At 47.4% G+C, this 71,505-nt stretch overlaps 1 protein-coding gene across 2 annotated transcripts; it reads left to right on the top strand.

Annotated features, from left to right (window-relative positions):
• The first annotated feature begins 24,416 nt into the window (after window positions 1-24,416).
• TPRG1 (tumor protein p63 regulated 1) lies at window positions 24,417-71,271 on the top strand. 2 transcript variants are annotated; one of them, XM_077929601.1, is made up of 6 exons: window positions 24,417-24,569; window positions 33,453-33,662; window positions 34,576-34,667; window positions 42,152-42,328; window positions 61,912-62,065; window positions 69,187-71,271. In XM_077929601.1, the coding sequence occupies exons 2-6, from the start codon at window positions 33,462-33,464 to the stop codon at window positions 69,379-69,381; spliced, it is 819 nt and encodes a 272-aa protein (XP_077785727.1). In that variant the 5' UTR covers window positions 24,417-24,569; window positions 33,453-33,461; the 3' UTR covers window positions 69,382-71,271. The 2 variants fall into 2 exon arrangements, with proteins under 2 accessions (XP_077785727.1, XP_077785728.1); XM_077929602.1 differs by lacking the exon at window positions 24,417-24,569 and adding an exon at window positions 32,016-32,093.
• The last annotated feature ends 234 nt before the right edge of the window (window positions 71,272-71,505 follow it).

The raw sequence follows: 71,505 nt of genomic DNA, 5'->3' as shown, positions 1-71,505 counted from the left end.
AAGGTGACCTGCATTGTTCTTCCCTTCCTCATTTAATCCACACAACAGCCATGCGAGGTAGGTTAGACCGAGAGTGACTGACCACTCCCCAAAGTTAGCCAGTGATCTTAATGCCTTGAGTGAGGATTCAAACCCTTGTCTCTCATATCATAGTCTGGCACTTTAAGCACTACACCACACTGATGAGGGTCAAGGTTTGAATCTGTCCATTTTGACTCCCCCCCCCCCCAAATCTTAAAGTCCACGTCATATTTCCGCATTGTATTTTCAATTTTTTAAGAAAGAAAAAAATTATCAGGATTTTAGTGTGCATTTATCCTAATTGATACATGGTTGCAAACATTTTCCCTGTGCATTTTAAATGTGATTTTGACTAATATATGCATTTGTAGGCAACATTCTCCCCTAATATATACACTTCTGGTATATGTTTTGGGGTTGGAGAAGTGCTTTGCAAAATTCAGCCAAGTGCGAATTTCAAAATAGGTATAGAGCTCATCTCAAAACACCAAGGCAGCAATCCTGTGCCTAATAAACAGGCGTAAAGGCAGCACAAAGCTGTACCATATCTAAAACCTGCATGAAGGCAACTGCTGAAGCTCTTCCTATGTCTGGCAGAGAATCACCCCCAAAGTGAATGAATTGCTCCCCAATCTCTTCTTGCAACCAGGAAATTCATATGATATTCTCCCCACCTGCATTTCACCTGCAATTAAGGATCCTATATTATTTTCCATGCCATGTGAATTTTATTTTTTTTAAAAAACCTCATTTGAGCCCCTTCCTTGCACAACACATCCCCAGTGCTGCAGAACGCCTAAAGGCGGAGATTAATTCTGGTGCAATCACCTCCGTGTCTGTGGCATCAAGAAGGGCAGTTTGGCATGACTAAAAGGATGATGACAGCAGTCAAAGACACCTGATTCTTGGGAGAAAAGCACTGACAAACCTAGACAGCATCTTAAAAAGCAGAGACGCCACCTTGCCAACAAAGGTCCGTGTAGTTAAAGCTATGGTTTTCCCAGTAGTGATGTATGGAAGTGAGAGCTGGACCATAAAGGAGGCCGATCGCCGAAGAATGGATGCTTTTGAATTCTGGTGCTGGAGGAGACTCTTGAGACTCCCACAGACTGCAAGAAGATCAAACCGATCCATTCTGAAGGAAATCAGCCCTGAGTGCTCACTGGAAGGACGGATCGTGAAGCTGAGGCTGCAACACTTTGGCCACCTCATGAGAAGAGAAGACTCCCTGGAAAAGACCCTGATGTTGGGGAAGATGGAGGGCACAAGGAGAAGGGAACACAGAGGACGAGATGGTTGGACAGTGTTCTCAAAGCTACGAACATGAGTTTGACCAAATTGGGGAGGCAGTGGAAGACAGGGGTGCCTGGCATGCTCTGGTCCAGGGGGTCACGAAGAGTCGGACATGACTAAACGACTAAACAACAACAACAAAAGGCTGCTGGGAGTTGAAAAAGCAGTCCCCTGTGATCAGCGGGGATCTTGCAGGTTTTTTCCTCCCACTGTCAGTCTTCATCCCAGGCCTATCCATCTTCCCATCAAAGAGACCGCCAGAGTGGATTCTCCAGAACGGCTGCGTTTCGCTGAGTGTCTCTTGGAATAACCACTGAAATCTCTTAGCAGGAGCTAAAATAACCTCTCATCCAATATAGATGAGGTGCCAGAGTTCAAATTGCTGGGAAGCGCAGATGGCGGCACAGCATTTCAGGGAAGTTGCTCTGTGGGTTCTGAGACTCTCGCAAAAGCCTTCCTCAACATGGCGCCCTCCAGACGTTTTGGATACAATTCCCATTAGCCCCGGCCAGTTCTGTAGCTGGGGATTGCGTGGCGAGTTCCCGTCCCTCCCAGTGGAAATAAAGACACATGACACAATTATTAAGGTTAATGGGCTAATTAAGGCCACAACTTTATTGGTTACAGGTGATGAGCGGTATTGGCTTAGGCATTGGTCCTAACCGACTATATCCGGCTTCAGCCCGTCCGCTTGAAGTCTGGGAAGGGTTAACCACCAGTAGGGGGAGTCCTGCTGATGCACATCAACTAGGAACTCCCCCGGGGTCACCGTTAGGGGGTGTGGCTTAGGCCCTCACCTCCCCAGGCTTCAGACAGGGCCACACCCCTGGAATCTTTTACCGGGAGATCCCCGGCCACGCCTGCGTTTAAATAGGGCAGGCCACGCCCTCAGAACCAGCCGATTGGCTGGCCAGGGGGTGACGCGGCCAGGGATTCCCCTGATCGCGCGGGAGCTGGGCTCCAGCCTCCACGCGCGTGGTGGGGTCGTGACGCCCGCAATCCCACCTCCTCAGAAGGGCAGAAGTGGCTTTGATAGATGGCCACTGATATCTCACGTGAAAAATTGGGGTTCCCCATTTTTTTCCAGGATGCCTGGAAGGAATCGTAACAGCACCTTTGATTCAGCTCAGCAGCTAAGTGGCAATTAATGAGCAGCAGTATAAGGTGCCAACAATAGTGCATCTTGCACGCCTTTAAAATAAAAATAAAACAAATAAAAAATATTTGTTACATTTGGGTTAAATTTACTTGTTCGACTTAACTGGTTTATCCTAGAGAAAATAGTAATGCAAGAAGAGGAGGATTTTTTTTTATTTATTTACCATTGCTGGCGACCTTGAAGAGAAATTAAATGGTACTGGCAAAAAAATATCTTCAGTAATCAATAATGCCCTGCCCGCTAACATACCCTTAAACTCAAACATCTGTTTATTAACACATTTTAAAAGACTGGTGCCAAATAATAGAGACATTACCATTCAACAGGGTTGTACTGTAGTGGCATGCCTTATATACATCAAATATTTGAAAACAAAAGGAAATCCCTTCATTCTGGGAATGTACATTAAGCTTTGGGTTCTAGGAGTATTAAGTCGGATTACATGGACTTTGTGGATCAAGCAAGGAAGATGCCAAGTAAATAAATTTGTGGAGGAGCAAAAGGCTTTCACAGAGTATTGGAACAGCAAATGAAATATGAATTTCTGTAATTCCTTTCCCCATATAGAAGTTGAAAGTATATAAGGAGAGGACTTTATTGCTGAGTTTATGCTGCATGACTGAGTATGTATTGTGGATGATGAAATTTGAAATGTACTGGATCAAAGCATTGTTCAACTCAGTAATAAATATTTGTAATTTAGGATGTTTTGCATCTGCTAGTCATTTCAAGCACTATGAAATGAAAGTTTTCCTCCTCTTAATGTTTTTAAATCCTAAGGTGGTTTTTTTAGAAAAAGAATATTACTGGTTAGGTATGATATGTGTGCATATAAAATGATACTTGTAAGGTCAGTGACTAATTTATGATTTATTTTCTGGGAAGTGGTGGCTTCCCTTCAACAAAGTCATCGGCTGGAAGAAAGAAAACATTTATTCTTGTTTGTTTCTTGAGCCGAAATACCCCTAGCGCACCTGCGCATGGCTTGAGGTTGCTCACAGCACATTAAACTTCACAATCATGGCGTCGTTGCATCAAAGGTCAAATAAAATAGATAAATTCAGTTTCTCGAAGCTGCAGCAAGGACCCAAAAATCCACTTATAAAGTAGACGTCTGCTAAATGATATGCCAAGCTCATCCATTTTGTTGAATTAATTAAGCTAAACAGTAGCGACTGGATTTTCAATAAATGTACAATTAATTGTTACCGTTTTGAATTATATTGCATTATTCTCTTCCTTAGTACAAGGCACTATTCTGCAAAAAATGTTTTTTTTTATAGGGAGCACTGGAGATGAGTTTACGGAACCAGGGGTAGACCATTGGTTAGAGCGCTGCCTGCACCAGGGTTATCTAACACGGTGTCCTCCAGGGCTGCTGAACTACAACTCCCATCATCTCTGACAATCAGCCTGGGCTCATGGGAAACAGAGTCCTGTCTGGTGGGCAACACCTTGTCTCCCCCTGATCAACGTTGACTAGCGGAGGCTCTCAGAGTCTCTCCTAGCCCTCATTGGAAGTCCCTTTGGGGATTGAAGGTGGAACCTTTAGCACTCAAAGCAAGTGACGGCGGTGAAGGTCCTGTGCGAGTGCCTGGAGGCGGTTGGAGGATGGATGGCGGCTAACGGATTGAGGTTGAATTCTAACAACACAGAAGTACTGTTTTTGGGGGACAGGGGGCGGGCAGGTGTGCAGGACTCCCTGGTCCTGAATGGGATAACTGTGTCCCTGAAGGACCAGGTGCGCAGCCTGGGAGTCATTTTTGACTCACAGCTGGCAGGTCAGTTCTATGTCCAGGGCAGCTGTCTACCAGCTCCATCTGGTACGCAGGATGAGGCCCTACCTGTCCGCAGACTGTCTGACCAGAGTGGTACATGCTCTGGTTATCTCCCGCTTGGACTACTGCAATGCGCTCTACGTGGGGCTACCTTTGAAGGTGACCCGGAAACTACAACTAATCCAGAATGCGGCAGCTAGACTGGTGAATGGGAGTGGCTGCCAAGACCACATAACACCGGTCTTGAAAGACCTACACTGGTTCCCAGTACGTTTCCAAGCACAATTCAAAGTGTTGGTGCTGACCTTGAAAGCCCTAAACGGCCTCAGCCCAGTATACTTGAAGGAGTGTCTCCACCCCCATTGTTCAGCCCAGACACTGAGGTCCAGCTCTGAGGGCCTTCTTTCCCTCCCTGCGAGAAGTGAGGTTACAGGGAATCAGGCAGAGGGCCTTCTCGGTGGTGGCACCCGCCCTGTGGAACACCCTCCCATCAGAAGTCAAGGAAATAAAGAACTATCTGACTTTTAGAAGACATCTGAAGGCAGCCCTGTGTAGGGAAGCTTTTAATATTTGAAGCTTTGTTCTGTTTTTAGTGTTCTGTTGGGAGTCGCCCAGCGTGGCTGGGGAAACCCAGCCAGATGGGTGGGGTATAAATAAATAAAAATATTATTATTATTAAAGCAAGTGCTCTAAACGAGGGCTCTGCCCCTTCTCCAAACCTCCTGCCCTTAGAGTGACTTTGAATCCCTTTGTGTTCCCGCCTTGTCCCTCTGTACCTTGGAAGATCATCATCCCTTTTCTCCAGCCACACGTAGTCAAGGTTTGCTGCTCCACCATGAGCAGACGGGGAAAGTGGTCCCCATTTGTCTTGATAATGTGATGTGTCCTCATGAATCACTTGGCAGGACTCCCACCGATGCTCCGTGCCAGGATCTCACCTCCCTGTCTTATTGATTGTGGCAGCTCAGACCAACTTTCCAACCGGAGTTTGGGTAGAGGAAGCTTCCCCCTTGCATTTAACTTTCTCCTTAAGCTCTTATGTACATCTTCCAGCTCAAAGCTTGTAGGACTGTGAGTGTGATGGCTTGAAAGTTAGGAATTGCCTGCTGGCAAATTTCAGGGCATGGGGGGGGGGATTTTGGAGGGGCAGTTCCAGCAGCAAGGGTTGGATTCTGCTTCCATCCCTGAATTGAAGTCCCATCTTGAGACATTGCTCAAAACAATCCCCTCTCCCCCCAAATTTGCCGCACAGAAACACGGCGGCGAAGCTGGTCTCATTTCCAATCAGCTCTTCAACACTCTACATGCAACACATAGTTAAACGGTGGAACTCACTCCCACTGGAGGCAGGGATGTTTTTAAAAGAGGATTGGACAAAATCATGGGAAATGTATAGAACTTTTTCAAATCTGTGTTGGGAATGTAAAGGGAAAGAGGGTACTTTTTACCATATGTGGCGGACGTGTCCAGTGGTAAAAGTTTTCTGGGGAATGATATATAATGAGTTAAAGAAAACATTTAAGAAAACCTTTGCTAAAAAACCAGAAGCTTTTCTGATAGCTATAATAGGTGAAGATACCAAAAGAAGGCAAAATACTTTTTAAAGTACGCAACGACCACAGCGAGATGGAAGGACGGAGAATTGCCGTCCAGAGAAAAATTGCTGGCTAAATTGGTGGAATATGCAGAGATGGCGAAACTGACGGGAAAGATCAGAAACCAGGAAGATCAAGTATTTTTAAAAGACTGGAATAAATTCTTAATATGCTGTACTTAAAAGACCACTGTAAACAGTTAAAATCATTGGCAGGGATATAATGACACCTGTAATGTGAAATGAATTGTGGTAACTATGGATATATAACAGATGGATAATGGTAAAAGATGCAGAAGATCTTATTTTAAAAATGGAACCCATGGAGGAAGAGAAGGAGGTCCGAAGGTTTGAAAGAACCTTTTATTTTAATTTTTTTGAAGTGGTTAAAGTTAAAATGTACAAAATTATGTAAAACCAATAAAATAATTATATATGAAAATTCATGGAGGAGAGGGCTATTGGTTGTTAATCACCACAATGGCTCTGCTCTGCCTCCACAGTTGGCAGAGCACTGAATATCGGTTGCTGAAAAGTGCAGCATGGCAGAGATGTCCTGTGCTTGAATCTTGCTTGTGGGCTTCTCATTTGCACCTGGTTTTGCCACTGTGAGAACAGGTTGCTGGACTAGATGGGCCGGTGGCCTGTTCCAACAAGCCAGTGGTCAGCAACCTTAGGCCCATGGGCTGGACGCAGCCCACGGAGGCTGTTTAACTGGCCCATGTCCGCCCCCAAACTGAGCCGCTCGCTCGGCGAGTCCCCGCGCTCTGCGCTAAACCAGCACAGGGACTCTCTTCCACGGCTCTGGATATTGCTTCTGCACATGCCCAGACGCTGGAAATTGTGTCTGTGCATGTCCGCAGCACCAGAAATCGCTTCTGGTGAGAGCCAGTGTGGTGTAGTGGTTAAGAGCAGTAGACTCGTAATCTGGTGAACCGGGTTCGCGTCTCCGCTCCTCCACATGCAGCTGCTGGGTTACCTTGGGCCAGTCACACTTCTCTGAAGTCTCTCAGCCCCACTCACCTCAAAGAGTGTTTGTTGTGGGGGAGGAAGGGAAAGGAGAATGTTAGCCACTTTGAGACTCCTTCGGGTAGTGTTAAAGCGGGATATCAAATCCAAACTCTTCTCCTTCTCCTTCTGCGCAGGAGCGGTTTTCTGTGTTTGGGTATGCACAGAAGCAATTTCTGGCGCCGCAGACATTCACAGATGCGATTTCCGGCATCTCACTGTGCTGGTCCAGCCCACAGAGGATCTCCGCAGGAGTGATCCGTCCCATGCCCGGTAAGCCTTGCCGACCCCTGCAATAAGGTCTCCTTATCTTAGGTCCTTATGCCGCAATACTTTAAAAGTTTGCCCCTCTCCTCTTCCTGCTGACGATGGTGGTGATGGATGAAATCATCACCGGAAAGGCCAGGTTGGAGATGCGTCTCTCGCTGGGCCAGAACATAATCACACTCAGCTCATCCAGCAAATTTAACTTGGGAAGAATGCAATGACGCAAGCTGGACTCCCGCCAAAGCCTTGAGGTTAACTACCTTAGTCTTGGATGGGGGAGAGACAAACAAGACACGTGCCGTATATTTAATGCCTGAAACAGGTCAGGGTCTTCATTTTATGTCTGTTCTGGAAACGGTATGTCTTGTTCCGCGGGGTCACCTCACGCCATCATCCCAGTACCAGCTTGGCACAGCACCCTCTCCTCCTGAGTAAGAGAGCCATTAAGGAGGGGAGGACTCAGGAGGGGACTGATTCTTGGCACATCCATCAAAGTAGATGGGGTACCACTGTCCTTAAAAGCATCCCTGGGTAGGGATGGGCAGATTGAGCACAAAGTCAGACCTGCTTCTCCTGTGGCTTCCTGGCTCTGTCGGCCGTTGTGCCGGATCCCTTTTCTGACCACAGAATGCCTTCCCTTTTCCCAGGGAGGCAAATGGGTTGTCAGCGGCATTGCTCCTATGCAAACATGGCCTGCAATGCTCTCTGTGTCTACTCTGAAGTTCAAGGGGACTTATCCTCCCGGATATATGAGCACAGGGTGGTTTTTATATTTATTGAAAGGGCACTGAAGGAAGCCACGAATCTCAAACAAACAAACAAACAAACAAACAAACAAACAAACAAACAAACAGAGGCCTAGTGGAAAAGAAGTGTTTTCGCCTCAAAATACATCGTGTTTTCACCAGGCATGCTTCCCTGGGGAGAGCATTCCGTAAGCGGGGAGACAGCACAGAGAAAACCCATTCTCATGTTGACATCCTCCATGTATCTCTTGCACAGGGCACATGGAGAAGGGCTCAGATGATGAATGCAAGGTTTGTTCATGTGAGGAGAGGTGGACCTTGAGGTACTGGGGTCCTGAGGCAGATAAGGCTTTATCCTGAACTCGGAGCAAGCAAGCAGCCAACTCGAACTAAACAGCCAGACCTTTCCAGGTCTCTAGCTATTTCCTTCCTAAATGTTAAAAATACCTGCTAATGTAACTTTAACAAGCAGGTAGGAAATGTCACCTCCTTGGTGGCAGCGATGACGCTGATTAAGGCAGACAAATCACATGTGAGTAGAAAATTGCCTTCCTGACTCACGGACCAGCGCTCATTTGCTTTCCCTCCATTATAGATAATATCCACCCGAATCTCTCCTGTGTGTGGTGACTGCTTCATGGATGCTGTACGCTTGTTTTGAAATTGTTCTAATTTTTCAGAGTAGAAGTGGGAGAAAGAGATGTTCCCGCTTCTCTTCTGGAAACGTCTCCACTTTCCAAAGTTTTTGCTGCTGTTTTTGCACCATTTCAGGCGTTATTTTCTGCTGGCATAAGCTGCCTTGGTTCTCACCTGCCTTTGGGAATGTGGCTGCCAAGGGAAGGGAATGCATGTGCCAGCCTTCTCCAACCTAGTGCCCTCCAGGATTGGACTTTGACGACTCCCATCATCCCAAACCATTGGCTTTGCTGACTGGGGCTAATGGGAATAGTAGTGTTATGTACTGAGTTGAATAGGATCCAGAATGCAGCAGTCTGATTGGTCCTAGAACAATAGGATCCAGAATGCAGCAGTCTGATTGGTCCTAGAACAATAGGATCCAGAATGCAGCAGTCTGATTGGTCCTAGAACAATAGGATTCAGAATGCAGCAGTCTGATTGGTCCACAGGAGCCACCCAATCCAGCTCCAGGTGGAAGTGAATCCGCAACCTGATTGGCCTACAGGAGAATCCCAGAATTAGCCAATCACCGGGGGGGGGGGGGTATAGGTTGTTTTATCCAATGCCTAAGCCAATACCGCTCACATGCTGTAACCAATAAAAGTTGTGGCCTTTTTCAGCCCATTAACCTAAAATTCTTGTGTCCTTGTCTCTTATTTACCACCACGCGGGTTCGGTTCCTCGACCCACAAATGTCCTGGGTTTTTCTTTGCCGTGCTCTGGCTGCCACAGTTGGTGGTAGCAACGTTCCCGAATCCCAGTTGCTGGAAACCGCAAAAGGGGAAAGGGTTTCTGAGCTCGTATCTTGCTTGTAGGTTTCCCCATAAAGGGCATCTGGTTGGCCAGTGTGAGAACAGGAGGCATAGCTGTCAACTTACAGATTTGAAAATAAGGGACCAGCAGCCTTGAAGATAAGGGATCAGCAGCCAAAATAAGGGATTTTCCAAACACAGGTATGTTCAACTTCTGAGCCCCTCCGAGCCAAAGGCAGAAAGCCCAGCCAGCAGCCAAATGAAGCCTCAAGCGGTGGTTCCCACAGCGCAGCAACCCGGCAAAGGGGATGCAGCAAGGAAAACCACCGTCACCTCTCCGCTGGGAAGCGCTGAGCAAAGGCGAGTCCCCAGGCAACGCGGCCGATTTGATTGACACAAGGCATGCAAGCTCCATCCCCCAGTTGTTCTCAGACTCCTTATTGGGTGAGCAACGCAGCCAAGCAACCCAGTTGGAGCCTCCCTCCTCCCTGGCCGGTAGGGAGGGAGGGAGAGGAGCTGCTTCCTTTGAAACCCGGGAAATTTAAGGGACATCATCAATAAGGGACAGCAGCGGGACACAACGCTGGGATAAGGGACTTTCCCGCCAAATAAGGGACAGTTGACAGCTATGACAGGAGGTTGGACTCAGTGGGCCTTTGGCCTGACCCTGCAAACTTTAAAGAAAAGGAGGGAATCCTCGGGGGCAGTGGGTTGGTGGTCCCCCACCCCACAAAATCACTTCCCAGCGTGGTTCTTTATTCCCCACCAGGCTGCATTTACATAATGAGTGTGATGGTTCTTCCCTATTAGCATTTGACTCATCAAATGTTATTACAATATTTATATACAGTGTCTTAGCTGGAATATTTGCAGAGCGGCCCACACGCCGGCTGCAGTAAACATCACATCCCCAAAGCAGCATTGAATGCAAAAGGACAAAATCACACACAGCTGCCCCCGGGCCTTTTGCATTATTATTTTTTGCACCCGCCAAAGGCATTTGACACGCCCCCCCCCCCATAATTTTGGGAAAGCGGAGAAGGATAGGAACATCAGCTTTGCGCACCTCCGTGGACAAGGTGATTTGAGAAAGGTTTTCATGCAATAATTTGAACTCTGATACACCAGCTTTTTCTTCTTTGGCGATCCCTCATAGCCGAGTAAGATTGTCTTCCATAAACACGGTTTTAACAATGAGTCCGTAAGTGACTGTGGAGGCCAATTCTGGATCCACACTTCCTTCCACAGTGGGGACAGTGGGGAGCAGCCTCACAACTCCTACTTGCGTGCAAACAGGAGGGGGCAGGGATCTCTCAGTTAGGCAACGGGAAGCCTCGCTTCCCAGGTGAGGGATCCCTGCCCCCTCCTGCTTGCATGCAAGTAGGAATGGGATTGGGGCCACTCTCTGCCCTCCTTCTCCGCCTTCCATGCCTGACCCACCACCACCAAAGAACCAACAACTTGGGCTGCCCAGGCTCATGGAGAAAGGAGATAGAAGCCTTGGAGGAAGGGGAAACATGGCAGTTGAGGTCAAGGCGGTGGCCGCCCCTCAGCCACCGCCATCGCTGCAGCATCAATGTCCCAAACATGTAGTAAGTAAGTAAGTAAGTATGTATGTATGTATGTATGTATGTATGTATTTATTTATTTATTTATTTATTTATTTATTTATTTATTTATTTATTTGTGTGTCCCCGGCTTCATTGAAAAAAATCTGGTAACCTTAGTCAAAAAGTTAACCCCCTCCCCCATCTTTACTAACTAGGGTGCACCTGCCTTATACAAAGAAAGCCCTGTCTTCCACTGCCTCCCGCAGTTTGGTCAAACTCATTTTAGTAGCTTCGAGAACAGTGTCCCACCATCTCGTCCTCTGTCATCCCCTTCTCCTTGTGCCCTCCATCTTTCCCAGCATCAGGGTCTTTTCCAGGGAGTCTTCTCTTCTCATGAGGTGGCCAAAGTCTTGGAGCCTCAGCTTCAGGATCTGTCCTTCCAGTGAGCACTCAGGGCTGATTTCCTTCAGAATGGATGCGTTTGATCTTCTTGCAGTCCATGGGACTCTCAAGAGTCTCCTCCAGCACCATAATTCAAAAGCATCCATTCTTCGGCGATCAGCCTTCTTTACGGTCCAGCTCTCACTTCCATACATCACTGTTGGGAAACCCATAGCTTTAACTATACGGACCTTTGTTGGCAAGGTGATGTCTCTGCTTTTTAAGATGCTGTCTAGGTTTGCCATTGCTTTGCTCCCAAGAAGCAGGTGTCTTTTAATTTCGTGGCTGCTGTCACCATCTGCAGTGATCATGGAGCCCAAGAAAGTAAAATCTCTCACTGCCTCCATTTCTTCTATTTGCCAGGAGGTGATGGGACCAGTGGCCATGATCTTCGTTTTTTTGATGTTGAGCTTCAGACCATATTCTGCGCTCTCCTCTTTCACCCTCAACAAAAGGTTCTTTAATTCCTCCTCACTTTCTGCCATCAAGGTTGTGTCATCTGCATATCTGAGGTTGTTGATATTTCTTCCGGCAATCTTAATTCCAGCTAGGGATTCGTCCAGCCCAGCCTTTTGCATGATGAGTTCTGCATATCAGTTAATATTTGCAGGCAATACTAAGCTTAAATGGGCCCATGGCTTGACTCTAGATAAGGTAGCTTCCTATGTTCCAAAGTTGTTGCATCCTGAACTCAAACGCAGCAAGCCTCCAACCTGAATGAAACAGCCAAATGCTCTGCAGGGCTCGAGTTTTTGTTTTGTTGCGAATGTTACAAATCCCTGTTCATGCCACTCCAACTTCCAGCTAGGAAATGCCACCTCCTTGGTGCCGGAGATGACAGTGACCAAGGCAGACAAATCGCAGGTGAGTAGAAAATTGCCTTCTCAGCTCACAGATCAGCGCTCAGCCCATCCACTCCCTCTCTATTATCGACAATTTCTACCTGGACCTCTTCTGTGTAACACCTGCTTCATAGATTCCATATGTGTGTTCCCCCCGTGGGGATGTTTTGAAATGGTTCTAATTTTGCAGAGTAGGAATGAAAGAGAAGAGGGCTTTTATTTTGCCAGTAGTGGCACTCATCTGTCAGACAGCTGTTTTGCTGGAGAGGCAGGGATGAGAGAAAAAAAAACAGGGGGAAAGGATCATTGACTCTAGCACACCTGCTCTGTGCGGAGAAGGTCCCAGGCAGAGGAGGCTGGTCCAGGAGGGAAGATGCTTTGCCAACCTGTCTGCCACCAGCCAGCCCTGAGGCTATCTCCTTACCAAAGACATGCTGGATCCAGCCAGTGGCCTCTCCAGTCCAGCATCCTGTTCTCACAGTGGCCAACCAGACGCCCCTGGGATCCGAACACAAGAGCAACGCTTTCCCCTCCTGTGGTTTCCAGCAACTGGGATTCAGGCAGAGCAGAGCCATCCTGAAAAGTCTTCTCCTCCATGAATTTGTCTCATCCTCTGTCAAAGCCATCTAGGTTTGTGACCACCCACTGCCTCCTGTTGGTGGGAGTTCCACAGTTTAACGATGCTGAAATATACTCAGAGTCGAGTGTGGATTTCATGCTCTTTATTCAGCTCGGAGCAGTGAGGAATGGAAGTTCCCCCGAAATGTCTGCAATATATACATTATTTACACAATGGGTCCCACATGATTGGCTAATTCTGGGATTCTCTTGAAGGCCAATCAGATTGCGGATTCACTACCACCTGGAGTTGGGTTGGGTGGCTCCTACAGACCAATCAGACTGCTGCATTTTGGATCCTGTTGTTCTAGGACCAATCAGGCTGCTGCATTCTGGATCCTATTGTTCCAGGACCAATCAGACTGCTGCATTCTGGATCCTATTGTTCTAGGACCAATCAGACTGCTGCATTCTGAATCCTATTGTTCTAGGACCAATCAGACTGCTGCATTCTGAATCCCATTGTTCTAGGGCCGATCAGACTGCAGCATTCTGAATCCTATCATTCTAGAACCAATCATACTGCTGCATTCTGGATCCTATTGTTCTAGGACCAATCAGACTGCTGCATTCTGAATCCTATTGTTCTAGGACCAATCAGACTGCTGCATTTTGGATCCTATTCAACTCAGTACATAACAGATGCACTGCATGAAGAAGTCCTTTCTTTTATCTCTCCTGAAACTGGTCCAGGGGTGGACCAGGCTCTCAGCTTCCTCCCCCTCCGTCTCAGCCTTGCCCTTGAAGAACTTGGCATGCAGGAGGAAGATGGGGACAGAATGAGATTATTATTTTTTGGCTCTGCCTATCGCCAGCTCTGGTGCCCCCTACTGTTGGACTCCCTGTCTTTCGCCCTACCGATCCCACCGGTCCCAGGTCCAACCCAAGGTTGGCCTTGGAGATTCCTGGGTTGCCCCTGAGATTCAACATGGACAGCATTTGAACCAGACGAAGCACAGGTTTGAGCTTGGGCCGGTTCACACCTGCTGGGAAAATCCTGATTTTCGATGCAGAAAAGGAACGCTCTATCCCCTACTCAATGGCAAGGGAGAACTTACAGATCACTCCACCTGGCCTCTCCTGAGATGTCATCATTGGAGGAAGGTGCACCGGCAAGTTCTGGGAGGAAGCGTCCTGAGGAACAACAAGACATCGGCAAACGCAAACACCAGCTTTTGCCTTCCATGCTTATTTTCTAAAGTGTCGCTTGGCTATTTGGGGGACCGACAGTATTAGCTAAGACGGATGCTCTGCACAAAGCAATCAGCTAAAATGCCCAGGATCCTTGCCAAAACAAACACAGAAGCAAACAGGCTGGCAGCAATCCAGAGCCAGTGAACTAGTCTGCAACTAGTGGTGCTCCCTGTGAATCGCCACTGGGTTACAGAGTTATAGAATTGAGGAGTGGGCAGGGGACCACAGTGGGTCATCTAGTCCAACCCCCTGCAATGCAGGAATCACAACCAAGGAAGCCCTGGCAGATGACCATCCAACTTTTGATTCAGGACCTCCCAGGAAGGAGAGTCCACCAACTTCTGAAGGAGTCCATTCCACTCTCCTATAGCACTTCGCCTCAGAAAGTCCTTCCTGGTGTCCAGTACGTTTCCGAGCACAATTCAGAGTGTTGGTGCTGACCTTGAAAGCCCTAAACAGCCTCAAAGGCCCAGTAGACCTGAAGGAGCGTCTCCACCCCCATCGTTCAGCCCGGACACTGAGGTCCAGCTCCGAGGGACTTCTGGCAGTTCCCTCCCTGCAAGAAGTGAGGTTACAGGGAATCAGACAGAGGGCCTTCTTGGTAGTGGCACCCGCCCTGTGGAATGCCCTCCCATCAGATGTCAAGGCAATAAATAACTATTTTACTTTTAAAAGACAACTGAAGGCAGCCCTGTTTAGGGAAGTGTTATGTACTGAGTTGAATAGGATCCAAAATGCAGCAGTCTGATTGGTCCTAGAACAATAGGCCCCAGAATGCAGCAATCTGATTGGTCCACAGGAGCCACTCAATTCAGCTCCAGGTGGAAGGGAATCCACAACCTGATTGGCCCATAGGAGAATCCCGGAATTAGCCAATCACGTGCAGCCCTTTGTGTAAATAATGTATATAAAGCAGACATTCTGGGGGAACTTCCATTCCTCCTCACCACTATGAGTTGAACAAAGAGCATGAAATCCACTCTCAACTCTGAGTATATTTCAGGACACTTTTAACGTCTGATGCTATATTGTTTTTAATCTTTTGTTGGAAGCTGCCCAGAGTGGCTGGGGAAACCCAGCCAGATGGGCAGGGTATAAATAAATTATTATTATTATTATTATTATTATTATTATTATTATTATTATTATGATGGCTATTGATGGCTCCTAGCCAGGATGACTATGCTCTACCTTCCACAGCTGGAGGCAGAGATGCTTTTGAATACCAGTTGCTGGACGCCACAGGAGGGGTCCTGTTTGCGGGATTCCCAATAGAGGCATCTGATTGGCTGCTGTGAGAACAGGATGCTGGACTAGGTGGGCCATTGGCCTCATCCAGCGGGCTCTCCTTATAATACCATCATCAAATCTTTTATTGACATCACATCCAAAACAAATCAATACAGAAGTACCACTTCCCCAGAGTCACAAAACATTTGCTAAAAGAAAGGAGGCAGAGCAGTCTATCGTCACATCTCTTGGTCTCCAGGGAGATCAGACGTCTGCAGTGTATTTTGACGGCAAAAAACCAAATAGAGATATTTAGCCACTAACTTGGTGAGCTCCTGATCATTCCCCAGTAATAGAAAATGTATGATCTCCGACTCTGGTTTGCATTTGGGGATACAGAGTTGATCTAGAAATTGCTGGCGGAGATCAGCATATAGTTTACAATTGAGAACCAGATGTGTAAGGGTTTCCTTATATTAGTCAGAATCTCCTTTCCTATAATTTGAAACCATTGGTTCAGGTCCTGCCTTCTGGAGCAGCTAAAAATGAGTAGTAGTAGTAGTAGTTTCCTCGCTGCAAGAAGCCAAGTTACAGGGAACCAGGCAGAGGGCCTTCTCGGTGGTGGCACCCGCCCTGTGGAACGCCCTCCCACCAGATGTCAAAGCGATAAACATCTACCTGATATTCAGAAGACATCTGAAGGCAGCCCTGTTCAGGGAAGCTTTTAATGTTTAATAGGTTATTGTGTTTTGGTGTTTTGTTGGAAGCTGCCCAGAGTGGCTGGGGAAACGCAGCCAGATGGGCAGGGTATTAATAATAATAATAATAATAATAATAATAATAATAATAATAATAATAATAATAATTTATTTGTACCCCACCCATCTGGCTGGGTTTCCCCAGCCACTCTGGGCAGCTTCCAACAAAGATTAAAAATACATTAAAATGTCTGACATTAAAAACTTCCCTAAACAGGGCTGCCTTCAGATGTCTCCTAAACATCAGATAGTTGTTTATTTCTTTGACATCTGATGGGAGGGTGTTCCACAGGGCAGGTGCCACCACCAAGAAGGCCCTCTGCCTGGTTCCCTGTAGATTTGCTTCTCGCAGGGAGGGAATCACCAGAAGACCCTCAGAGCTGGACCTCAGTATCCGGGCAGAATGATGGGGGGTGGAGACGCTCCTTCAGGTCTATTGGGCCGAGGCTTGCTCCATGTTCCATGGGACCGCCCTGGAGATATTTGAAGGTGGCTCTTCTCCGTCTCCTTGAGCTTCTTGGAGAAAAGACTGGGAAAGAAATGCAATAAATACTTACAAATAATCTTTGGGTCTGCATAGTTAAAGTGGATTAAGGGGCTCTTTTGCCCCTGTGCAACAAATCCACATGAAACACGCACACTCCTGTTTCTGGTTAAGAGGGTGACAGACACAGACACTGAAAAGTGTGGGATGAACCAATGATTATTGGGAAGACAGGCCAACATCCTGAAAGCAATTCAGGTTGAAACATTCCTTGTTGTGTAACTGCCCCGTAAACAAATCAGAACATCACGAGAACATTGGAGAGACCCACAAGCAGGATTCTAGCACAAGAGCCCTCCTGTGGCGTCCAGTTTTCTGAAGTATTGGTGCCTGGTAGCCATCAATAGCCGTCTCCTCCGTTATGAATCTGCCCAGTCCTCTTTCAAAGCCACCCAGGTTGGTGGCCTCCTGTGGCAGTGAGTTCCAAAGTTTAACAAATAATAAACATGGTTTGTGCACCATGTAAGTTTTGTGTAAGCAAATCAGGATTCTGGAGGAGCCCACTAATAGAAAAAAGCGGGGGGGGGGGCATATTCCGACTTAGCTTTTGAGTGGCATGTCAGAGGTTTGCACACTTAATAAATGGAAGTGGATATAAACCTCCTCTCTGACGTGGACATATTTCACCCTGTTTAACCTGCACTTATCTCTCGAGCCTTTATACAAATAATGTTGGCTCTCTGCCTTTGCAATGGGAACAAAATCTTCTGGCAAATTGAGCAGGAGAAGGAAGGTTTGTGTGTGAGAGCGAGAGAGAGGTGAGATCAGCTTACATCTTTTCTTACTTGATAATAATGAACTGGCATGCACCCTGCCCTCCTTGTCTCCTTCTCACTGCCAGAAAGAAGGATCCAATGCAGTTGACCTCAGTCAGTGCGGCCTAGTGGTTAGAGTGTCAGGACTCAGCTATACAGCTGCAAATGAAATGTTTTAAGTGTGTTTTAAGTGCATTATACAAATGCGGCACTAGATGGCGATGATGAGCTTAAGGCAAATTCAATATATATTCAATTATACACACACATACACACACACAAATTTTTTTGGGGAAAAGCATTCTTACAGTGTTTTTTATATGTATCTAGATTCCATCTCAGATTAGGACCTGGGAGAGACCCGAGTTTGAATTCCCGCTTGGCTATGAAGCTCTCACTGGGTGAGTTTTGCACCAGTCACTGCCCTTTTCAGCTCTAAGCTATTTATTCATTTCATAAAATTTATACCCCTCTTGATTGTAGAAAAACAAAACTGCAAAGTGGTTTACAAACCGATAAATCTATAAGATAGCATCTCCGTAGCTCAGTTGATAAGAGCATGAGTTTCTTAACCCCAGGGTCCTGGGTTCGAGACCCACGTTGGGCAAAAGATTCCTGCACTTCAAGGAGCTGGACTAGAGGACCCTCATGGCCCCGTCCAACTCTACTAATGCTGGGATTTTGTGATTCTAAGAAAGATGTGCAGCAGTTTCAAACATACAGAAAGTAAAAATATGGAAACAGGTTAAAACTCACACCAACTTTCTAAGTCTACCTCGCAGGGTTGTTGTTGAGATCGAAGGAGGAAGGTGGAGAGGGGGGAACCCTGTATGCCACCTTGAGTTCCTTGGAGGAAAAGGTGGGACAGAAACACAATAAATAAATAAATACAGAAATTGGACTACTGCAATGCGCTCTATGTGGGGCTACCTTTGAAGGTGACCCAGAAACTACAACTAATCCAGAATGCGGCAGCTAGACTGGTGACTGGGAGTGGATGCCGGGACCATATAACACCGGTCTTGAAAGACCTACATTGGCTCCCAGTACGTTTCCATGCACAATTCAAAGTGTTGGTGCTGACCTTGAAACCCCTAAATGGCCTCGGTCCAGTACACCTGAGGGAGCATCGCCACCCCATCGTTCTGCCTGGACACTGAGGTCCAGCGCTGAGGGCCTTCTGGCGGTTCCCTCATTGCGAGAAGCCAAGTTACAGGGAACCCGGCAGAGGGCCTTCTCGGTGGTGGCGCCCACCCTGTGGAACGCCCTCCCACCAGATGTCAAAGAGAAAAACAACTACCAGACTTTTAGAAGTCATCTGAAGGCAGCTTTTAATGTTTAATAGACTATTGTATTTTAATATTCTGTTGGAAGCCGCCCAGAGTGGCTGGGGAAACCCAGCCAGATGAGCGGTGTATAAATAATAAATGATGATGACGATGATGCAGAAATTACTCCTGGCAACCTACAGATCTTTTGCCCTCACCTCTGGAGGGTTCAAGGTTGGGGGAGGGTGATGCTGCTCAGATGCAGGTCTCTCTGAGTTAGAATCATAGAATCATAGAGTTGGAAGAGACCACAAGGGCCATCGAGTCCAACCCCCTGCCAAGCAGGAAACACCATCAGAGCACTCCTGACATATGGTTGTCAAGCCTCTGCTTAAAGACCTCCAAAGACGGAGACTCCACCACACTCCTTGGCAGCAAATTCCACTGTCGAACAGCTCTTACTGTCAGGAAGTTCTTCCTAATGTTTAGGTGGAATCTTCTTTCTTGTAGTTTGGATCCGTTGCTCCGTGTCCGCTTCTCTAGAGAGAAGCGTGAGATTGACTCCTGGAAGCTAAGTCTGCATCAGGGATCTTGATTTAGAAGGGAGCTGATCCCAGAGTGGTTTGCCCCCGATCAATGTGCCAGGTAGTATACCTGAAAGACCAGGCATCGTCTCTCAGAGAGGAGGCCATATATCCGAGAGGAATCAATAGCAGCAGAGAGCAGGTTGCACAAGAACTCAGGAAGCTTTCCCCATCGCCAGAAGCAATTCATTCACAAAAGCCTGACAGAGACGAACTCGAGAGGCTGAGTCATGCTGAGTCAAAGAGCAGGAGTCCTGTCTAGCCAGGCATTGTCCGTTCCAGTTTCCACCAACCTGGTGCCCTCTGGACATTTCAAACGGTAACTCACATCAGCTCACTGCCAGCGTAAGCATTAACAACCCCAGACACCTCCAACTGGTGCGGTCTCACCAGAGCCTCTCCTACATCAACTAGTTGTTGTTTAGTCGTGTCTGCCTCTTCGTGACCCCCTGGACCAAAGCACGCCAGGCCCCCTGTCTTCCACTGCCTCCTGCAGTTTGGTCAAACTCATGCTGGTAGCTCCGAGAACACTGTCCAACCATCTCGTCCTCCGTCGTCCCCTTCTCCTTGTGCCCTCCATCTTTCCCAACACCAGGGTCTTTTCCAGGGAGTCTTCTCTTCTCATGAGGTGGCCAAAGTATTGGAGCCTCAGCTTCAGGATCTGTCCTTCCAGTGAGCACTCAGGGCTGATTTCTTTCAGAATGGATAAGTTTGGTCTTCTTGCAGTCCATGGGACTCTCAAGAGTCTCCTCCAGCACCAGAATTCAAAAGCATCCATTCTTTGGCGATCAGCCTTCTTGATGGTCCAGCTCTCACTTCCATACATCACTACTGGGAAAACCATGGCTTTAACTATACAGACCTTTGTTGGCAAGGTGATGTCTCTGCTTTTTAGGATGCTGTCTAGGTTTGCTCAACTAGTAGAACATGTGAAAAGGATCTAGGGGTCTTAGTGGACCACAAACTGAACATGAGTCAATGGTGTGATGCAGCAGCAAAAAAAGCTAATGCTATTCTAGGCTGCATCAACAAAAGTCTAGTGTCCAGATCAAGGGAAGCCAAGGGGTTGGAATAGATGACCCCTTCCTGTTCTGCAATTTGATGTTTCTACAAAAGGGACCATGGACTGCACCATGGCCCTTCCCTGTGATCTTGGGTGGTGGGTAAATGGTCCCTTTTATTTCCAACACACACGTTTTTCTCCACTCAGACAGAACTGCAGGCCTGTTTGCAAGGTGCAAAACCTGGACTCTTTCTCTGCAGGCTGCCCAGCAGCAGCTGAAACTGAGCAACTCACATCATTTATCCTTTCATTGATAAGTCAGCCCATCTCTCAAACACTCCTTGCCAGAGTCCCAGACCTCTCCCTTCTGCCAGCAGCGATCGATAGTCATAAAGTTTCTGTCCGGGTGCCATCTCTTCTTTGGCTACAGGTTTTCAGTTTGGAAAAATCTAGATGCTTAGGAAGGAACAAGTGTTTGGGACGGGCAAGGGAGAGGAGGGAAAGCACCGCTGAATTGGGGAGGGGTCGGCCTGGAGGCCCAGTGGATCTAAATGGGGAAGGGGTCCAGAACGCCTCTAACAGCCCTATTCATTTTTTATTTCAAAGAAAAGAAATAAGAGGACAAGGAATGAAATATATCACCAGGTTCCCCTCCATATCCACACCAGCCCGTGGGCAGCCGTCTGCTGCCATCTTCTGGACACATCGAGGTACTGAGACTTAAAGGAAAGGTCAACACAAAGACATTCAGCCAATTCACAAAAAGCCAGAGAGCTCAGAGCGGATGAGTCCTTTTCATTCACAGCAAACCTGCCCAGCGCTGCAGTGCTTTCAGCCCTGCAACTAGCAAGCACAGAGCTTGCATTCTGCAAGCCCTGGCCGAATAGTTCGAGTGCGAGTCTTGCTTCGCAGCGGGTTGGGATAGATGACCCCCGGGAGCCCTTGGCAACCCTAGGACTCTCTGATTCTAAGTGAGCTTGGTTGTTGTTGCTGCTGTTGTTCTTAAAAAGCCCTGCTAGTTAAACGCCGGGGACCCTTCACGATGTATATAGAGAAACAATGGACTGAAAAGAACTCCCTTGCAGGATTTGATTAAGACGCAATCAATTAATATAAACAGAAAATATAAATATGAGGTGGGGGGGAATGCTAAGAAAATGTTAATAAGGTATGATCTTAATTTCAATATATAAGGTATATCAAATTATAGGCAGAAGAAATGGATATGTGATAAACCAGAAAGGGAAGTTGGGGGAAGTTTATAGAAAATATAAAATGTAATTTGTGGGTTTTTTAAAAACATAGTATTGAATATGTTAAACTTTGTTGGAAAACCTTAATAAAAACCTTTTTTAAAAAGCCCTGCTAGTTATATGCAAAATTATGCATGCAATGCAAATAAATGACTCAAGCCTCGTTCTCTTCTGTATTTCTGCAGCATAAATTATAATTATTAATAGCTAAGTATTTTTATACGTTTATATATATATATATTGCTGTATGTATCTGCTTATGTGCTGGTTGCTTTAGGAACCCGGGAGTGCAGATGCACGTAAAATTAGTGTCTATAAATGCATATAATGCGTGCAAATGCTTCCTATTGCTACAAGCCGCCCCCAGTCTCTAAGCGGTGAGAGACCCCGGGGTCTCCAGTCAATTACTGAGATTCCAGTTTCCTTGGAATGAACCTTGTGGAGTCTTTAGGATATCTGGTTTTCTTTGCACATATGTAGAACTTGAGCCTTAAGGGGGGGCAGCCTCACAGGACAAACACCCCAGCAGATCTTGCTCCCCCTTTTACAACCTTTTCTCTAAACCAAAAAGTCCCAAATTCTGCAACCGCACCTCCATCCCCTTAGAGGGCTTCCCTAGAGGGCAATCTGTGCAGATCAGCCCCTGGCCACCCTAGAGGCAGGTGAGCCCTGTGTTTGGGGCGGGCCAAAGTTATCTGTTTATTTCACAATTCTTTTAGGCCACTAATCATGAAAATACTCAAGTGGTGTAAAAAAAAAAAAGTACAAATAAATACATTACCTAAACAGTAGCATCTATGATTTAGTGTGGCGACACCTAAACTGTGGAACTCCCTGCCTCTTGAAATCAAAAAGGTGCCTTCATTGCACTCTTTCCCCTGTCTGCTAAAAACATTTTGGCTTAGACCAGAATTCCCAGATATCTTGGAACACTGATGTGTTTTTAGTTCCTTTCCGGTTATTTTTTTAAAAAATGTTAACATTTTTATTCCTCTATTCTTTGAAGCTTTTTTTTAAAAAAATGCAAGTGGTATATAAATTTTATGAAATAAACAAAATATAAGAAAAGTTAAAAAAAAACCAACCACCACCACCAACTGATTTTGGATGTGTTCAAAATGGCGATGGCGTAAAATGCACGTTTACAGCGATAGCTCTGTCGGTAGAGCATCAGGCTCTTAATTTCAGGGATGTGGGATCAAGCCCTACGTTGGCCCAAAGATTCCTGTATCGCAGGGGGTTGGACTAATTTTTATTTTTTTATATAATTTTTTTCTTTATTCAAAATTATAACAAGGCATATTATCCAAAATATACCATCCTTGTCCCCCCCCATTTTCCTCCCTCCCCCCCTCCCACACAAAACCCACCCACCCTTGGACTTCCCTCGGTTCCAGTCTTTGGTTTCTCTAAGAATGCTGTTTTCTGCATGTTACAAAGTTGTATAGATCCTCAAACAATTTAGCTGATTGTTATCAATAAAAAGTTTGTGAATGTTTATTCAAAACCTGCCAAGGAGTCCAGTTCGCTTTGTTGCGTCTTCAGATACTTTGTAAAGGGTTCCCATTCATCTTTAAAGTCACAGTTATCCTTGTCCTGTAGCTTGTAGGTCAGTTTTTCCAGTTCGGCATAGTCCGCCAATTTTTCTTGCCATGATTCTTTAGTTGGGGTTTCTTCAGTCTTCCATCCTTGTGCTGCCAGAACTCTCGCCTCCGTTGTCGCATACATGAAGATGTTTTTCAACTTTTTTGGCAGGTCTTTCCCTACAATCCCCAACAAAAATGCCTTGGGGTTTTTAACAAATGTTAAATGGAACATTTTCTTCAATTCGTTGTACATCATTTCCCAAATTTTTAAAATTACCTTACAATCCCACCACATATGATAAAATGTCCCCTCCTTTTCCTTACACTTCCAACGTATATTTGAACTAGTTTTGTACATTTCCCCTAACTGCACTGGTGTTGTGTACCATCTGTACATCATCTTCATGTAATTCTCCTTCAGTAGGAAACAATCTGTAAATTTTAAGTCAGTCTTCCATAATTTTTCCCAATCTTCCATCATAATGTTGGACTAAATGACCCTCTGTCATTCTACTGCTGCTTGCCTGGGCAGGTTGCCAGCTTCGCCACAGGGAAGACCTGGAGTGCTCTTGTGCCGTGAACCGAAGCCTATTGCTCAGGAATGGGCAGCTGAAGTTTGCTGCGACCTTTACCTTCAAAGGGTGCATGCTGGCTGTTTAGCCGTAATAAAAACAAACAAACAAACAAACAAACAAACAAACAAACAAGCATACCGTCAAAGGGCTCAGCTACTGGTCATAAAAACTAAAGTTGGCAATCCTGTTCCTTCTCACTCGGAATGTGCCTGTGGCCTGTGAACTCTGCTACGACTGACTGTTGCAAACACTCCCATCATTTGCATGCAATTCTCCCTTAAACCTTGGTTAAGAACAGCAAACGTTCCAGCTTCCCCGTCGGGCGGCAGGGAGAAGTTTATTCCAGGCATGACACCTTCACACACATTTACAAAGTTGTGGGCTGGGCGCACGGGGGGAAGCGCCACACTCTTTTTGCAAGCCATGGGCCGATGTGGCAGCAGAAAGGCGCTTTGTGCATGCTCAGAGGCGCTACTTCACACTTTCCAAGTTGAATTTCTGGCAACCAGAGAAATAGGCAGGAGGGATATTTGGGCTGTTTTTCTTTTCATTGTGAATTTTGTGTTTTTATATTGCTTCGTATGTCGTGAACCACTCTGAAATTAATTAATTCAATTTATATTCCGCCCCGCACCCGCAAATCTCATTACTGTAATTAATTAATAATTGCAAAAGCATATGCTTGCTTGGAATATTTGCAGAAACCCCATGCAAACACCCCCGTTTTTAACTTCTTCGGCTCAGGGCGTTGCCTTTCTTCCACCCAGAGCTGCACCTTGCAAACCAAACAGGTGCAAACTGACCCGGGGTTCCACCCTCTCCCAGCCCAGGTGCCAATGAGGGCTTCTTCCGCACCTGTGTGGCCTTGATAACAAAGGGAGCAGATCCAGCCCTCCTCCCCTGACACCTGCCTACGTGGGAACACCTTGGCCAGCCTCCCTGGCTCCCAGCAAGCCACTCTTTCCACTTCCTTATCAGGCTTCTCTGACCCGGCAGGGCAGTTTGGGCAGGTAACCTGAGCCTTTGTCCCGCTGCAGATCCGTGCAGAGAAGTTGCTGCACACCTGACGCAGGTAAGGGCAGCTGGGGGTCTCTTCTCCTTGCAGTTACTGTATAAAAGCTTCTCCTTTGGAAAGGTGAAGCTGTCGTGGTGCTGTCAGGAGAAGAGGTGTGTGAATTTGTGTGTGGGAGAGAGGGAGAGATTGAGAGAGAAAGAGAGATTGCAATTCTATCCCACCATTTTTTCTCCAAGGAGCCGCAGTCAGCATGCATTGTTCTGTTCCTCCCATGACAACCCTGTGAGGTAGGTTAGGCTGAGAATGAGGAGCTGTCCCAAGGTTACACCCAATGAGCTTCGTGGCTGAGCAGGAATTTGAACCCTGGTCTCCCACATCTTCGTCTGACACTCTCCTTCTTCTTCTTTGGCGATCACTCATAGCCGAGTAAGATTGTCTTCCATAAACACGGTTTTAACAACAAATTCGTAAGTGACTGTGGAGGCCACTTCTAGATCCACACGTCCTTCCACAGTGGGGACATTGGTTTCCGGGTGGGAGTTGATCCCGGTGTGGATTTGCCAAGCGTGTCTTCCTCTTTGCACATTTCTCCCTTGTGTCCTGAGTTTGAGTGTCTTCAAAGCCCAGGACAACTTTGGGAAAGGCTGTTCTCCAACTGGAGCGCTCGCAGGCCAGTGTTTCCCAGTTGTCGGTGTTTATACTACATTTTTAAAGATTTGCCTTGAGACAGCCTTTAAACCCCTTTTGTTGACCACCAGCATTATGCTTTCCATTTTTAAGTTTGGAATAGAGTGGTTGCTTTGGAAGACGATCATCAGGCATCCGCACAACATGACCAGTCCAATGAAGTTGATGTTGAAGAATCATTGCTTCAACACTGGCAATCTTTGCTTCTTCCAGTACACTGGCATTAGTTCGCCTGTCTTCCCAAGTGATGTGTAACCATTGCACCACACTGTCTCTGCACTGAGAGACGGTGTGTGTGTCTTCAGGGCACTGCAGATTTTGCTCCGAGTCCAAAACAGCTGCTTGTTGAGCAGGTCAGCACACTTGATACTCTTGGCTTGGCCTGCTTCACAGGGTGGATGTGAGAATATAATAGCGATACTTTTTGGGTCGGGGGAGAATCCGTACCCAAATATTGTGCAATGCCTTCTCTCTCTCCCCTCCCCAATTATTTATAACTGAATTATCTCATTTGAGCTTCACAACCAAACTGTCAGGTAGTTTAATCTGAGAGGAAGCAGATTAAGCAAGGAAGTTATGTAAAATTTGTCTAGTGAGCTGTGTTGCTCCGTTAGGAAGAATTCAAAAGTCACAGCAGAGTCACAGCTTGCTTGGGATCAGCAAAAAGTATCAGGCGAACATTGGAGTTCCTTGAGGTTGGATATTAAAGGAAACAATACGGCTTTTTAGGATGGCATGTGGGAGGGAGGGCAGAAAAACCTGAGGATAGTGGAAAGGTCCAATGCTTGCAGCCAACCTAAACTGAGTCCAGAGAGACTTAGATCGTGCAAAAAATAAATAAATAAATAAAAAATTCCAGGTTGGGCCAAGGGCTGTTGGGAGAAAACACCAATTGTGCTGTCAACACAAGGATTTCCACCTGGGCGATGGAAATTTCCTGCTTCTCCTGCATGTGGAGGCAGTGGCGTAGCGTGGGGGGTGCAGGGGGGGGCCGGCCGCACCGGGCGCAACATCTGGGGTTAGGGCAAATCCACAGGTTAGGGGGCGCAAATCCACGGGTTAGGGGGCGCAAATCCACGGGTTAGGGGGCGCAAATTACTTGCCTTGCCCCGGGTGCTGACAACCCACGCTACGCCGCTGTGTGGAGGGCTTGGAGGGAGACAAAAAGCAGATATGGGGTGTGGGGGACTTGTTGCACAAGGCAAGAACTCGAAGATATCTGAGAATGAAATACTTCTTCATGAAGTCGTAGAATCGTAGAGTTGGAAGGGATCCCAAAGGTCATCTAGCCCAACCCCCTTTCAATGCAGGAATAAGTGCATAGTTAACCTGTGGAACTCTCTGCCACAGGAGGCAGCGATGGCCACCACCCTGGATAGCTTTAAGGGAGGGTTTGACCAATTCAGGGAGGAGAGGGCTGCCGATGGCCACGGTTGCAGCGATGCTTTTGAATAATTGCCGGAAACTGCGGGAAGGGAGAGTTGCTCTTGTGTTCAAATCCTGTTTGCAGGTTTCCCACTGAGGCATCTAGCTGGCCATTGTGAGAACAGGATGCTGGACTAGATGGGCCAATGACCCAGCAAACTCTCATTCTGTCCTTACATTTTTCGGATGCGAAATGGTGGCAAGGGGAAAATCCCAGTGTATATCCCAAGCTACAATTCTGGAACTGGTGAGACGGGGACGCAAGCCATGCTATCCAAATTGCCTCCTCTTCTCTTTTTAGCTCTGCTCCCTTCCACCGGCTGGCCGGCCGCTGGCCTCCTGCAGAGCTCAGCCTTGCCAAGCTCTGGGACATTGAATATTAGCTAATGGCAGTGAGGCGACTCTCCCTCCCGAGGCAATATCGCTAAGTGTTTCCCCTCCGGGGTCCCGGCCGGTGCCAGGAGAGCCTGCAGGCAGAGGTCGCTCTGACTTTGCAGCAAGAGCCCACAAAAGGATGCCAGGGAGATGCTGAGATGCTTGCAAGGGAAGGGGGGTTGTTGGCTGAAGGTGAACTCCGTGAGGATACGGAGAAAGGCAGGCAGGGTTGGCTGGGGTCTGATGGGGAGCGATGGAGGGGCGTCATCTATGGAGGGGTCCAAATAAATGGCATGCAGCCAGCCAGGCTTCATCATGTGCCTCAAAGAGATGTTGCTCAAGGCCTGGTTTAGCTTGCTCTAAGGAGTGGCCTCAGGCTCAGGATGTGAATCTGCGAAATGGGTATAATGCAGCCGGAAGGGGCCGGAGTTGAGGCTGGGCACCAGAACACTCTTTTGATACCAGGACTCTGCTAGGGGGAGGAAAACAATGGGAAAGGTGACAGTGCCTCTGAGCATGCGCGGTGTACCTTGCCAGGTGAGCAGAGAGGGCTCAGTTGAACAGAAGAGGTCCTAGGATGGAAGCTCATTCTGTGATCCTGCTCAGGGGTGGGTCATCTACACCAGTGCTCCCCAACCTTTTTATCGCCGCGGACCGGTAAATGTTTGATAATTTTTCCGTGGCCTGCTTGTTTTGATTTAATAATTTTAATTTAATTGTATTTAAACATGCCTTCAAAATAAAATACAGCTACACCAAAAAATGAATATAAAGTGGCGCCTCCTCCTCGGCCAATGGCGTGAGGTTTGCCTTTCGGCCAATCAGGAAGCGGGAGGACCTGCTCCCTGATTGGCCAGGAGGAGCATCAGGGTTTTTGATTTTCATTCGCTATTGTCACACAATGGGCGGGCTTGGGAGGGCGCAATGCTTTGCGCCTCGGCCACCTGCCACAGTGAAATGATTTGAAGTTCCTCGGGCGGCCCGGTGCCGATTGATCCACAGACCGGCACCAGTCCGCGGCCCGGGCGTTGGGGAACACTGATCTACACAATGGAAAATATTTGCTGGGGCTGTTAAATAAATAGATGCACGAATTGCCTTGGATATGTTTTTCCAAGTGATTTGAAAACAGCTAAAACAGTTTTGAAAACAGTACAGACAACAACCACTAGAGATAGGTGACCAGTTGGAAAAGCTTTTTTGGGGGGAAATGTCTTCAAATTCTTTCTAGAAAGCACAGATAGAAAAGAAAGTCCTTTTTCATGCAGTGCAGGAGGCAGGGTAGCCATGAACCTAGATTATTTTAAAAGAGGCTTAGACAAATTCATGGAGGAGGAGGACAGTTGAGAGTGTATTAACTTATGGTCTCTGTGTGTGGTTTGGGAGCTGCACGGTCAGGGAAAAAACAATGCTGTCCAGGGTTGTAAAGACTGCGGAGAGAATAATTGGGTGCACTCTTCCCACCTTGGATCAAATCTACGCTTCCAGGTGTCATAAGAAAGCTGCAGAGATAGCACAGGATAGTGCGCACTCCAGAAATGATCTCTTTCAGCTTCTGCCTTCTGGAAGAAGGTACAGGGTTATAAAGACTAGGACCAGCCGCCTGAGAAACAGTTTCTACCCAAATGCGATTTTGGTTTTAAACGCAGTGTAAGGTAGTCTCTGTGGGAGTATATTGTATTTAATTATGGGGTATCAGACTTTTTAGGGGGTTAACCAGGCTGGGATAGCTGGGATAGCAGGCTGGTGGGTTTTTGAATGTCTGGTGTAGATTTTTTCAAATTCGTTGATTCTGTATGGGACAATGACAATAAAGATTATCATATCGTATCGAGACCTTTGAAGGCTACTAGCCAGGATGGTTGGAGGCAGCGGTGCTCCTGAATGCCAGCAGCTGGAAGACACAGAAAAGGAGAGTGTTGCAATAATAATAATAATAATAATAATAATAATAATAATAATAATAATAATTTATTATTTATACCCCGCCCATCTGGCTGGGCTTCCCCAGCCACTCTGGGTGGCTTCCAAAAAAATATTAAAATACTATAATACATCAAACATTAAAAGCTTCCCTAAACAGGGCTGCCTTCAGATGTCTTCTAAAAGTCTGGTACTGTAGTTGTTATTCTCCACAGGGCGGGTGCCACCACCGAGAAGGCCCTCTGCCTGGTTCCCTGTAACCTCACTTCTCGCAGGGAGGGAGCCACCAGAAGGCCCTCAGAGCTGGACCTCCGTGTCCGGGTAGAACAATGGGGGTGGAGACTCTCCTTCAGGTATACAGGACCAAGGCCGTTTAGGGCTTTCAAGGTCAGCACCAACACTTTGAACTGAGCTCGGAAACGTACTTGTGCTCAGATCCTGCTTGTGGGTTTCCTAACAGAGGCATCAGCCCCTGTGAGAACAGGATGCTACACTAGATGGGCTATTGGCCTGATCTAGAAAACTCTCCTTATGTCTTTATGGTGCCTGTTGTATCTCAACGTGGACCCTGTTCCCCTAAACAGGGGAAGCCACACTGAGAGCCTTGCTCTGACTTCCTGTAGAGCAAGTTTCTGATTTGGGAAACTTTCCAGCAGAATGCAATGACCTACTGGGTATTTAGGTGGTTTCTCATGTTACCTGGTCCTCAGCCATAAAGTAAAGGTAAAGGGACCCCTGACCATTAGGTCCAGTTGTGACCGACTCTGGGGTTGCGGCGCTCATCTCGCTTTACTGGCCAAGGGAGCCGGCGTACAGGTCATGTGGCCAGTATGTCTAAGCCGCTTCTAGTGAACCGGAGCAGCGCACGGAAACGCCGTTTACCTTCCCGCTGGAGCGGTGCCTATTTATCTACTTGCACTTTGACGTGCTTTCGAACTGCTAGGTTGGCAGGAGCAGGGACCGAGCAACGGGAGCTCACCCCGTCGCAGGGATTCAAACCGCCGACCTTCTGATCAGCAAGTCCTAGGCTCTGTGGTTTAACCCACAGTGCCACCCGCGTCCCGTGTCCTCAGCCATACAGGGCCTTATATCCTAGTACCAATACCTTGGAACCAAACTCGCCCACGAAGAGCTTGTCATGATCGTGGATGCCTGAAACGCTCAGTTTGCCTTGGCTCTCCCCAAACAGCAAGGCCTTGTTTACCCAGGAAGGCGATCGCTGAGTCAATTCTGAGGTCCACACCCCTGATAGCTATTTCAGGCCACTGTTTGTTAGCAGAGAATGGCCAACCCCACCCATCTCTGGGTGCCTAGCTGCGTTCTCAGGTATGGTCAGTGGCAGAATGGGAGATCTCGTGATTGTATGAAGTCACTTTTCTCTAAGCCAGTCCATTGACCCATCTCCTAGCCCAATACTGTCTGCTCTGGCTGGCAGAAGCTCAGGGGTCCCCAGCAGAGAAAGGTCATGCGCAACATCTGGTGCCTGCAAGACTTTTAAGTGGAGATGCTGGGGATTTGAACCTTCTGGATGAAAAGTAGATGGATCTCTGGGAAATGGCCTGGACCGACTGGCTAAACCAGGTGAGGGGAGTCGATGGGTCTCAAACCATTGGAGAATTAGGGACTTCCCCTGCATTCAAAGACAGACTGTGGAGGATTGAGCAGATGAGACCAAGAGCAGGTCCAATGGTCAAGCAGTTGGTTTCTGCATGTTCTGTGGAGGAAAATGAGGGGCAGATGGGGCTCATCCACCTGGGAAGGGAGCCCATCTAGGAGAAGAAAACCTCCGCTGCCTTGCGGCTACACCCATTTGTGAGTGTAGTCTTCAGGAGTAAACCCCAAGGAACAATCCATGCTGAAGTATAGGTGGGTTCCCACGAGGCAAGACGCAGCGATAACAGCAAGAACCTTCATTGAACTGCATAACTGGGAAATGGGGCAAAGCAACTCATACCTACGGGACCGCCTCTCCTGGTATGTCCTACGGAGGACCTTACGGTCTTCAAACAAAAACATCTTGGAGGTCCTGGGCCACAGGGAGGTTAGGCTGGCCTCAACCAGAGCCAGGGCTTTTTCGGCTGTGGCCCCAATCTGGTGGAACGCTCTGTCACAAGAGACTAGGGCCCTGCAGGACTTGACATCTTTCCGCAGGCCCTGCAAGACAGAGCTGTTCCACCAGGCCTTTGTCCAAGGCACAGCCTGACCCTCTCCTTTGGCGATCCTCACAGAACTCTAGCCCAATGGTTGCCATTAATCTGATTTGAACTGATTTTATAATGAAATGATTTTAGAATTTTGTATCATTTTAATGTTGTTAGCCGCTCTGAGCCCGGCTTCGGCTGGGGAGGGCAGGATATAAATAAATAATAATAATAATAATAATAATAATTATTATTATTATTATTATTATTATTATTATTATTATTATTATTTATTATTATTATTATTATTATTATTATTATTATTATTATTATTATTTACACTCCTGGAAGCCTGGGCCATTCCCACTCCCAACGTGATTGGCTGTCTAAACTCCCAAGTCGTGAATCCCGACTCAGAGTTGAAGGGCCAATGGCAGAGGCTCAAATCCTGAAATGTTCTGTGATTGGACATCATGTATCGAATCAGAACACAGAAACTCAGCTTGCTTAGTCCAGACTCAAGCTCAGCCAAATGCAGATCACTGGATACATAACACATGCCTGCTTCCTTACGGAACATCTTCAGGAGAACAAAGGACAAAGGAGTAGATCCTACACAAATCCCTTGCTCTGCTTTCCTTTGGATCACATCAGCCAGGCAGAGAGGGGGGGGTCTTGTCATCTGGGTAGCCCAGGACCTACACACACACTGCCCAGGATTGCACCCTTGGGGGGTCACTTGGCTGCTGCTAACACAGTGGTGTGACTTCACCCTTGGAGGTGTGCTCCATTGCCTCTTGAGACAGACAGAGGCCAACAGCCACGGTAGACAATTAAGTGCTTGGCCACATAATGAAGGTGGCTGAGATGCCATAGCTGTGGCTTTCTGCCAGCTGCAACGACTCTGTTTGAAAGAGTCCTCTGTTAGAAGGTTTATCTTTTCCAAATTCAGATTAACGATAAGGAGCCGTCGGAAGGCAGAGCAGGGGAGGGGACTTGGCCGTGAGCACCTGCACAGAAGACTCAGCAGGTAAACAGCTCACCTGGTGGCAGAGGGAGGTCCCGCAGGGCTGCCTAGGCTGCGGATGTCTTCCTGAAGCCTGGAGAGCGAGAGCAGTGGGTGCGCACCGACCCCTCTTGCTCTCCAAGCTTCAGCGAAAGCCTGCATTCGCCCCATAGGACGCACCCAGATTTCCCCTTCATTTTTGGAGGGGGAAAAGTGCGTCCTATAGGGCGAAAAATACGGTACATTATTTACACAATGGGCCCCACATGATTGCCTAATTCCGGGATTCTCCTGTAGGACAATCAGGTTGCTGATTCACTTCCACCTGGAGCTGGATTGGGTGGCTCCTGTGGACCAATCAGGCTGCTGCATTCTGGATCCTATTGTTCTAGGACCAATCAGAGTGCTGCATTCTGAATTCTATTGTTCTAGGACCAATCAGACTGCTGCATTCTGAATCCTACTGTTCTAGGACCAATCAGGCTGCAGCATTCTGAATCCTATTGTTCTAGGACCAATCAGGCTGCAGCATTCTGAATCCTATTGTTCTAGGACCAATCAGACTGCTGCATTCTGGATCCTACTGTTCTAGGACCAATCAGACTGCTGCATTCTGGATCCTATTGTTCTAGGACCAATCAGGCTGCTGCATTCTGAATCCTATTGCTCTAGGGCCAATCAGACTGCTGCATTCTGAATCCTATTGTTCTAGGGCCAATCGGACTGCTGCATTCTGTATCCTATTGTTCTAGGACCAATCAGACTGCTGCATTCTGAATCCTATTGTTCTAGGACCAATCAGACTGCTGCAATCTGAATCCTATTGTTCTAGGACCAATCAGACTGCTGCATTCTGGATCCTATTGTTCTAGGACCAATCAGGCTGCTGCAATCTGAATCCTATTGTTCTAGGACCAATCAGGCTGCTGCAATCTGAATCCTATTGTTCTAGGACCAATCAGACTGTTGCATTCTGAATCCTATTGTTCTAGGGCCAATCAGACTGCTGCATTTTGGATCCTATTGTTCTAGGGCCAATCAGACTGCTGCATTTTGGATCCAATTCAACTCAGTACATAACAAGCCCTACAATAAAAGCGGTTAGTTTCCCAAAGCCTGTTGGCATAAGCGCAAGAAGGAGGCAGCCAATCTCATATCTCCTGGAAGGGAGTTCCAAAGTTCCACCCGCGTCCCCACCCAGCATGCCTGTGAGGGGGGTGGGGTGGAGAGAAGGGCGTCCCCCAAGGATTTCACAGCCCTGGGCAGGTATGTATGAGGGAACCTGGTCCTCCTGCTGGACCTGAGCTGGATCTGTTAGAGGCGCAGGTGGGCAAAGGGCAAGCCGCTGTGTTAACCCTTTGGGTGCCTCTGCTTGCTTCGAAGGCGGCCGGAATGTCAGGCAGTGGAAACTACCAAGAATTCAAAACAGTGGAGATGCAACAGGATCTGGAAGAGAAGAACAAGGGAAATCCCGGTGCCGGAACCGCGCAGGGACCGGATGCAGGATCCTTCCCGCCGTCTGCTCCCAAGACCATGCTGTACCCACGCCCTCACGCCGACCCCTACGATTCAAGGAAATACTTTGCCACAAGGGTGAGTCGACCTTTTTCATTTCCGGGAGGGGTTGCGGGTCCTGCAAGAAAAGGCACGGAATGGAATCATCAAGTGGGAAGGGATCCCAAAGGTCATCTATTCCAACCCTCTGTGATGCAGGAAAGAGCCCTCCATTTCAGAGGTGGGCATCCTTCCCTCTTGCATGGTCTCCTTTTTTTGCAGGGGGGGCAGGCGGGTTAACAATCTACCCGTGATCCACTGTGTGTAGAATTCGAAGCCAGGGCACAGGCCTGAGATCTTTGCTATGCAGTTAAGACAGGGGTGGAGGGACGCGGGTGGCGCTGTGGGTTAAACCACAGAGCCTAGGACTTGCCGATCAGAAGGTCAGCGGTTCGAATCCCCGTGACGGGGTTAGCTCCCGTTGCTCAGTTCTGCTCCTGCCAACCTAGCAGTTCAAAAGCACGTCAAAGTGCAAGTGTGTTAATAGGTACCACTCCAGCGGGAAGGTTAACAGCATTTCCGTGCGCTGCTCTGGTTCGCCAGAAGCGGCTTAGTCATGCTGGCCACATGACCCAGAAGCTGTACGCCAGCTCCCTCGGCCAGTAAAGCGAGATGAGCGCCGCAACCCCAAAGTCATCTGCAACTGGACCTAATGTCAGGAGTCCCTTTAGCTTTATCTTAAGACAGGGGTGAGGAATATTTTTTCAGCCAGGAAGATCGGAAGCTGCCTTATAGTGAGTCAGCGTGTATACTTAGCTGTTTTGTTTTTTAACTTGCAATGGTTGTCACCCACCCTGGGACCTGCCCTCAGTTGGAGTTTCTGGTTAATGCTCAATGCTTCTTCTGCAATGGTTACGACGGTGCACAATGACCAGGCAATGCCTATTTCCCTGCGCATGATTTCCCTCTGTTCCTTCTCTCCTGTGACCTCCTATCTCGTTTTGTTCTTCAGCCTGGAGCCTTTGACCAAGCCATGGATGACCTCAGGGCCCATGTGACAGCGAACATGGGGGAAACGGCCCACAGCTTCTGGCTTCTGGCTGAGTAAGTCTCTCTTCGTTATTTATTTATATTTATTTATTTGAAGTGTCTGTGCCCCGTTCTTCAGTCGAAAAAGCTTCCAGAGTGGCTTATGCGCAATCAAAACATGATAGGCTCTGCTCGCAAGCTCGCAATCTAAAAGGACACAACACACAAGGGGAAAGGGATGGGGAGGGAAGAGGAAGGTAACAGGTTGAAATTGATTCCATGCAACTTGACGGGACGTGGGTGGCACTGTGGGTAAAACCTCAGTGCCTAGGACTTGCCGATCGCATGGTCGGCGGTTCGAATCCCCGCGGCGGGGTGCGCTCCCGTCGTTCGGTCCCAGCGCCTGCCAACCTAGCAGTTCGAAAGCACCCCCGGGTGCAAGTAGATAAATAGGGACCGCTTTCTAGCGGGAAGGTAAACGGCGTTCTGTGTGCTGCGCTGGCTCGCCAGATGCAGCTTGTCACGCTGGCCACATGACCTGGAAGTGTCTCCGGACAGCGCTGGCCCCCGGCCTCTTGAGTGAGATGGGCGCACAACCCTAGAGTCTGTCAAGACTGGCCCGTACGGGCAAGGGTACCTTTACCTTTACCTTTAACTTGACTAGACAGGACTCTAGCACTCTCCTGCCCCGGCCCTGCTCCCATGGTGGAGTCTACCTCTTTCCGAATCTGAGTGACTTTATCTGCAAAGAACTTTGCAAAATCGTTGCAGGAGATCTTGGGGTTTTTATCAGACCCCAGTGGCAAAGATGGTTCTGTTAAATTGCAAACCGCCTGAAAGAGGCTCCTGCTGCTATTTTCTGCAGATGCGAAAGAGGTAGTGAAGAAGGTCCTCTTTGCCGTTGCTGTTGCCACTTGGTAGGCTTGACATTGAGCTCTAACCCGTATCTGGTCCGATTCAAAATGAGTTTTATGCCACCAGTGCTCTAGCCATCTCAGTGATTGTTTCATCGCCCTCAGCTCCGGGGAAAACCACGGGGCTGTCCAGGCTCCATGCAATCAGAGAGGGTGCTTCGGAGCCAGACAGTCAATAGCCCTGGTTAACTCCGCATTCCAGCGGGTCACCAGGGAACCAGCTGAAAGGCCATCAACATGGGATAAAGCAACCCTTCTACTCTCTGGAAACCATTTGGATACATTAAGTGGCAGGAGCTGGCCATCCGAATTGGTCCCACCCCCCTGCAGAGGGGAAGGGTCATGGAGAAGTCCAGTTGCAGCAGGAAGTGATCTGACCATGGCACTTCTTTTGTTTCACTTTTACTTAGTCTCAGATCACCCACATCAATAGAGGTAAACACCAGGTCTAAGGCATGTCCGCAACTGTGAGTTGGACCAAACCTATTCAGGGAGAGCCCAATGGAGGCCATGTTTTCCACAAAGTCCCGAGCGGCCCCTTGCAAGGTCATGTTGGCATGGATGCAATCATCATCATCATCATCATCATAAAATCCCCTAGGTTATATCCCCTAGGACTACCAAACTAGGTGTCTTCTTATGGTTCTAGGAAACTAACAATCTTATTTCTTTCGGCCAAAGGTTTTCAGAAGAGAATTCTGTGTAGAATTTCCCTCTTCCATTTTCTAACCCTTCCAGAATCTTCTCTTCCTGCTGCCGCCGCTGCAGAAATAGTCCGCAAAATGGCACCCCCAATTTTGCCTCCTGAAAATCAGGCGGGTAGAGAATTTTGGGACCCTGTTTCCACTCACCCCCAAAATTGCACTCCCACTGAGCCCATCCCAATCTACAAACACCGTTTGTAAGCTGGTTGGGGCAGAGACCTGTCTGTAAGTTACAAGACCTGTTGGGTCACTGCATTGATTTCCTCATGTTTTGCAATCATTTCAAACACCCCCCCCCCCATTACTTATTTTTCTTTTAGATTATAGTGGATATTTTTTCTGTTGCTATGGAGAGAGCTATGCAAACTGACAGGGCTGTATATATAAATAATAGCAATCCCTCCTGACTTTAAAAATCTCCTTACGCTTCCTGCAAAAGTCCTCAAAGTTGTTGCTTTAATTACAATTTCTCCGTTGCCGCTGAGGAGCAACCCGTCCCTCAAGGCAACGCATGGCGATTGGAAGGAACACCTTGGCAGATGTTGTTTTCTCTGGAGACCATGTAATTATAAGCCATGCAAATCTCAAACAGTTGCCTATAAAGAGCTATAAAAAGAACCGTATATGGTATAGATACCTGGTGAATCATTTGACCAGGATTTGCTTTTTTGCAGTTTCAATACTGCCCCCTGGTGGGTGAAGCGTGAATTCTCGCATATATCGTTTATTTTATTTATTTCACAAAATTGACACACTGCTTGATTGTAAAGAGGAAACACACCAACTTCGAAGATAAAACAAGGAAATCAAGAAAAATTGGCAACAATACTTTAAAATATACAAAAAAATGGAAAATGCTAAACTAGATTAAAATTCACACCAACTTTCTAAGCGTCTTTGTAGTTTGTCCAAACAGGAATGTTGTGGTTTAAAAAAACATCCAGGGGGTTCGGGATAATTGGTTATCCTGCAGGGAGATTGTGTTTCAGTTTGGAATGAAAAATTTATCAGAGAGTGGGATGTATACAGAGTATATGTAAAATAACACTGTCAAAAGATCAATCCGTTGGCAGGTCTTGATTGAGCGTAAGTAGGATAATTTTATAAAATTAAATTTATAGTAAGTCAAATAACATAGAGCAAGTAAAGTTTAAGCACGTATTTAAGGAACTAAATTCAGGAACACAAGGAGAAGATCGGAGGTCTTGTCAAATTTAATCACAAATGGATGTGCAAACCAAGTATTAGTAAAAGAATGAATAATTGCTTATTTTGCATTTCTTATTGAATAATCCCTGAATAATCACCCAACCTCTTCTTAGAAATCTCCAGTGGCAAATCACGTTGGAACTCAGAACTCCTGACGTTGTTGTTTAGTCGTTTAGTCGTGTCCGACTCTTTGTGCCCCCCTGGACCAGAGCACGCCAGGCACTCCTGTCTTCCACTGCCTCCCGCAGTTTGGTCAGGCTCATGTTTGTAGCTTCGAGAACACTATCCAACCATCTCATCCTCTGTCGTCCCCTTCTCCTTGTGCCCTCCATCTTTCCCAGCATCAGTGTCTTTTCCAGGGAGTCTTCTCTTCTCATGAGGTGGCCAAAGTATTGGAGCCTCAACTTCACGATCTGTCCTTCCAGTGAGCACTCAGGGCTGATTTCCTTAAGAATGGATGTGTTTGATCTTCTTGCAGTCCATGGGACTCTCAAGAGTCTCCTCCAGCACCATAATTCAAAAGCATCAATTCTTCGGCGATCAGCCTTCTTTATGGTCCAGCTGGACCATAAAGAACTCCTGACACAAATTGGCAAATCTGTTTCTGATAATACTAATTATGCAGAAATGAAGGATCTCTTCCGCTATATCAAATTAAACAGATTTTGCAAGAGGAGATGGATTTCGCAGAGCCCGGAAGGCACCATTTGCCAGCCTGGTGCAACCCAGGAGGGGGAAGAAAATTCAGTTTGCCTCCTCTTTTTGCATGAGCTTTTCTAACTCAGACTGCCCCAAACAACACACAAACCTGAATGCTGCTGCTCTGAGATCCCAGTTTCCCATGTGTTGCAGCGGGTTAGACTAGATGACCCTGAAGGGTCCCTCCCCACTCAACAATTCAGTGATTCTGTGTTAACAGCTCTTTAAAAAAAAAAAATCATTTTTCATTTTCGTTCATTACATACATCTCAAATTCTTAAGATTTACTATATATTCCTCCCTCCCTCCCCTACAAGGCTTCCCCCAACTTGCGTTTCTGGTTTATTTCTATTTTCACCTGCTTTGCTATCTCTCAACAGAAAAAGTTACAGATAGGCAGCCGTGTTGGTCTGCCATAGTCAAAACAAAAAAAAATTCCTTCCAGTAGCACCTTAAAGACCAACTAAGTACCTAGTTGGTCTTTAAGGTGCTACTGGAAGGAATTTTTTTTGTTTCAACAGAAAAAGATATTAATAACATAACATCAAACCTTAAAAACATAAAAATAAAATTAAATACATCATCTTATTTCGCTATCTTACAAACAATTTTCTGATGCTAATAATGTGGGTGTTTATTTAAATCCTGCCATCAAGTCTGTTGCCTTTCTTTCTTTCTGCAAATATAATATGAATGGTTCCCAATCTTTTTCAAAGTCACTGCTGTCTTTTTCTCTTAGTCTGGCTGTCATTTTTGCCAGTTCTGCATAGTTCATCAACTTCTCTTGCCCTTGTTCTTTAGTTGGTATTTCTCCAGTCTTCCAGTTTTGTGTGATCAACATTCTTGCTGCTAGTAGCATACATAAATAAAGCCCTCATTTCTTTTGGTATGTCTTGACCTAAAATACCTAATAAAAAGGCTTCTGGTTTTTTTACAAAAGTTATTTTCAACATTTTCTTCAATTCATTGTATATCATTTCCCAGTAAGATTTTACCTTCTTACAATCTCACCACATATGATAGAATGTACCTTCTGTTTCACATCTCCAACACTCATTCTTTTCGTTTTTATACATTTTTGCCAATTTTGCCAATTCTGTGTTAACAGCTCATCCTTCCTTCGGTCTGCCAAAGTTTCACTGTGACTGCATTGAGAGATAGGGCCATTCCTGGACTGAGAGAACCTGATCACCGCAGTTTTGCGCATTGGTTACTGGATTGCAGCAATGCTCTCCATCTGGGACTTGCCTTGGGATTGATCTGAAAGCTGCAGTCAGTGCAGAATGCTGCACTGCAATTGCTGACAGGAGGGAGGCCTTGCCAGCATGCAACACTTGGGCTCAGAGATCTGTTGCTAGCCTGAGATCAAGGTGTTACGATTAGAAACTGTTAGAGTACGTCAAATTGGCAAAAGTGACAGGGAAACTGAGAGGTCAGAGTGATCAAACATTTATTAAAAAATGGGACATGTACAAAAAAATACCTTAAGGTATACTGTAGTAATATGACGTCAACGGGCCCATGTGACAGCGAACATGGAGGAAACCTTGAATGACTTCTGTGATTTTGTGGGTATTTATAAAATAATAAGTTAGTAATGAAAATTAACAAAGGTATACGGAACAACTGATTGGTTCAAAATTGGGAAAGGAGTACGACAAGGCTGTATATTGTCTCCCTGCTTATTTAACTTATATGCAGAATTCATCATGCAAAAAGCTGGACTGGATGAATCCCAAGCCGGACTTAAGATTGCCGGAAGAAATATCAACAACCTCAGATATGCAGATGACACAACCTTGATGGCAGAAAGTGAGGAGGAATTAAAGAACCTTTTAATGAGGGTGAAAGAGGAGAGCGCAAAATATGGTCTGAAGCTCAACATCAAAAAAACGAAGATCGTGGCCACTGGTCCCATCACCTCCTGGCAAATAGAAGGGGAAGAAATGGAGGCAGTGAGAGATTTTACTTTCTTGGGCTCCATGATCACTGCAGATGGTGACAGCAGCCACAAAATTAAAAGACGCCTGCTTCTTGGGAGAAAGGCGATGGCAAACCTAGACAGCATCTTAAAAAGCAGAGACATCACCTTGCTGACAAAGGTCCGTATTGTTAAAGCTCTGGTTTTCCCAGTAGTGATGTATGGAAGTGAGAGCTGGACCATCAAGAAGGCTGATCGCCAAAGAATGGATGCTTTTGAATTCTGGTGCTGGAGAAGACTCTTGAGAGTCCCATGGACTGCAAGAAGATCCAACCTATCCATTCTGAAGGAAATCAGCCCTGAGTGCTCACTGGAAGGACGGATCCTGAAGCTGAGGCTCCAAGACTTTGGCCACCTCATGAGAAGAGAAGACTCCCTGGAAAAGACCCTGATGTTGGGAAAGATGGAGGGCACAAGGAGAAGGGGACGACAGAGGACGAGATGGTTGGACAGTGTTCTCGAAGCTACCAGCATGAGTTTGACTAAACTGCGGGAGGCAGTGGAAGACAGGAGTGCCTGGCGTGCTCTGGTCCAGGGGGTCACGAAGAGGCGGACACCACTAAATGACTAAACAAGAACAACAACAAAATGGATGAGATAAATTGTAGATGCTTGGCCTAATTTTGCAGCTGCCCCTTACTTAACTAACATCACTAACGAAGCTTATAGATGGGCTTTCTCTAGAGCCCGCTTTGAGACAATGCCCTCAGTAGTGCTGTACGGCAAATTCACGCGGGTACCACTGCATGCGCGTCTCTGCCCCTGTATGTCTAATAAGGTAGAATCTGTCACACACATCCTTCTATTTTGTGAATTTTATAGTGAAGAACGAGTTCAACTTATTTTGCCGCTTTTATCAAAATTTATACCCCTACAACATTATTTGGAATCCTCCCCCGAAATTCTACGAAAATACCTTCTGGAAGATTCCTCAAGCTCAATATCATATGAGGTGGCCAAATTTTGCACTTTAGTAATCAGGAAGCGTAAATCTCCTCTGTTGAATGCCACACTGCGAAGTTCCCTCGTGTAATCCTTTTTCCCCCCTGATGTTGTTGTTGATTTCTTTTTGTTTGATCTTGTGGTGTTTAGTGTCACTGGCTTTTGCCGCAATAAAACTTGAAACTTGACTTGATGCATGATGTGGTGACGGGAAGTCATTATAGAAGAAAGAAAGTGGATGTAACACTTATTACTGATTTTATTTCTCTGGACGAACTTTTGATTGTTTGTTTTTTTAAAAAAATAAATAAAGCATTTTTAAAAAAAAACAAAAACCAAGGTGTTACAATTAGTATATAAAACCCTTAACAACTTGGGACCAGTTTACCTGTGAGATCGCCTTACCCCATATACTCCCACCTGAGAACCTGGAGTGATGGAATTGGCACTTTTGCAACACTTTGACATCAGGCTGGCACCTTCATTGCATGCTTTTTGGATCCTCTGAAGACATTCTTATTTGGACAAGCCTAACCAGACTGAGAAAGTTTGCAGGAGTTTTAATTTGTTTTCACCTGTTCTATTGCAGCTCTGAGGGACGCGGGTGGCACTGTGGGTTAAACCACAGAGCCTAGGACTTGCCGATCAGAAGGTTGGTGGTTCGAATCCCCGCGACGGGGTGAGCTCCTGTTGCTTGGTCCCTGCTCCTGCCAACCTAGCAGTTCGAAAGCACATCAAAGTGCAAGTAGATAAATAGGTACCGCTCTGGCGGGAAGGTAAACGGCGTTTCCGTGCGCTGCTCTGGTTCGCCAGAAGCGGCTTAGTCCTGCTGGCCACATGACCTGTATGCCAGCTCCCTCAGCCAGTAATGCGAAATGAGCGCCGCAACCCCAGAGTTGGTCACGACTGGACCTAATGGTCAGGGGTCTCTTTACCTTTATTGCGGTTCTAATTTTCTGTACGTTTTCAATCATGGTGGGATTTTCTTTTAATTTATTGCTTCACCTTGTTTTGCAAACCACTTTGAGGTTTTCTCCTCCGTTCAAGCGGTGTATAAACTTTATTAAATAAATAAACCATGCTGGGTCTCCTCTCCTTGCCCTGCTCCAGGATAGACCACTGGAACAACGAGAAGGAGCGTGTCGTGGTCATCACAGACTCCGCCCTCCTGGTCTGCAAATACGACTTCATCATGCTCAAGTGCTTGGAGCTGCAGAGGGTCCCCCTGAGCTACATCAACCGGATCTGCCTGGGCCCTTTCACCTTTCCTGAGAAGTCCTTGGACAGGTGAGGCACACACCTGGGGGTGGTCAGCGTGATAATTTTTTGGGGGGAAGGAGGTTGTGATGGCTCCAACCTGCTTTTGATATGCGTTGCTGAAATGGAGCCTGCATGTTCGTGGAATTACAGAAACGTAAAGTTGGAAGGGACCCCAGAGGTCATCCAGTCCAACCCGCTGCAGCGCAGGGATCTCAACTAAAGCATCACTTTGTGGACTCTCCTTCCTTGGAGGCTTTTAAGCAGAGGTTGGGTAGCCATCTGTCAAGGATGCTTCAACTGAAATTCCTGCTTTGCAGGGGGTTGGGATGGATGACCCTCGGGGTCCCTCCCAATTCTATGATTCTGAAATATAATAATAATAATAATAATAATAATAATAATAATAATAATAATAATAATAATAATTTATTATTTATATCCCGCCCATCTGGCTGGGTTTTCCCAGCCACTCTGGGCGGCTTCCAACAAAACACTAAAATACAATCACCTATTAAACATTAAAAGCTTCCCTAAACAGGGCTGCCTTCAGATGTCTTCTAAAAGTCTGGTAGTTGTTTCTTTCCTTGACATCTGGTGGGAGGGCGTTCCACAGGGCGGGTGCCACCACCGAGAAGGCCCTCTGCCTGGTTCCCTGTAACTTGGCTTCTCGCAGGGAGAGAACCACCAGAAGGCTCTCGGCGCTGGACCTCCGTGTCTGGGCAGAACGATGGGGGGTGGAGATGCTCCTTCAGGTATACTGGGCCGAGGCCGTTTAGGGCTTTAAAGGTCAGCACCAACACTTTGAATTGTGCTTGGAAACATACTGGCAGCCAATGTAAGTCTTTCAGGACCAGTGTTATATGGTCTCAGCGGCCGTTCCCATTCACCAGTTTAGCTGCTGCATTCTGAATTAGCTGTAGTTTCTGGGTCACCTTCTAAGGTTGCCCCACGTGGAGCACATTGCAGTAGTCCAAGTGGGAGATAACCAGAGAATGCACCACTCTGGTGAGATAGTCTGCGGGCAGGGAGGGTCTCATCCTGTGTATCAGATGGAGCTGGTGAACAGCTGCCTTGGACACAGATTTGACCTGCGCCTCCATGGACAGCTGGGAGTCCAAAATGACTCCCAGGCTGCACACCAGGTCCTTCAGGGGCACAGTTACCCCATTCAGGAGAAGGGAGTCCCCCACACCTGCCCGCTTCCTGTCCCCCCAAAACACTACTTCTGTCTTGTCAGGATTCAATCTTAAGCTGTTAGCTCCATCCATCCTCCAACCGCTACGATTCTATGAAGAAGGACTTCCTTTTATCTGTCCTAAATCTTCCAGCATCCTTCTTCATTGGATGCCCATAGCATGTCTTCTCCGTCTGGCCTTTTCTCTAAAATGAAAAGCCCCCGATGTTGTAGCCGTTCCTCTTGGTGGGGAGTTTCTCCATCCCTTCAATCATTTCAGTTGCCCTTCCCTGAGCCTCCTCCAGCTCCCTTGTTAAAGGCTCCCTCTGGAGAGACTACGCAGCTGGCAAAACCCCCCTGTTCCAGCAAAGGAGACTCAGCGATGGACCTGGCCAAAGAGAAGGGAGGCTTTGGTGGGGCAGACTCTCCCAGGCTCCACTCCCAACGTTTTCTGGGTTTAGGGTGATGCGGTAATTATACGCCGTTCCAGGCATCACGAGGTTTGCTTTTAAAATATATATTAAAAAGATAATCTTCATCATAATACACGGCCCTTAAGAAAATAATTGCCGAGGTTCTTATGAATGGCTGCATGTGAATGGCACGGACAAGTTTGAACACAGCACACATTCCAGTCCTGGAAGAGGCTCCTTACCTTCGCTTCCAACACCCAACGCCTTGTGATTTTTGCAGGCTGCTCTTTTCATTTCCCAGTTTGAAAAGGCCCTTCCTTTCCTGTTTGTTTTAAAAATGCCAGGCTTCGTTTTGCTGTGTGCATCTGGGGGCAATCCTCTCTCGCAGAAGATGCCCAGTTTCGAGCAAGTTTCTGCACTCTGCACTCTTCAGGGGGACACAACACATCTTCAAGTGCACAAACAAGACTCTGCTTTTACCCTCCTGCCTGGGGAGTGATGCTTGGAGGGCTTTAAGAGAGGATTGGACAAATTGATGGAGGAGAGGGCTATCATATCCTGGAAGCCCCGGGACAGGAGAGGGCTCTTGTGTTCAAATCCTGCTTGGGGATTTCCTGCAGGCATCCAGTTGGGTGCTGAGAGAACAGGGTGCTGGACTAGAGGGGCCCCTGGCCTGACCCTGCAGGGTCTTTTTTTAAAAGTGTAAGTCACTTAGTCGTAATTAGGTAACATGCAGCTTTCCCATACAGGGATCAAACCTGCAACCTTTGTGTTATCAGCACCACACTCTAACCAACTGAGCTATCCAAAGCACATGGCAAGTTGTAGTAATAATACAGCCATACCTTAGTTTTCGAACAACTTTGTTCCTGAACATTTTGGCTCACGAACGTTGGAAGTGACTGCTCCGGTTTGTGAACTAGTTTTGTAAGCCGAACGTCCGACGAGGTTTCCGCGGCTTCTGATTGGCTGCAGGAGCTTTCTGCGGCCAGACAGAAGCTGTGATTTGGTTTTTGAAATTTTTGGAAGTCGAACGGACTTCCGGAACGGATTCTGTTCAACTTGCAAGGTACGACTGTAATAATAGTAATAATAATAATAGTTTGATAATAGTGCAATGTGGAATGTAGCCCCTCCCCAAGAAATAGGCAGAATCAGGTTCATGTGCTAAGAGAAAATTCTGGTCTTAATATTCCAGCATTGTTGGTAGACATTTATATATTCATATCTGTTTACAAATAAACTTTTCCCCTCCAGAAACAAGTTGCTTAAAACAGCTTACCAAACAAAAATGCAAGCATATAAATAATGCTCTTTCCGGAAAGCAATTACCAGGTGCTGCACATTACAGACTAACATGCTCCCAGAAGACTGATTCCCTGCCCCATGGATCTTCCAGTTTAACACAGCAAAGGGGAACCTGAGACTCCTGGCCATTTGAGCTGCGGGTTCCAGTTAAGCTACGTTTCCCAAGCGCTGTGCAAAATCGCCCTCCCCATGCCAGCCAAATGTGGCTTCCTTTGGCTGGTGGAAAGGAGGGGAGGGAGAGAGAGAATTGGCTTGAGGTCACTGTTCCCAAATTGCTCTGCCCACCGCATGCCAAAGTCGGGCTCCTCTTACTGACTCTCCTCGGGACGTGCCCAAACTTGGTTTCCGAGTGGCGAGGCCAAGCCGGTGGGGTTGATGTGGCCGTGTTGTGCTAAGGTAAGAGGTGGAGAAGGCATCCTGTTCACATAATGGAAACGGAAGCAGTCAGCTTGGCACACCTGCGGAGCCCTGAATGCTGCAGAGATTAACTTATTCAAACATTTGGCCTCCTCTCACAAGTGACCTTGCAGTGGCTCTCCCATACCTGGAAATGGCTTCCAAAGGGAGAGTGGTTTGCAGATCTGCCCAGCACCTGGAGATTGTTTAGAGGCAGGGCTTCTGGAAAAGGAGGAAAAATCATAGAATTGTAGAACTGTTGGAAGGGGCCATGTGGGTCTCCTAGCCCCAGCTCCAGCAATGCAGAGTTCTTTTTGCCCACAGTGGGTCTCAAACCCATGCTTGTCCAACAGGTAGATTGTGATCTACCAGTAGATCACTGGATGTCTGTGGTAGATCACTAGTAGATCAGTGGCTCCCCCCAAATAAGCTTCTGTAAAAAAACTTTGACTCCCCTAAAAAAAGCTCAACATCTTTGCCCTGCACCCCTAAAATGACCTGAACCACCAAAAACAGGGCTTTCCTTCTTAAAAAAAAAGCTCAACGTCGCTTTCCTCTTCCCTAAAGAACCTCAACAACTTTTACGTGAACCCCCCAAAACAGGGCATTCCTTCCTAAAAAAAAAAGCTCCTGAACCCCCCAAAAAGGGGTAGATCACTGCCAGTTTTTAAGTCTGTGAGTAGATCACAGTCTCTTGGAAGTTGACCACGCCTGCTCTACATGTATTAGACAAATTCATGAAGGATTAAGCTATCAATCCAGGGTGGCTCTGCTCTGCCCTCACAGTCGGAGGCAGCAATGCTTCTGAATATCCATTGCTGGAAATCAGAGAATGGGAGAGCTGTGTTCGAATCCTGCTTGTGGATTTCCCATTGAGGCATCAGGTTGGGCACTGTGAGAACAGGATGCCAGACTGGATAGTCTCTCTTTGGCCTAATCCAGCAGGCTCTTCTTAGGTTTAGGTATTCTGGTTCCCAAGGTATCTATAGGGCTTTGGATACTGGTAACCTAGCAGTCTGAAAGCACGTCAAAGTGCAAGTAGATAAATAGGTACCGCTCTGGCGGAAAGGTAAACGGCGTTTCCGTGCGCTGCTCTGGTTTGCCAGAAGCGTCTTAGTCATGCTGGCCACATGACCCTCGCCGGCTCCCTCGGCCAGTAAAGCGAGATGAGCACCGCAACCCCAGAGTCGGCCACGACTGGACCTAATGTTCAGGGGTCCCTTTACCTTTACCTTTAACTTTACCAGCACCTTGTCTTTAGGCCCAGAGCTCGCTGGCAGGCAATGCAACTCTTTCAGTAGTAACCCGATGGTCCTATCCTGCCCCAGGGCTTTAATACTGAGATAGGCCACGCACACTCTGAATATTCCTTGGGTGTATAAAACACCGATGGGTTCAAGACTACACGCTTTCTGAAACAAAGCACAGCCACCCTTCAAAATCCACACTTCTCTGAATTTTGCAGTTCACTTCTCCAGCTAAGTAATGTGTACATAAATGCACCTATCAGTGAAAGCAGCATGCAAAGTGCATTAGATAAGGGGAAATTGCATTGTAAAAAGTGCATATACAAAACTTGTGTGCACACAATTACCATAAATATGCACTAATGTGCTTTTGAATTTGCTTTTTTAAAAAACAAATTGCCAACTGGTGCAGAGTAGTGAACTTAAGACTGGGAAAATACAGAAATGAGAGAAAGCCAAAACTTAGATTTGGTCATCACGTAAGTCCTTTGGAGCTGGTTAGAATCATTTTTGTGGTTCTTTCTCTACCTCCCAAGACCCAGCTAGCAGTCACAATGTACAACATGCCCCATGGTAGATTAAGGCCTAGTTTGGGGCAGTGGGGAGACTCTCTGAACAAGCACAGTACCTGTGCTACGGACTTGCCATGTTTGAGAAGAGATGGCGTCCCACCTCTGCAAAGGTGTGTTTGCTGCAGGCAGCTCACACATGAGCTTATGTCAGAGAGAATAACCTATCCGTGTGTGTGTGTGTGTGTGTGTGTTTTGTTGGGGGGGGGGAATGGAGAGGTTTGTAAGCCAAACAGTGTGGGGAAGTCTGTACCACCCATTATTCCACGCATGAGGCAATGTTGTTCGGGGAGAGCCAAAATGCCCTTGGCTAGTGATCTCATGCGCTTGAGAAGGCTGGGTGCCTGCTGGTTTTTGGACAGGGGATTAGGCAAGACTGCAGCTGAGTTTCACTCTATTCTTCAGCAGGTGGCAGTCTTCCCTCTGGCTACAGGAGGGATGGGTGTCCCCAAGGGAGGGGGGCGCGCAAGGAGAACGAAGGCGCTCCCAAGGGTTATTTCCAGGCAACATGTCAAACCATTTTCTCCTTGCTCTGCCCTTGAGGGCTCTAAATATTCACCCCAGAGAGAGTACAAATTCTAAGGCCGGGGAGAATTTGCTGGCTGAGGTCCTTGTGTTTGCTGGAAGGGATACAGGATTCCTGTCCTTCCTCTAGCCCACTCTCACTGGCCCAAGGATGGCATGTGCGCAATCTAAGAGTCTTCCACCCCGCTGTATAGCATTGCGAGAGATTTGGGGCTGGCGTGGAGACAGCTCTCAGATTGTATAAGACTTAATGGGCATGCCTGAGATGCTCAGATGGCCCCGAGCACAGAGAAGAGGTTGTGGCTTAGGGAACAGAGGACCTTGTTGCTTGTTGTTTAGTCGCTTAGTCGTGTCCGCCTCTTTGTGACCCCCTGGACCAGAGCATGCCAGGCACTCCTGTCTTCCACTGCCTCCTGCAGTTTGGTCAAACTCATGCTGGTAGCTTCGAGAAAACTGTCCAACCATCTCATCCTCTGTCGTCCCCTTCTCCTTGTGCCCTCCATCTTTCCCAACATCAGGGTCTTTTCCAGGGAGTCTTCTCTTCTCAGGAGGTGGCCAAAGTATTGGAGCCTCAGCTTCAGGATCTGTCCTTCTGGTGAGCACTCAGGGCTGATTTCCTTCAGAATGGATAGGTTTGATATTCTTGCAGTTCATGGGACTCTCCAGAGTCTCCTCCAGCACCAGAATTCAAAAGCATCAATTCTTCGGTGATCAGCCTTCTTTATGGTCCAGCTCTCACTTCCATAAGTCACTACTGGGAAAACCATGGCTTTAACTGTACGGACCTTTGTTGGCAAGGTGATGTCTCTACTTTTTTACAGAGGACCTATTTGCATGCAAAAAGGTCCAGGGTCAACCTTTGGCAGCATCTGCAGGAGGGCTGCAGCCAGGGGTCAATGCAAAGATAAGAAAACAGGAAGAGTCTGTTGGATCAGGCCCCTCTAGTCCGGCCTCCTGTTCTTACAGAGCAGGACCAGATACCCCAATGGGAAACCAGCAAGCAGCATCTCAGCACAAGAGCAGCTCTCGCCTCCCGTGGTCCCCAGAAAACGGGATTCAGAAGCTGCCTCCATCCATGGGGGCAGAGCAGAGCCATCCTTGCTAGAGCCATCAATAGCCCTCTCCTCCTCCTCCATGAATTTGATGGATCTTCTTTTCAAGCCATCCAAGTCAATGGCCATCACTGTATCCTGCGCCATAGGAGGGGAGAGGGCTCTTGGGCTCCAATTCTGCTTGGGGGTTTCCCAGAAGGGTATCTGACCGGCCACAGGATGTTTGGTGAGATGGGCTCCCTATGGCCTGATCCAACAGGGTCCTCTTAAGTTCCTATCAGGCCAAAGTCCCAGACATCCTTAGTTCATTTGTTAAGAGTATGGCGCTGATAACGCCAAGGTTGCGGGTTTGATCTCCGTATGGGACACCTGCAGATTCCTGCATTGCAGGGGGTTGGACTAGATGATCCTCAGGGTCCCTTCCAACTCTCTGGTTCTAAGATTCTATTCTATTCTTGGTGATCCTGAGAGGCAGAAGGAGGAAAAACTGTTGACATCTACCGCATTTTTCGCTCCATAAGACGCACTTTTCCCCTCTTAAAAACTAAGGGGAAATGTCTGTGTGTCTTATGGAGCAAATGTGTGGTCCCTGGAGCTAAATTGCTGGAGTCCAGCTGTCCTGGCTTCTGGGATTCAGAATATTTTTTTTCTTGTTTTCCTCTTCCAAAAACTAGGTGCGTCTTATGGTCTGGTGCGTCTTATAGAGCGAAAAATACGGTATTTCGCTTGTACTCCATGTCTCCTGTAAAAATACGATGTCATAACCTTGGATGAATTTAACAAAGGACGGGTCAGATGTCTTTTTAGGCCAGCCTGTGATATTCCATGTTAGAAGGCTAAAGTTGGCTTTGCTGAAGTCTAGTCTTTGTCCGTTGTCTTCCGAAGAACTTTTGGAGTTTGCCATTTTTTGTGGCAACTGTATGTCATTTATTCTGGTGGTATCCTTACATGGTGGTCTCTGTTAAACCCAATTGCAATTCAATGTATTCCTGTTGTGTTTTATGATTTTCCTGATATTGTAAGTGAGCCAGAACTGGTCTATGACCGTAATAATAAAATTCTAATTCTAATTCTATTCTATTCTATCCCCCATCCTGTTCTCACAGTGGCTAAGCATTGTGAAGGCCAAAAGCTGGTCACAAGTGCAGCCCCCAACTTGGTTAGAAGTTTTCAGGCTAGGAAAAGGAAGTGTTAGAGTCCTCCAGACTGGTTTATTGTTTTTGTGGGGGTCTTGTGCAACACGTCAGTGAAATGACCACAGACCATTTGTAGTGGATTTATACCACTGATGGCTGTTGGCTGTGATGGCTATGCCGTGTCGCCATGGTCAGACGCAGAAGGGCTTCCGAACACCAGTTGGAGAAAACCACAGGAGTGGGGAGCTGTGTTCGAATCCTGGGGATTTCCCATTGAGGCTTCTGGTTGGCCACTGTGAGGACAGGATGTTGGGAAAGATGGGCCCTGCAGCCTGATCTAGCAGACTCTTCTGATATTCTGTGTGGTTCAATTTCGATTACATCCTGGGTTGGTGTGTTGAGGAAGGGGCTGAGCTGGTTGGCTTTTTTTGGTTCCTCCCCACTTTGTGATGATGATCCGTTCTGTTGGACGGGGTGCAGGGAAGAGAGAAGCCGGGACGTTCTGGATTGGCGATGCCATCCGGAGCGTGCCCGGTCTTGCTTGTCAATCTGGCACGAGTCTCCCAGCGGAGAAAAGCAGATGGCTGCCATCACGTTGAAAGAGAAAACGCCACTGGGAGCCAAGTTTGTGGGTTTGGTGCTACAGCCTCCCCATTGCCCCCCCCTCCAGATTGAGAATTAAAATAAGAAACAAACATCCAACCAAGATCTGAAAGGAGGATCTAGTTAAATGCCCTCCTCGCACCTGAGTCATACTGATTATTTAGGGTGTGCTTTCTGCCCCTTCAGGGGTTTGGTGTGTTCCTGCCAGCCCAGCCCAGCCAGATAGTGCCAAATCAGTCCCTTGGCGATGTCTGACTCCATCGCACTTTCTCTGCACCTCTCAGAAGGCAATTTTAAAAGGCCATTCCCCTTCTTTTGGAGCAGGGCTTTTTGAACCTCTGGCCACCTTGACCCAGTCTGGCTCGTCTGATGCTCTTATGACTACCGACAAACCTTCTATGCAATGTTGGCCATACTGGGTTTCTGGTAGCTGCAGCTGGGACAGAACATCTCCAGTAAGATCAAGTCCTCTCTCCTCCTTGTATCACACCAGGCTCCTCTTTAAGACAGTTTCACTAGGTGCTTACCTGTGTTGTTGACCTGGATGGGAGAGAAAGAAGGTGTAGAGCTAAAGCAAACTGCACATGTGCACTTAAAGAACGTCCCCGGGTTAAATCAAAGGGCAGGTTCAAAGATGCAGGTAAAAGGTAAAGGTAAAGGTAAAGGTAAAGGACCCCTGGATGGTTAGGTCCAGTCAAAGGTGACTATGGGGTTGCGGCGCTCATCTCGCTTTCAGGCCAAGGGAGCTGGCGTTTGTCCACAGACAGCTTTCCGAGTCATGTAGCCGGCAGGACTAAACCGCTTCTGGTGCAATGGGACACTGTGACAGAAGCCAGAGTGCATGGAAACACTGTTTACCTTCCTGCCACAGTGGTACCTATTTATCTACTCACACTGGTATGCTTTCGAACTGCTAGATTGGCAGGAGCTGGGACAGAGCAGCGGGATCTCACCCTGTTGTGGGGATTCAAACTGCTGACCTTCTGATCGGCAAGCCCAAGAGGCTCAGTGGTTTAGACCACAGCGCCACCCACATCCTTTGAAAGTTGCAGAGCAGAGCTAAGTCAGGGAACAGCAGCACAACAGAAAGGTGGGAATCTGCTCACCCCAATCACAAAATCTAAGGTGTATTATGAGCTGGCAAGCCTGAGACTCCCAACTGAAATAGGAGCAAAAATGGCCAGCGTTTGCTCATTAGTTCCACACACAGAATGAACATTGATCCGTATCCACTGTTATTGCTTTGAGTCCACAAACAAGAGCTCAGTCAGGAGAGCATGAGACTCTTAATCTCAGGGTTGGGGCTTTGAGCCCCATGTTGTGCAAAAAGATTCTTGCATTGCAGGGGTTGGACTAGATGGCCCTCATGGTCCCTTCCTGTTCTACAATTCTGTGATTCCATGTCATTTATTATGCCCTCCAGTTTTGTGTCGTGTTTCCTTTGCATAAGAATGAATGGAACAGCAGCATGCTCATTAGTTAAGTGTGTAAAATTCCACCACAGGAGCAAGGCAGATAAGGTAGCTTTTTTATGTCAGAAACCAAACTACAGCAGGACTGAAAGAGAGCTGCGTGTGGCCAACCCAGATCAGAAGAGACATTGATGCCTTCTTTCACCCCTATCTATGAGTGTCATGAACTATCCTAGTTTTGTATAATATTAATAATATAATATAATATAATATAATATAATATAATATAATATAATATAATATAATATAATATAATATAATATAATATAATATTTATACCCCACCCATCTGGCTGGGCTTCCCCAGCCACTCTGGGCGGCTTCCAACAAAATATTAAAATACAGTAATGCATCAAACATTAAAAGCTTCCCTAAACAGGGCTGCCTTCAGATGTCTTCTAAAAGTCAGATAGTTGTTTGTTTCCTTGACATCTGACGGGAGGGTGTTCCACAGGGCGGGCGCCACCACCAAGAAGGCCCTCTGCCTGTTTCCCTGTAACTTGGCTTCTCGCAGGGAGGGAACTGCCAGAAGGCCCTCGGAGCTGGACCTCAGTGTCCGGGCAGAACAATGGGGGTGGAGACGCTCCTTCAGGTATACTGGGCTGAGGCCGTTTAGGGCTTTAAAGGTCAGCACCAACACTTTGAATTGTGCTCGGAAACATACTGGCAGCCAGTGTAGGTCTTTCAAGCCCGGCTTTGTATGGTCTCGGCGGCCACTCCCAGTCACCAGTCTAGCTGCCACATTCTGGATTAATTGTAGTTTCCAGGTCACCTTCAAAGGTAGCTCCACATAGAGCGCATTGCAGTAGTCCAAGCGAGAGATAACCAGAGCATGCACCACTCTGGCGAGGCCGTCCGCAGTCAGATAGGGTCTCAGCCTGCGTACCAGATGGAGCTGGTAAACAGCTGCCCTGGACACAGAATTGACTTGAGCCTCCATGGACAGCTGTAAATCCATAATGACTCCCAGGCTGCGCACCTGGTCCTTCAGGGGCACAGTTACCCCTTTCAGGACCAGGGAGTCCTCCACACCCGCCCGCCCCCTCTCCCCCCCAAAACAGTACTTCTGTCTTGTCAGGATTCAACCTCAATCTGTTAGCCGCCATCCATCCTCCAACTGCCTCCAGAACCAGGGACTCTGTGATGTGGCCTGCCCTAAAGAGCCCTGCCTTCCTCTGGTGAGGAGGGTGGGGGGAGGCTGCCTTTACAGATTTGAAGTAAGATTCAGATGCTAACACAGTCAGATTTTGTGCATGGAATGTGAGGAGGCTGCCACCTTATCCTTTGCCTGGGGCTGCAAAGTGTCTTGGGCCAGATAGACGACTAAGACACACACACACACACACACGCTTATTGGACCCACAGCTCTTGACTTCCCTCCCCGAACTCGCCGATTCAAGTAAAGCAGTAGTCGCTGCTCACTTGCTTAACTCCCAAACCCGTTTGTTTGCTTAAAGTGTCGCATTAGAATGTCCTCCGAAATGCATTTTGTGGCAAAGGGGATTCATTGCAGGAAGCACCCAAACCCGCAGCCTGAAATGCTTCCCCTAAGTGATTTATCTCCTGAAACCATGTGGGTAATTAGAGGAACACAAAGAGGAGATTCGAAAATCCCGGTGGGATTATCGCCAAAAGGCATTGTCTGCAACGCTGGCCCTTAGGGTTGCCGAGAGCAGCAGCAGCAACAACAACAACCAAGCCCAGGGCAGGAATTGGACACAGGCCTCTTTCAGGAAGACAGGGGAAATCGTGGATGGTCGCCCTTATCCGGCCAAATATGGCATGGTTGTCGTGGCTGATAGCTCTCTCCTCCATGAATTTATCCAGTCCTCTTTTCAAGTGATCTAGTTTGATGGCCATCAGTGCATCTTGTGGGAGAGAGTTCCACAGCTCAACGGTGTGCTGCGTGAAGAAGTAAACTTCCAGGAGGAATGGAAGGAAGGTTGGGGAGGGGAAATGAGACATAGCCAGGATACTTTGGGCCTAAGGGTCCATTAATTCTAGCTTTGCCTCCCTCTCTCAGGAAAGAAAACACTCTTCAAAAGCATGAATAATATCTCACTAAGTCGCTAGTAAAGCCCTCTCCCCGTTTCCCACTTTGATTCTGGGACAGCACTTAGGCTGCCTTGTAAACTGGGCTGCAGAGCACTGTAATTATCCCGGTCTTTGGCTGCGTCGCTTCAAGGGCGTAGTCTCTGCTCAGAGTTGCACCGCCCTGCAAGGCAGAACCAGCGCATGAGAAAAGGGAAGTGAGAGGCAGGAGAGGGAGCCTGGAGAGAATGGCCGCCCAGTGTCAGGGGTTCTTCAGCTGTGAGGGGTAGCTCAGTCGGTACAGCATGAGACTCTGGAACTTAAGGTCATGGGTTCGAGTCTGGCACCGGGTTAAAGATTCCTGCATTGCAGGGGGGTGTACTAGATGACTCCCGTGGACCCTTCCAACTCTGTAAATCTGTGCTTCTGGGATTATGCACTGCAGAGGGTTACATGTTGTTGTTGTTTAGTCATTTAGTCGTGTCCACCTCTTCGTGACCCCATGGACCAGAGCACGCCAGGCCCTCCTGTCTTCCACTGCCTCCCGCAGTGGTAGCTTCAAGAACACTGTCCAACCATCTCGTCCTCTGTCGTCCCCTTCTCCTTGTGCCCTCCATCTTTCACAACATCAGGGTCTTTTCCAGGGAGTCTTCTCTTCTCATGAGGTGGCCAAAGTCTTGGAGCCTCAGCTTCAGGATCTGTCCTTCCAGGGAGCACTCAGGGCTGATTTCCTTCAGAATGGATCGGTTGGATCATCTTGCAGTCCACGGGACTCTCAAGAGTCTCCTCCAGCACCATAATGCAAAAGCAACCATTCTTCGGCAATCAGCCTTCTTTACGGTCCAGCTCTTGCTTCCATACATCACTACTGGGAAAACCATTGCTTTAACTATATGGACCTTTGTTGGCAAGGTGATGTCTCATTGCCCCTTCATGGATCATTGCCTTGTCATGGCGAAGGGGCTTGAATAACTCAGAGTAGCTATGAGCCATGCCGTGCAGGGCCACGCAAGATGAACAGGTCATAGTGGAGAGTTTTGACCAAACGTGATCCGCCTGGAGGAGGAACCAGCAAGCCACTCCAGTATCCCTGCCAAGAAAACTCCATGGACAAAGACAACAGAGGGTTACATAAGAAGGCCCATCTAGTCCAGCGTCCTGCTCTCACAGTGGCCAACCAGATACTTGTAGGAAGCAGGGTCTGACCACAAGAGCCCTCTCTGACCAGTAGCCTTCAGCAGCCCTCTCCTCCATGGATTTTCCCAACCCTCTTTTTAAAGCCATCCAAATTGGTGGTGAGCACCGCTTCCTGTGGCAGAGAGTTCCATAGTTTCATTAGTGTAGGCCAGTGGTTGCGTGGCAAGTTCCCGCCCCCCACCAGGGAGAAATAAAGACACTGGACACCAAGTATTAAGGTTAATAGGCGAATTAGGCCACAACTTTATTGATTTCAGGAATGAGAGGTATTGTCTTAGGCGTTGGTCCTATCGACTAGCCGGCTGCAGCCCGATTGCTGAAGACCGGCAAGGGTTAACACCATACGGGGGAGTCCTGCTGAGGCACGTGAACTAGGAGTCCCCCCGGGTCACCGCTCGGGGGCGTGCCTTAGGCCCACACCTCCATAGGCTTCGGACAGGGCCACGCCCCCCCCCCCCCCCCGGAATCCTTTATCGGACTGCCCTTCACTTTTGGGGGGAGGTGATGGCGTTTCCTCCCCCCCCCCCACATCCTCTTAACCCCTCCTTACCAATGCCTAACTGCCAATGCTGAGGAGTTGTGACGAGTTGCTACGAGGTAGGCAAAAAACCGATTGGCTGAAATTGCCAATTGGGAAAAATTCCGCCCAGGCCCCTTGCGGCGACCGACCAAAGACCATAGCAAAGTCAGAAGCCTACTGAAAGGGAGGGAGGGTGGGAAAACGGGATGGCTGGCACAGCGAAAAGAGGGCGAGCCCCAGCTGCACCGGCCCTAAATAGGGCAGGCCACACACCCCCGCCACCCGATTGGCCGTCCGCCCGGGAGTCCCTTGGTCTTGCGGGGGCTGCAACCAGCCCCCGCGCATGTGGGGTGGGCGTGAAGCCCACAACCCCACCTCCTTGCCAGGTCCGAAAGTGACTTTCTCAAACTTTTTTTCCCTGGCCACACTTTCAGAAGAAAAAAATATTCATGCTGCACCATTTTTTTTTAATTAATAAGAAATACATTTTGCCGGAGGGGGGGGGTGGAGTGGAGAATTCCTAGCAGTGCTTGATTTATAACCTAGAACACAACTACTTTATAATATGATCATGGGGCATCCATAATGTATAAAACAATGCAGCTACACAAGAAGACGAATAATTTCCCCGATATAATGATAAACGAGCCCTTTATATACATTCCTTAAGTTGTTATACAGACTCGATGAGAGGTGTGAGCTTGCTTTTGCCAGGCAATCTCATTTATATTAGGTCTAATTTGAGTCAAACAAATTCTCCTCTCCTCATTAGCACAAAGAAGCATTTCTCTTTTCTGATCTTCCCTATTTGTCCAAGTTGGAAATCTCTGCTCACAACAATATGTCTTGGAGAACTGTAGAAGAATAGTCAGTGCTCTTGAAGAGGGGCATGGCATGGATACTGTTTTCGGTTGTATATACCGTATTTTTCGCTCTATAAGACGCACCAGACCACAAGACGCACCTAGTTTTTGGAGGAGGAAAACAAGGGAAAAAATATTCTGAATCTCAGAAGCCAGAACAGCAAGAGGGATCGCTGCGCAGTGAAAGCAGCAATCCCTCTTGCTGTTCTGGCTTCTGGGATAGCTGCACAGCCTGCATTCGCTCCATAAGACGCACACACATTTCCCCTTACTTTTTAGGAGGGAAAAAGTGAGTCTTATAGAGCAAAAAAATACGGGGTTTTTTATGCTATGCTATGCTGAAATGTTTAAATGTTACTTTGCCTTTGAGTCTTCCTGCCCCCCCCTTGCCCTCCTCTCCTTTGAAAACCACTGCTGTTGCCTCTGGTGTTCCTTCCAGATCATCGGTTCAAAGAGTTCAGCTGTGTCCCCCCTGGAGCCTCTGTTTCCCCCCCACAGCAGCTGGTTTTTTGGGTTTTGGAGCAGCTCAAGGCCCGTGGATAGAATTGTAAGCACTCTCTGGAAAAAAACAACAACACAAAAATTTGGTTTTGTCTGACTCCGTGCCAACCTCTCGGGGGACCGACTTGTCATTATGGAGGGAAGGAAAAAACTCCCCCTGATGCCACGCAGTCAGCAAAACCCACCAGCGCCCACTTGCCCTCCGAGGTGCCAACCTTTCACTTCCTTTGGGTCGCTAACATAAACAAACATGGAGGCTGCAGCATCCTGCGTTGCTGGGGAGAGAAGCCTTTGTGGGTTTTGACGGAGGAAAGGGTTTGGGCCACCGGTTCTTCCTGCATGTTTGTGTCCCCCCCACACACACTTTCCCCCTTGCTGTGCTTCCACGCCCAGCCTGCGGAGCAAGAATTCGTGTCTGCATTTCCTCGTAAATCTTGGCGTGCCGCCTGGGGCTACCTTTTTAATTCCCTCTCTGAGGTGTGCGGGGAGGAGAGGCTCCGGCAGACAAAGAGAATGGGAGCCACCGTTGTGCTGCTTTAGTCATCGGAATGGGTGCTCCTCTGTAGCTCTGGGGGAGGGAAGAAAGGTGCTTGCAAAAAAGGACAATGGGGGGAACTTGGGGGGGAAAGACTGGAAAGCGCAATATCTGAAGAAAGAAAGGAACGGACTCTTGGTGAACTTATTGCTCTGGTGATGACGTTTTGATTTTTGATTTAACCACTAAACCATAGAATTGATCCCCCGCCCCCTCTTCCCTCCCTGACCGTTTCATAGAAAAATAGAATAACTGAATCCTAGAATCCTAGTGTTATGTACTGAGTTGAATAGGATCCAAAATGCAGCAGTCTGATTGGTCCTAGAACAATAGGGTTCAGAATGCAGCAGTCTGATCGGTCCTAGAATAATGGGATCCAGAATGCAGCAGTTTGATTGGTCCACAGGAGCCACCCAATCCAGCTCCAGGTGGAAGTGAATCTGCAACCTGATTGGCCTACAGGAGAATCCCGGAATTAGCCAATCACGTGGGGCCCATTGATAAAGGTTTGATTGATTGAATGCATATAAAGCAGACATTCTGGGGAAACTTCCATTCCTCCTCACCACTATGAGCTGAATAAAGAGCATGAAATCCACTCTCAACTCCGAGTACATTTCACCTAGAATTATAGAGTTGGCTAAGCAGGAATCTCAGCTAAAGCACCCATGACAGATGGCCATCCAACCTCTGCTTAAAAACATCCAAGGAAGGAGAGTCCACAACCTTCTGAGGGAGACCGTTCCACTGTGGAACAGCTCTTGAAATTTAGTCCGGATCTCCTTTCTCGTAACTGGAATCCACTGGATTGGGCCCTATCCTCTGGAGCAGCAGAAAGCAAGCTTGCTCCATCTTCCATGTGAAATCCCTTTTGATCTTTGAAGATGGTTATCTTATCTCTTCTCAGTGTCCTGTTCCCCAGCATCTATGACAGATGACCACCTGGCCTCTGCTTGGAAACCTCCAAGGAAGGAGAACCTTGAGGGTTGTTCTGATGTTGAACATCTCTTGCCATCAGTCGTTCTTCCTAAGGGTTCGTCTGAATCTCTTTTCTTCTCATTTGAATCCATCGGTTTGGCTCCTACCCTCCGGAGCAGCAGCAGAGAAGATGCTTGCTCCCTCTTCCATGGGACAGCCCTTGAGATATTGGAAGATGGCTATCATATCTCCTCTCAGTCTCCTCTTTTCCAGGCTAAACATTCCCTCAACTGTTCCTCATACAGCTTGGTTTCCAGACCCTTGATCATCTTGGTCGCCCTCCTCTGCACACCTTCCAACTTGTCACCATTCTTCTTAAATTGTGGTACCCAGAACTGGACACAGAAGTCCATAAAAGAGCGGTACTATTATTTCCCTTCTTGGGAGAAAAGCGATGGCAAACCTAGACAGCATCTTAAAAAGCAGAGACATCACCTTGCCAACAAAGGTCCATATAGTTAAAGCTATGGTTTTCCCAGTAGTGATGTATGGAAGTGAGAGCTGGACCATAAAGAAGGCTGATCGCCGAAGAATGGATGCTTTTGAATTCTGGTGCTGGAGGAGACTCTTGAGAGTCCCATGGACTGCAAGAAGATCCAACCTCTCCATTCTGAAGGAAATCAGCCCTGAGTGCTCACTGGAAGGACAGATCCTGAAGCTGAGGCTCCAAGACTTTGGCCACCTCATGAGAAGAGAAGACTCCCTGGAAAAGACCCTGATGTTGGGAAAGATGGAGGGCACAAGGAGAAGGGGATGACAGAGGACGAGATGGTTGGACAGTGTTCTCAAAGCTACCAGCATGAGTTTGACCAAACTGCGGGAGGCAGTTGAAGACAGGAGTGCCTGGAGTGCTCTGGTCCAGGAGGTCACAAAGAGGCGGACACGACTAAACTACTAAACAACAACAAATTATTTCCCTTGATCTTGATGCTAGACTTCTCTTGAAGCCACCTAGAATTGGTCAGGGGCAATGATTCCTCTGGCTAGCAGTTTCCGGAAACCGCAGGAGAGAAGAATTGCTCTTGAGTCCGGATTGTGTTTGTGGGTTTCCCAGAAAGGGCAACTGTGAGAAACAGGATGTTGGACTAGATGGGCCATTGACCAGAAGGCTCTTTTTATGTTCTTTAGCTAGATAGAAAATCAGAGGCGGAGCTTGAATATCAAAATACTAAATATCGGAAATTGGCAAAGAGGCAGGAGACGAGATCTGTGCTTTGTTTTCGTTTTTTCACTTATGTTCTGAGCCAGGTGCTTTCTGAATGGGAAAAAAAACAAACCAGGACTTGGGAAACGTTTTGTCCCTGAGACGCTTTTTGCTTTTCGTGTTCCAGAACTTGGAAGCCATCAAAGAGCCCCCGCTTGTGGGATCGTCTCGGGGCGGGAGCAAAATAAAGGTTTATTTAGCTCATTTCTCAGACAATACAAACCCAAGCCAGAGTTTTGGCAACCACAGCAGAGGTGTTTGGGAGGTTTTACAGTAATTACATCTGAAATGGGAAACCTGTCGTCCCCCCCCCCCCATATTTTTTTCCTAAACATCTAATCTGTCTCTTTTACTTAAGAAAAATAAAAAGTAGCATTAGTTTCAGTGTACCTACAAATACTTCTTTTTTTAAAAAAGCAACCCCCCACAATGCACACACAGAGAGAATCATAAACAGTTGAGTCTAGTTCCTTTAAATCAGTGTGTTCCTGTAGCCACCCCCAAACACTCACAACGCACAATGCTTCTGTTTTCCACCCTTCACAACCTCATAGAATGGTAGAACTGGAAGGGACCCACAAGGGTCATCTAGTCCAACCCGCTGCAATGCAGGAATCTCAGCTAACAAATCATGGACAGGTGGCCATTCGACCTCTGTCTTCTGCTGCTCCAGAGGGTAGATCCCAAACCAATGGCTTCGAGTTGCAAGAAAGGAGATTCCGACTAAACACCAGGAAGAACTTTCTGATAGTAAGAGCTGTGGAACAGTCTCCCACGAGAAGTGGTGGACTCTCATTCACCAAACATTTTTCAGCAGAGGTTGGATTGACATCTGTCATGGATAATAATAATAATAATAATAATAATAATAATAATAATTTTATAATAATTTATTATTTATTATTTATACCCCGGCCATCTGGCTGGGTTTCCCCAGCCACTCTGGGTGGCTTCCAACTGAATATTAAAAACAATACAGCATCAGACATTAAAAACTTCCCTAAAAAGGGCTGCCTTCAGTTGTCTTTTGAAAGTATATATCAATTTTATTTATATCCCTCCATCCCCAGCCAAGACCAGGCTCAGGGCGGCTAACACCAGATATAAAAACAATTGATTGAAATACAACATTAAAACATTAAAATGCAGCCTCATTTCAGTGGAAACTCAAATCAAAAACTTTTGGGGGAATGAAAACATCAAGTCTTCACCAAGGCCAACTATCCAGACTGGTCCTACGTGTGCCAGAAAAAAGCCAGGGAAGTCCCCAAGTAGGAGTTCCATCATAGAAGGAAAAAGGAAAAAAGAAAGAGGGGGAGGGGATCAAGTGGATTCCAAGCCAAAGGCCAGGTGGAACAACTCTGTCTTACAGGCCCTGCGGAAAGAAATCAGATCCTGCAGGGCCCTGGCCTCATGAGACAGAGCATTCCACCAGGCTGGGGCCAGTGTTGAAAAGGCCCTGGCCCTGGTGGATGCTTCAGCTGTGATTCCTGAATTGCAGGGGGTTGGACTAGAGGACCCTCAGGGTCCCAAATATACAACTCTATGATTCTTGTGCCTCCTCTAGAGTTCTCATTCTATGGAACAAAAAAGCCATTGTAGCACAATGGTTAGAGCGTTGGACTAGGACCTGGGAGATCAGGGTTCGAATCCCCAAACAAGCACGAAGCTCACTGGGTGACCTTGGGCAAGTTGCCACCTCTATGCTTAACCCACAGGGTTGTTTTGAGGGTGAATTGTGGGTAGAGAACAACCGTGTACACCAGTTTGAGATGCTTGGGAAGTAAAGGTGGTATATAAATGAAAGAAACAAACCAATTGTCCTCCTTGGTCTGTCTGCTGAAAAAGACATCGCCTCCTCACCTGTCCAAATGTTTTGCTTTCTAGGAGGGAGGGAGAAGGCCTGAGGATCTTCTGGGACAAACAGCGAGAGCCATCTCTCCTGGCGCGCTGGAACCCCTTCTCCACCGACATGCCTTACACGACCTTCACAGAGCACCCCGTGAAGAACATCAACCAGAGGTTTATCACCATCTGCCAGGTGGGTCGCAATGGGTCAAGAGGACACATAAAATGGATTGGGCTAATAGTAATACTGTGTCAGGCAGGGGAGTTCCCTCTCTCCCTTCGGTATCTCACTGATCAGAATCAACGAGCCGTTGATAGTTTTATAGTCCTTTTTATTACAGCATCATGTTGCCAACACAAACAGACAACCCTCTTCTTCCTCTTCTGAACTGATCTGATCTGCCTGCTGCTGCATTCCCCAACCTTTGTCTTCAGAGTACAGTGGTACCTCGGGTTACATATGCTTCAGGTTACAGACGCTTCACGTTACAGACTCCGCTTACCCAGAAATATTACCTTGGGTTAAGAACTTTGCTTCAGGATGAGAACAGAAATGGTGTGGCAGTGGGAGGCCCCATTAGCTAAAGTGGTGCTTCAGGTTAAGAACAGTTTCAGGTTAAGAACGGACCTCCGGAACGAATTAAGTACTTAACCTGAGGTACCACTGTATTCCCTGACATAGCGAGGGTATAATCCAGTAGCTTCCAAAGTGAACATCCCAATGTTAACAGTAACAATTAAAAAAATAACAGAGAGTTCCCTTGCAGCTCATCTTGACACCATCCTCTCTCTTGAGAGCAGCTTGGAGTAAGGCAATTCTGAGTGGGGAAATGGCCGGCAGGGAGAGGGTTAAGCCCCTCTCCCCACGCACCCATTCCCCACTCCCATTTGCAGCTTCCATGGACTGCTTTTCTTAAAAATTAAGCTCTGAGGATTGGTACCAACCTATAATTAGAGACCGATGGATCTGTCAATTTAGGTTTCTCATTTTCCCAATCTTAAGCTTGGCTCACACATTTTCACATCAGTTTGTGATTGATTTGGCTTTTTTAAAAAGAGGCCCTCGCATATTAGTGCACCCGTCTGCTAAAGTATTTACATTATTTTTAAAAATTTGAAGGTAATTTATAGACCACCTTTCATTGTAAAAACAACAAGGCAACTCCCAAACGAAAACAAATACAAAATACTCATTTTGTTTGCAATTCTGACTGATGGACACATTTTTGCAAGCAGGTTTCCCAGGTATAGTATATTGTTATGTTTTCGCTGAGGTATACACACACACTTTTCCTAATAGACACGTTCTTGCACTCCTTTGTTAATTATTGGAGAACTACACAACAAATTGCAGGAAAGTGTGGACTTCGAAGGATGTTCCAGTCACAATACCCAGTTTGAGAAATCTGCATAGAAATGTTCACCAATTCAAATTTCTCTCCGCATAAGAATTTAAGAAGAGCCTGGTGCAGGATCAGACCAATGACCTATCCTGTGGGAAACCAGCAAGCAAAGGAGCATTTGAGCAAAGGAATCCTTTTCCTCCTGGTCTCCAGAAGCATTGCTGCATCCAGCTGTGGTCATTGTGGCTAGTGGCAAATTGTAGCCGGTAGCCACCAATAGCCCTTCTTTTCACCTGCGGCTAATCCCAGGTTAAAGAAGACTTGCATGGGCGGCTGAGCCCTCCACATAAATTTCCAAATGGAGAAATGCAGGAGGGATGTGTGGGCGGTTGCAGTAGCCACAGTGGGCATCAGATAAATGTCATGGCATGAAACGGAGATCATTCAATAATGGACTCCTGGTGCCTTAATGTAAACAGGAAATGAGTGGCATATGCCCCCCTCTCCCCGCAGCGTGAAATACAAGCTCCCTAGACATTGATTTGAAACCACACATACTCAGGTCAAAAACAATATTTTCTCCTCCCCGAATTATCTCCCCATCTGCACGCTCGCAAGGATGTCAGTAATCGGATACCCCTGTGGAAAACGGAACGAGAGAAGGAGTGCGGAGTTGCTTGTTCAAAGGGATGCTCCGTCGCCTCCGGGTGCTTTAATCCAGCTTTGGGGAGCGTTGGGAAGTTTTCCCTTTTTCAAACCCCCCTCCTTCGTGAGCGCAAGGAAAAGGAGAGAAAAGAGGTTTTATTTTTCTTCAACGAGACGGGCTGGATTTCTCGCCCAAGTGGTTTCAGGAAAACATCCGATTTGGCAAGAATGGAACCGTTCATGCTTCAAGAGTTGAAGGAGCTGCTAGGATTCCCACAAACTCCGAGGGCAAGGAGGGAGGGAGCTTGAGAGCTCTGAGATCATCTTGGGAGAGCAAGGGGTGAAACCGCACGTGGGTCGGACTTCTCAGGTCGCCCCTCCAGCCCTGAATCTTTTATTTGAAGGACTCCAGGTGCAATCATTTTCAGCAATCCCAAATACTTGCTGCAGAAAACACAGGCAGAGATGTACCTCCGGCGGAAAGAGACCAGCACGTGAGGCACGAACACACAAAACACCGCCTTTTAGGTTTTACAGCAGCAAAATGTGGTCACAATAGGGCAGCCCGCCAGAAAGCATACAAGCAAATAACACAGTCTACCAGGACAGCAGAGACCTTGGAGTCTGAGCAGAAGCAAACAGATGCAGGAACTTGAAGTTTAAGCCCAGCCTAGAAATTTTGGCTTCACAAGCTGCTGTGAGCCAGGCCTGTCCTGTAATAGTCCATTCTGGCTAGATTTTATTGCCCCTTTTAAAAAATCGGGTTTAGTCCAGGTTTCCAGCTGGGATTTGCTGCAGGAAAGCGGGTGGTGAAGGTGGGGAGAATAAATTATTAGTATTTCTGTTTAACACATTTTAATCTCATGTTTGCGTGGCAAGGTCCCAAACCGTCCCGGGAAGTGAAATAAAGACACATGAAACAGTATTTTTGGTTAGTGGGCGAAAAAGGCCACAACTTTATTGGTTACAGAATGTGAGTGGTATAGGCACTGGAAACCACACGACTATATCCGACTCCTGCCCATCTGCAGGAGTCTTGGAAGGGTTAACCACCAGTAGGGGGAGCCCTGCTGATGCACATCAACTAGGGACTCCCCCAGGGTCACCGCTAGGGGTCGTGCCATGGCCCTAGCCCCCTGTCTGGGGCTTCGGACAGAGACCACGCCCCCGGATTCCTTTAACAGAATACCTTTGGAATTTGGAAGGGTAGGTGATGGCCACTACCTCCCTTCCCCTTCAACCGAATACTCCAATGCCTAACCGCCAAACCTTACAAAGTTGTGATGATTTGCTACGAGGTAAGCGAAGAAACCAAATGGCTGGTGCCAATTTGCCAAGTGAAAAAATCCCTACCAGGCCCCTTGGACAACCAAGGCGACCAACCGAGGTCCATAGCGAGGTCAGGAGATAATGAGCCTAACCTAAGGGAGGGAGGGAGGGAGGGAGGGAGGGAGGGAGGGAGGGAGGGAGAACTGACCAAGCAGGGAGAAAAACATGGGCAAGTCCTTGGCCGTGGGCAGTTTAAATAGCCTGCGCCATGCCCCCGGACCGTCCGAATTGGACGGCCTAAGGGTGACGTGGCCGAGGACCATTCAATGGCGCAGGGGAGGGCTTGCTCCCAGCCCGCAACGACATCTTCCCGGGAAATGGACATGGCTTTCTCCCAAGTTGGGATTCAAGGCAACACAGACCATTTTTGAAACATTATACGGTGGTACCTCGGGTTAAGTTCTTAATTCGTTCCGGAGGTCCGTTCTTAACCTGAAACTGTTCTTAACCTGAAGCATCACTTTAGCTAATGGGGCCTCCTGCTGCTGCCGCACTGCCAGAGCACGATTTCTGTTCTCATCCTGAAGCAAAGTTCTTAACCTGAAGCACTATTTCTGGGTTAGCGGAGTCTGTAACCTGAAGCGTATGTAACCCAAGGTACCACTGTACAAGGAGTAATAAGAACAAACAAGTTAAAATGCAATCGAACACATTTGGAACCAGCAATTAAATTCCAATTTGTCAGCCCAGCAATGAGCATCTACTGCACTTTAGTCGCCAAAGGCCTTGTCTCAAGATGAGCAGGCGCTGAGGCAGCCATCCACCCAGGACAGGATTTGGTTTGGGGCTTTAGGGTGTGGCGAGGTAGCATGACCCGAATTCCAAAGTGCCCTCTCCTTTCCCAAGAAGGCGTCTGCATCACTTCCTGATGGGCGGCACGGCTAAGGAAAACCCCGAGCCGATTTCCATTCAGGATGGTGCCTGGAGCCACCTGTCTCCAAAGATTTGCATTTGCAGATGACGAATCAGTGACTTTTCTGTGATGTCAGCGTATCTGAGAAGGGCGAGCTGCTTTTGCACTCGAGGGATATTGGCCAACTTCTTCACACACTCCTAATGCCTGCAATCAGTTCTTCCAGCTAATCTTGTTGGGATAGGCAACTTTATTGCAGTGCTATATTGGCATGGCAGGGAATCCTGTGGCTGCCACTGGCTCAGCTGAGGGGTGTGTGTGTGTGTGTGTGTGGCATTGAATGACCATGACATTCCTGCTGCTCAGGGAAGAGACCTCTCCAAACATTCACACTCCAGCTTCTGTGGTGGAAGGAAATGTAGCTGAAATGAAAACGTATTTTGGGCCTCATTAAGGCCTGGAGGGAGTGATAAAGGTTGAGATGAAGGGGGAAGATTCCCACCCGTTTCTTGATGTTCAGGGGCCCCAAAGCAGAGGGATGGGTGAATCTGCCAAATTTGGTTTCTCATTATTTTCAGCCTTAATTTCAGTTCTCCTTATTTCCACAGCAGCTTATTTCCTTCCTTCCTTCCTTCCTTCCTTCCTTCCTTCCTTCCTTCCTTCCTTCCTTCCTTCCTTCCTTGTCCTCATGAACATTTATTAGCATTTTTGTTCAGATTTCTCCTAATGTACAGATTTGTGAATACAATTTTGCCTAATATATACATTTTTTGCAGAGCAATTTTGGTGCACGCTTCACTCTGGCATGTACATTTTGCACAAATTACTGTATTTTTCACTCTATAAGATGCACCAGACCACAAGACGCACCTAGTTTTTGGACGAGGAAAACAAAACAAAACAAAATATTCTGAATCTCAGAAGCCAGAACAGCAAGAGGGAGCAGCAATCCCTCTTGCTGTTCTGGCTTCTGGGATAGCTGCGCAGCCTGCATTCACTCCATAAGACGCACACACATTTCCCCTTACTTTTTAGGAGGGGGAAAAGTGAGTCTTATAGAGCAAAAAATACGGTACTTTACTGGAGAACTGCATTGAGGGTTTCAAAGAAGTGCAGATTCCATGGAGGGCTGTGTTTGGGTTCCTGCACGGTTTCAGAAAGTGCAAATTGAGTAGGTCCTCCTTTAAGTGGGAACCTGAATCGAATTTCTCACCCCACCCCAGCTGAGCATCACTTCTGGCCTGGAACTGAGCTGGCAATTCTCACTACCCATTAATTGCTTAGTTCCAGAAATACAGTTTTTTGCACTGAGGAGCTTGCAATCTCCATGGTGAACTCTGAAGTGATGTGTGTGAACCTGCGTGAAGAGGCAACAGGGGGTTAATCATGAGCAACATGGCTTTGTTTCCCCCAAACACCCACCAGCTACTTCTTCCCGAGTTGTGTGTCTCACTCAGGGCCGTCTTACCCATAGAGGCTAGTGGCATGGGGCGCCAGGGCGCAAAGTTCAGGAGGGTGCCAGGGAAGAGGAGGAGGCTGGACGCGACACCTCCTGGCACCAGCTCGCCACCCTTGCCCGCCTCCGCCATGCCATGCTGAAGCAGTGCCGTGCCCGGAGCCTCCATCTGCCATGGCCAACATGGCACAGAGAGGCCAGCTGAGCCAGGAAGCGCCGCTTCCATCCTCCCCCTCTTCCCCGCTGGAGGAGCTGCCCTCCAGTCGCTGCCCACCTCCTCCAGTCCCACCGGCAGTGCCGTCCTCCATTAAAAAACTCTGGGAAACAGGGGGGTGCTGGAGGGAGCTTTGCACCACGACGCCAGATATCCACGGCGCCCTGCTCTCTCTGTTTATTCTCGAGATTTTGGCACTTCTCCACGGGGTCTGTCTGCCTGCCTGGTGTGTAACCCAACCTCCTTTGTGCTTCCCGGGTTCTGAGGATGCCTCGGCGTGTTAGAAGTCACTGCCATGGACCGCTTTTAATCCTCGATCCCTGAATGGGGGCAGAAAGAGCCAGCTTCTTTTGTGTGCACAAGATTCTGAAAGCTCCTGAGACTTTTAGAGCAGGAATTGATGGGGGGGAGGATTTTTAATGCACCCCATGAACCTGCAGCGTATTTCCAGTGTGGGACACAATGTTCTTTGGGGAGGTGGCAAAGGGGTGGTTGAAGGACAAGTGGAGATTCCTGGTTCCTCGGTATTCTCAGCAGCGAGATGGCTGGGATTCAGTTTCAAATGTTATTTGCTGCGGACGGCCAAGCATTGCTTGGTTTCCTAGGCAGGCTGTTGTTTTCCTTCGGTTGCAAATGGAGCGACCCACAGAATGCACACAGGGGCTGGCCGGCTTTGGCCATTCCTGTCGGGGTATTTTTAATATGTGGGCATCCTTAGCACCCAACCACACTTGAGAAATGCGGATGGGGTAGAAATTTGGTTTGGTTTGGCACTTGTAGGCAAGTAGACCTAATTTTGCAGGGTGTGTGAACCAAAGCACAGAGATCCTTCAAGATTCACACTTCTCTGAATTTTGCAATGCAATTCGCCAGCCAAGTATTGCATACAAGAATGCATATGTCAGGGTGAAGCGTGCATAGAAAAGTATATATTAGAGAGGGTAACATCCAAAAATGTGTTATATTTGAGATTTGCAAAATAAATAAATACATATGTCCGTATTGGACAAAACAGCACGTAAATGTGTACATTAGGAGAAAATTGCACTAAAATGTTCCTGAATTTTCATGTGGACTTTAAAAAAAAAAAAAGAATTGCAAAATGATGTGGAAATTTGGAGAACTGAAGAGTAGAAAAACTGGAATCTTGGACAAGACTGATGCAGCTATCTTTCCCCGTGCCTACTTCTCCTGTCCTGGATTAGTTCTCTAAGAATTCCAGGGCAGTTCTGCATCCTTGCATAGAAGGAGTGCGGGAGATTTGCATTTGTATGTATTTGTGGCTTCTTGATTCCTGTGGGAGGGAGTTCCACAGTTTGCACTGTGCAGAGAAAGCCTCCTCTTTCTATCTGCAAGGTTATGATGGCCCAACATAAATTATTACTAGATCAGGCTACAAATATATTGTCCTGTTCAGCAGCTCCCCCAAAAATGTGGCCAGCCTGACCGGATTCTTCTCCTTCCCTTCTTGCAGATCTCTGCCTTCACTGCCATGCTGGTTCAAGCAGTCCAGACTGCCGAAAGAACGGATCCCACAGCTGGCCGAACTGCCGGGGTCGAGGTGGCGCACGAGCCCCTCCTCATAGAGACCTACACGGGGCTGATGTCTTTCCTCGGAAACCGAAACAAGCTGGGTTATTCCCTCGCTCGGGGGAGTTTTGGCTTCTGAACGCCCGGCGAATTGGGGGTTTTCCTTTTGTGGTGAATGTGTTGTGTTTATTCCCCTTGAAATGTTGCTAAAGAGGGTGGGGGTTCTTCATGAAAGGGCTGTGATGTGCAACACCCCCAACTGGCCTTATAATGTAGGAAACTGTGTGCTGAGTCCAACCATTTAGCTCATCGTGGGCATCATCTCAGGCTGGAAGCAGCTCTCCATGGTTGCAGACTTTCCCCAGGATTACCCTGGGGATTGGACCAGGGACCTTCTGGATGCAAAGCAGCTGCTCTGAGCTACCGTCCTGGAATGGCAAAACCTCCTTTTGCAGGGTTCAGGGCCACACAGGATTTAACCACAGGGTCTGGAAAGATCTCCCCTGTTGAAAGGAGCCGCAGTTCTCTATAAGCCTGACAGCTGCCTGCAAGACAATGGGCCGTCTAGTCCAGCATCCTGTTCTCACAGGGGCCAGTCAGATGCCTGGGGAAAACCCACAAGCAGGAGCTGAGCACAAGAGCAACGCTCTCCCCTCCTGTGGTTTCCAGCAACGGGCGTTCAGAAGCATCGCTGCCTCCAGCTATTGAGGCAGAGTATAGTCATTGCGGCTAACAGCTCCACTGGTGTTCATAGAATTGCAGAATTGGAAGGGTTCTTCTAGGTCAGCCACCTTCAGTGCAGGAATGTGGTATCTGAGGAACATCTGAACACGATGCTCCTTGGTTTTTTCCATTGCAAGCTTCTCTCTTGATAAATCAGGTGTTTCAACACCTGAGCTGGATGCTTTAGCTGAGATTCCTGCATAGATGGCACTCGGGGTCCTTTCCAGTCTATGATTCTATGAGCATTAAGAGAATCCTCCGGAAAAAACAATCTCTCAAAGGACCTGTTGATGGCATTTTACCATTGTACTGTGGAGAGTGTATTGACTTATGGTCGGTGTGTGTGATTGGCACTGTCCATAAGAAATCCAGTTGCAGCAGACCTAACTTAATCTTACAATAACTTATAAAAGGACTAAACCTTAACACTAAGCATACTATGTACAGGACACCACACCAGAAATAAAAGAGATAGAAAGAGAAAGAGAAACCCACTATTGGCCTCACTATTATCGCCAGCATGACCTTGACAGAAAGAGAGAAGAGACCAATTTAAGCCAACTGTACTCATCTTCTCTGAAGGAATAACCCAAACAACATGAACCTTCTGCTTGTTTCTTTCACGCAGAGGAGCTTCCAGAACCCTCTTGAATTAAGTAGAATAGGAAAGATCTCTACACATCAGGGCAATACTTTCGGCACTAGGAAATGCAAACTGGCACATCAGGTCAGCCACTGTGAGAACAGGATGCTGGACTAGGGGATAAGAGAGGTCATCTGGAAGACAGGTCACACCCACCTGTCCAGGTGATGGAATTGGCTTTGCAGTTGGGTCAGAGAAGGCTAAAGGCGCCTGGGGAATGGGGGCTGGGTGCAGGATGGATGGGGTCCCCAACAAGGTACCCTCTGGTGCCCACCCTACGAATGAGACACACACACTCTTCCCATAGCAAATGACAGGTCATGACAGCCTAATCTAGGTGACCCTGGTGCCTCAATCTGTACCCCAACCCTGGACCAGAAGTTATTTTCTTCTTATTGTTTTATTTCAGTTACGTTTGTGTTATCTAGATTATTAGTTGGCCATTAGAAGAACAACTGTTTAGAGATTGCTGCTTGAGTTTGATTTTCCTTGTCCCTCTTTGTCTCTTTTCCTTTGTGTACCATGTTTTCCTTTTTTCTATTGTACGTCCGTGGGAAGAGACTGCCTTGTTTTGATAGTCTGTAAGCTGCTCTGGGAGCCTTTATTTGCTGAGGAGCGGCGCAAAAATGGTCCCAATAAAGAAATAAATATTCTGTGTTACCATATTAAGAATCGGTTGAATTATTTAGAATTTTGGGTCAGGGGAAGCATCCATGTCTTCGTTTGAGGGAAGGGAAAAGCGAGGAAACAGTAAAAGGAATTAGTAGGTGTTTAAATAAAATGTGAAAACCTTGGCAAACTATTGATGAAGGGGGTGGGGAGTTAAGTAATCAATTCACAGATGGGTGGAAACTACATTCAGTTCGCATTTGAAGTTAAATCTTCCTAATTTGTACT

Source organism: Podarcis muralis, chromosome 6 (assembly GCF_964188315.1).
Source record: "Podarcis muralis chromosome 6, rPodMur119.hap1.1, whole genome shotgun sequence".
NCBI classification, from domain to species: Eukaryota; Metazoa; Chordata; class Lepidosauria; order Squamata; family Lacertidae; genus Podarcis; species Podarcis muralis.
Note: the sequence above shows the minus strand (reverse complement) of the source record. Positions and strands in the feature narration are given on the sequence as shown.

Bases quoted from the DNA above. Each gene is read 5' to 3' on its own strand.
- TPRG1 (XM_077929601.1), top strand. From the start codon at position 33,462: ATGTCAGGCAGTGGAAACTACCAAGAATTCAAAACAGTGGAGATGCAA. The intron at 33,663-34,575 runs GTGAGTCGACCT...TTTGTTCTTCAG, and splicing joins GGAAATACTTTGCCACAAGG to CCTGGAGCCTTTGACCAAGC. The intron at 42,329-61,911 runs GTGAGGCACACA...TTTGCTTTCTAG, and splicing joins CCTGAGAAGTCCTTGGACAG to GAGGGAGGGAGAAGGCCTGA.